General features: G+C 38.4%; 5 protein-coding genes across 7 annotated transcripts in view; 3 read left to right on the forward strand and 2 right to left on the reverse strand.

Annotated features, from left to right (window-relative positions):
• The window catches only part of gpr146 (G protein-coupled receptor 146), a 9,832-nt gene extending 7,517 nt beyond the window's left edge, over window positions 1–2,315 (forward strand). The window contains exon 2 of the mRNA XM_057347103.1: window positions 1–2,315. This exon is cut by the window's left edge and continues 436 nt beyond it. Within this exon, the coding sequence (XP_057203086.1) occupies window positions 1–608 (608 nt within the window). The 3' untranslated portion in view covers window positions 609–2,315.
• A 9,501-nt stretch (window positions 2,316–11,816) lies between these two features.
• gper1 (G protein-coupled estrogen receptor 1) lies at window positions 11,817–15,998 on the forward strand. Its single transcript, XM_057346527.1, has 2 exons — window positions 11,817–12,006; window positions 14,180–15,998. Exon 2 carries the CDS (start codon window positions 14,573–14,575, stop codon window positions 15,626–15,628), a length of 1,056 nt encoding a protein of 351 aa, XP_057202510.1. The 5' UTR covers window positions 11,817–12,006; window positions 14,180–14,572; the 3' UTR covers window positions 15,629–15,998.
• Window positions 15,999–20,416: 4,418 nt separating this feature from the next.
• On the reverse strand, window positions 20,417–22,258 carry h3f3a (H3 histone, family 3A). Its single transcript, XM_057346949.1, has 4 exons — window positions 22,151–22,258; window positions 21,179–21,319; window positions 20,912–21,065; window positions 20,417–20,796 (listed from the first exon to the last, which is right to left on the reverse strand). The coding sequence occupies exons 2-4, from the start codon at window positions 21,304–21,306 to the stop codon at window positions 20,668–20,670; spliced, it is 411 nt and encodes a 136-aa protein (XP_057202932.1). The 5' UTR covers window positions 21,307–21,319; window positions 22,151–22,258; the 3' UTR covers window positions 20,417–20,667.
• Window positions 22,259–22,803: 545 nt separating this feature from the next.
• Window positions 22,804–38,455, forward strand: unkl (unk like zinc finger). 3 transcript variants are annotated; one of them, XM_057346016.1, is made up of 16 exons: window positions 22,804–22,913; window positions 23,830–24,039; window positions 25,769–25,945; window positions 26,487–26,620; window positions 27,075–27,210; window positions 27,384–27,501; window positions 27,612–27,696; window positions 27,810–27,976; window positions 28,371–28,559; window positions 29,375–29,437; window positions 31,814–31,991; window positions 32,107–32,199; window positions 32,282–32,515; window positions 32,615–32,811; window positions 33,135–33,392; window positions 33,620–38,455. In XM_057346016.1, exons 1-16 carry the CDS (start codon window positions 22,849–22,851, stop codon window positions 33,773–33,775), a joined length of 2,460 nt encoding a protein of 819 aa, XP_057201999.1. In that variant the 5' UTR covers window positions 22,804–22,848; the 3' UTR covers window positions 33,776–38,455. The 3 variants fall into 3 exon arrangements, with proteins under 3 accessions (XP_057201999.1, XP_057202000.1, XP_057202001.1); XM_057346017.1 differs by lacking the exon at window positions 28,371–28,559; XM_057346018.1 differs by lacking the exons at window positions 28,371–28,559; window positions 29,375–29,437.
• A 12,620-nt stretch (window positions 38,456–51,075) lies between these two features.
• Window positions 51,076–52,929, reverse strand: igfals (insulin-like growth factor binding protein, acid labile subunit). The gene has a single exon (XM_057346887.1). The coding sequence runs from the start codon at window positions 52,927–52,929 to the stop codon at window positions 51,076–51,078; it is 1,854 nt and encodes a 617-aa protein (XP_057202870.1).
• Between the last annotated feature and the right edge of the window lie 19,160 nt (window positions 52,930–72,089).

A 72,089-nucleotide genomic window follows, 5' to 3' on the forward strand; every position in this document is an offset into this window, starting at 1 on the left:
CTCTTCCACGCACCTACATGTCCAGCGTGTACAACACCAAGCACGTCTGCGGCTTCATCTGGGGTGGTGCTGTGCTCACCAGCTTCTCTTCGCTGCTGTTCTACGTGTGCAACCACGTCTCCACCAAGATCGTCGAGTGCACCAAGATGCAGAACAAGGAAGCGGCCGACGCCATCATGATGTTTATCGGGTACGTGGTGCCGGCGGTGGCTGTGCTTTATGCGTTCGTGCTGATCCTCCGCATCAGGAAGGAGTCCACCCCTTTAGACCAGGACTCTGGGCGGCTCGATCCCTCGATCCACAGGCTGCTGCTGGCCTCCGTGTGCATGCAGTTTCTGCTGTGGACTCCATATTACATGACCTTACTGGTGCACACGGTGGCCGAGGCTCCTGCGAGTCATTCAAACAGGCACCATAAAATCACGTACTTCTTTCTGAGACGTTTAGCCGAACTGCTAGCGTTCTGTAGCAGCTTTGCTATTCCCCTCATGTACTGGCAAATGAACAAGAACTTCTCCCATAAACTCCAGCGGCTTCTGAAGAGGCTGCATTGCGGGGACCAGTCATGTCCCCACGAACGGTCTGCAGTCCAGCAGGTGGTCACATGAGGGCTCCTGTCCAATCTCTCACTGGCACTTACTACGAAAGTCACGGAAGTCGAGCCAGCGCATGAACCTGGATATATTGTGTCCTGAAAGGAAGTATTTTGCTCACCACAAGGAGTGGAATGTGTCTCTGTAAAAATGTGGAACCTCTGTAACACTTAACAACTTAACTTTATTCGTCCATCTCTGCGGTGAATGGGCGACCAAGAAGAAACCACTAAGTGCTGTTTTTGTGTAAGCTATGTCTGTTCTTTGGAACTTGAGTTCCTGGGGAAACGTCAGCCCATCTATTGTCCCTTTTGGTGGACGAGGGAAAGTTGAACTCGTTTGTAATCTGTTACAGGATACGCTGCAGAGCCTTTTAATGTGATGCTTTCAGACCAATCCGTTCCCTTTTAGCTCAAGGCCATATTTCGCTCCAGGCATTCTCTGTTGGAATCCACAGCGTCATAAGCTCTTCGGTCTGGATTGAGTTTTCTGCTCACACTTTCCATAAAAGCTCACTGGTAGATGCTAGTAAACGCAATATAATTACCTCAATTTCACACACCAACAGGCATTACATTGGAACGGTCTAAACAACTTTTATAACACCCAGAAATACCCAGTGAGACTGTTGTCAGGGAGCGGGGAAGGTGCGAGTTTGTGTTTGTTTGTGGGTATGTTTCTGAGTGCTTGCTGCTAAGGTGATCATAACTGCACAGCTGCTCAGCCATTTGATTCCCATCATTTTAAGACAATGAAAGAAAAAAATCTGTATAGCTAACTGAGAAGAAGCTTAAGAAAATACCCAGGTTTTAGCTCAGCTAGTTTTAATCTATGTCATTCGTCTGCTACTTTAATTATTATGTGTGCACCATGAGAAAGTTATTTGCTCAAATGTGTGAGGATCCAGTTGTCCAGTTAATCATTATTTGGATAGCGAACAAAGTTCTGTTGATACAGTTCTAAAGTTCTATTGAAACATATTTGAAAGCAAACAAGAGATTTGATTGGCAGTGACGGCTTTATGAAAGTAGATTCTAATGTAAAAGCGTTACAATTTGTGCTGTATTGAACATAATTAATGATTTGTCAAAATATTGATTGGACTTCTGTATTCACATTGAGAAAAAAATGTCTTTGTGCGCATACAAAAGAAACCTTTATTGAGATTAGTTTGCCTGAACGGTTTTATTGTATGCATATATAGAGTGATATGCATAAATGGTCCCAAAGTGGGAAAATATATTTTCCAGGAAATAATTCTCAGAGAGAGGATAAGGAATAGCACCGTTTAAGCTAGTAAATGGCATGTCATTATGAAAATGTCTTTTATTTTCTTGGCACTAAGCCGGTTGATGCAAAATGAGTATTTTGGAGAGAAAGCACTGTATGGGAGCGAAGGAGTGCAAAGTAACATTGAAATCCACTCATGTGAGCAAGGGAAAGAATGTATTTCAAGTCATGAAGGGGATTAAAAACGATTAACTCTCAATCATAAACGTGGAAATGGTAATCGCAATGTTACGGCTGTAATTAGCATGTTAATGCCAGTATGTATAATAATAAAAATATGTATATATTGTACTGCAGAGATTTACTGGAAGAAAACAGACATGCCATTTTAGATTACAGTATTATTTTCTCAGAGATTTATTTAGATACTAAAGTGTCTGTCATCCTTTGTCCCATACTGAGTCAAAGACTTGTTCAATAAACTAACATAAATATAAATCTGCTTGACTGTTTCATTGACTGACCACATCTGACAACGGCTTTCCGAATGACAAATGAAGCGTGTGTTGGTTTGTATCAACAAAACAGGTATGCATCAGTACACGCCTTTATTTATACCAAAGAAAATAAATATGCTTTGTGTACCAGATATTTTTCTAGTTTAGTGTGAGCCTCAGAATAGTGCCAGGCCCGAGGAGCAGAAACCACACTGAAATGTTCCTTGGAAGAATGGTTTTGTTCAGTTGTCCATCTGCAGAACAGCAGGAACCAGACACTGGTACTGTAAAAATATGTTGTTTGCTTGTTCTTCAATTGCCAACTGTCTTATTTTTGGCAAAACACATGTTAGAGCAAATTGAATGAAGGTGAAGTGGGCTATTTGTTTGCCACTAGTGGCACCAAACGGAATTCCAAAAATACACGATCTTCATCAAGATTTCCGAAACGCTCCGCCCATCAGAAGCACATCTCCCCCAAACCGTTAGTTGAGTTAACATTTCTATGTGGAACTGAATACAAACTAGAAATGTGTTTGACACTGCCAAAAAATGACACATTTCGCCTTCAACAATTTTGTTTTTTTAATTTATTTAGTTTTCAACATTGTTTACTTGCCATTACATCAATGAGACAAACATCTTTTAATGTTCTGTTTAAACAGGAGCGCCTTTTCAAATAACAGACTAACCACCATGTTGTAAATGTGTCATGTTGTTAGCCAAGCGTGCTGTAGGTCCAGTGAACTATTTCAAAGACCCTTCACCAAACGATTCACTGAGCTGAGCTTAGACGTTGCGGTGTTGACGCTAGCAAAATAAAAACTCACCTGGGTTTTGTTATATACTGACTCAGTGGGGGCACCTCTAGTCAACAGAGTCAGCAGTGTGTGTGCGTGCATGTGTGTGTGCGTGTGTGTACACTTGGAACGGAGCAAGTCGGGTCAGAGGAGGAGTAGGTAGACCGAGGGGCCCCGTGCAGGCCGCAGCGCTGTGTGCAGTCTCTTCTAAGTGCCTGTGGCGGCTCCAAACCAAGCCACAAAACCCTTGAGAAAAAAGAACATTCTAGACATTCTGAAAATTGTTTCAGCTTCTTGAACACCCCCGGTGCTGCATATCTGTCGCAACACAACAACAACATTGTCCGATACAGAACAATAGAAATGTAAGCTTCAGCACAAGTTCTGCCGGGAAGACTCAATCTTACGTCACTTACTACGTATAGACCTAACCAATCATCACCTAACCAATCATCATCTAACACTTGGAGTATATAAGATCGCCACTTACCCTTTGTTTGCGTTCGCAGTTGAAGCAACCGATATTCACCCCCATCCTCCCCACCACCAGCAGGATGGTCCCTGTCCATTAACCCCAGGGGGGTTGTTGCGCCCCTGCCTTCATCTTCAGGCAGGAAGTGCAGGAATTCTTGACCCTCTGGATGCGAGCTATAGACGGGGCCTACACCAAAGAACTATATAATTTACCATATTCGCACCTTGTCGCTGATCAGTTGTCTAATAAACGTTCATTGTCAAGTATTCTTGCCTCCCGAGTCTTTCTGGTAGAACCGGGTCGGAATGTCACCCGGGATACAAGGAAAGTTCAACGTTATGTGCGATAATACTCACAAAGTGTATTGTCTAGATTTACAGGCATATATGTGTTAGGGCATTTCATCTGCACTCAGTCAAACTGATCTTGACTGGCCAGATTTGTAAGGGGATGAAATTTGAGCTTAACCAAATGGAGGCACCATTGCATTTAGGGCAGCCCTTTATTCTACTTTGAAGGGGAACCTTCATAATCATTTCAGTGCAGTCGTACACCTTCTGTTTAAATATGCATTTTATTTATTTTATTTTTTACAGAAGCATGCATGATACTGCAACAATTCATGCAACAATTCACATACATGCTAAGTCTGCAAAAGTGTCAAACTCCAGATCTGTTCAGCTGTGTTTTTCTGTTAATAACATCTGTATAGAATAAACTATACATCTGGATAGAATAAGAAAATAGAAGTGTTGGATGCCACGAATGCCTTTCTCTGTTAATAATTCATGAAGGGCGAGTCAGAACCGAATCGAACTGCACAAGCCATAATCGATATGCCTTTTCTCTCTCTCTCTCTCTCTCTCTCTCTCTCTCTCTCTCTCTCTCTCTCTACTATTCTTTCAATCATTGGAATTGAACACATGCTTTCTGGAGACAGGTGGACGAGATGCTTGCCTCACCTCCCCCATCAAAACACCCAAGCTTCACCCCTCTCTAACAAAGCCACACCTGCATGGTAGTTCCTGTTGTTAAGAGCCCTTTATGTGGGATTGAAAGGCAAACAGAGTTAAGACAAGTGTCTGCCGCAGTTCGGCTGATGCTGAAATACCCCGCAGCATGTTTGTTTTCCCCTGACCTCACAAAAATGACTTCACAGTTTCTTTATTCTAAAAGGCTCTTAATGCTTACATTGAAACTCACCACCACACAGGCAGAATTTATGACAACAGATTTAATCCTGTGCAATCCGTCCCAAATAATGTTGTAACTCCGGACATGAGCTCCATTTAGTGCTAAGAAGACTTTCGAATGTTCTCTGGTCTTGTTTCAAAGTAAACTTGGGTTGAGCTTTACAATTGTTTGGCAGAGCGGGTGAGCCCATGTTAAATCAAGACCACCAAGGTTGCGGCACATTTGGTTTGTCGCTTTAAATTTTTGCTGTTTGACTTGGCACTCGCCCTAATCTCACACAAAAATGAGGACAACGGATCCTTTAACAGGTTTAGGGTCGCACCAGGCAATGCAATTGATTTATTTAATCTCCTGTGAATCATCGGATCCACATAATCACTAAACAGCCCCTTTAATGCCAAAAAAAAAAACGACAATCACAACTAGACGCAGTCAAATTTTTCTTATATCGGTGGCTTGACCTGGTTTCAAAATTGTCAAGTGTCTGAGATTTGACCCCCTTTTGCGAGTGTGAAAATGTAAAAATGGGTCAGATGCTTTGTATTTGCATGTCTGGTTTACCCAACCCACCTCTTAACTGATAAATACTGAAAAATGGGATGTGGTAATTCCGTCATGGGAGCCAGATTTACAACTCTTTAGATAATGTTATCCACCAAAAATGGCACATCAAATGCCTTAGGCGATTACACGCTCCCTTCCTCGTTTTGCATCGGCAGAATGATCTGGCACGAACTGAACGCTTTCATAAATCAGACCTGATGTGGAAAGTCAGTCCCCTCCCAGGGTCGATCTTGCAGGAGAGGCCCAGACTACAGCAGATGGCTGAAACCCAATCTTCCAAGATCCTGCCAGACCGGCTCAGTACTTTGCGAATGTACCAAAGTTTTAGAAATATAACAACAATGAAATCCTGGTGTCAGCAGAATGTCTGAATCTGGGAACCACACAGGGGAGATTGGCCAGGTTGGCCATGTTTGACGCTGTGGTTGTGTGGATTGGGAATCAAAGAAAGTGTCTATAAAACAGTTTACAGAGAGGGGAAGCAAGAATGTCTCTCAACGCTATGTGTTTCTACACTCCTGCAGCACTGAGACAAGTGTGTCTCCGGCACACCACGGCATGAGGCTCAAAGTCTACAAAACATCATGAAAACATCATCCTGACACTCATCAAACGCACTTTCTTTCTAAATATGTGTGCTTTCCGAAAGTGTTTCCAAAAACGCGTTGACGTTTCAAGTTCGCTAACTGGATGTATAAACCCCCGAAGAGACTTTCAATTCAAATGTATTTGTAGTGTAGCAACTTTCACTTTGAGTTCAAAACAAAAGGCACTATAGTGAGAGAAACTCACTAAAAATGTGGCGGGGTCAAGAGACGAGACAGGAGAAAGCATGGCCATCATAAACAAACAATTACCATGCGCTTCCGCACAAATGCTTTGGGCTGTCATGATCCTGCCACAAGACTAGAAAAGCATGACAAGGTGAGGCAGGATCATGACAGTAGTATTTATAGTATACTATGGTATTTTATGTGGGAGGCTATAAGTCATACAAATGTAAATCAATCTGCCAAAAAAGTTGGTATTAATCATTATTATTAATTATATTAATTAGACTATATTACTATATAATTTGTATGTATATTAATTTGTATCCATAATTCCTACAAATCAATTCATTTATTTCTTTTGGAAATCCTATTTTGTTTTATTTTAAGCTAGCTGACAATAGTTTGTTGGGATAAATGCTTAAATAAATGAATAAATAGTTAGCATTTATCACAGTAAAGTGTATGGCCAAAACTAGTTGAATTAAAAAAAAAATGTTATTACTGCCATGTAGTACTCAAACAATTTCTGCCATGTTGAAAGGTTGTGACTCATCCCAAGTCAGTAATTCAAATATTAAAATGATCATTGATGTTCCCGGTCATAATTACAATATAAAGGGCCATTAATGATAAAACGTTGATGAAAAAGGAAAAAAAATGTACTGGATAATGTATGAATAATGTGAAACATGGAATAAGATAGCTCAGGGTTGAGGATGATACTTGGTTAACAATACCAAAAGGCTTTAAGAGGGAAAATAACCAGATCATTTAAAATGCTTCTCACCCATATCCCAGAGGTGTACGGGTCGGGTAGCACAGCAGGGGGACAGGCGTGTGTTTTGCTGCTTGTTTTTAAGGAGACAGCTGGAGCACAAGATGTGAGCTCTGCTCCCACAGGTGCAAGGATCTGTCACAACAATCTCTGCTCCACTGACCTCCAACATGCTTGTCTTTGAAAAAGCCAAGGCTGCTTGTTCTTCTCTATTAAAAACAGCATCCGACTAAACCATTATACAAACCATTAGAGAAGGAGACGGTGTAATGCTGCATGATGTTATTTATACATTCCCAGGGAATTACTTTTTGTACATTATTTGTTTAGGCAGCGATTTGTTTTTATTCTGTTGCTGTGTTTTGTGAGCTTTCTCAAAATGTACGCTTTGACTCCCCCCTGTGTTAAAAATGAGTAGTGCAGGGAGACTTTTATTGAATGAATGCTTGCATAATAAAATATATATTTTTTCTTATTCCACAGAAGATCATAAATTTGACTGCATCTCGCTAAATAAATAAACTCTGTATATAGCTACTATCTATTTACAGTCTAAAAATGCTGGGTTATTTTCAACCCAGCATTGGTTCAAAAAGGGACAAGCCGAGCGGTTCTGTCACTCTCTTTAACTAAATTGAGCAGATATAAACTATTGTTCATTGAGGCAGAACATGTGAAGCAAATAATGTGATTCGTTTATTTATTTATTCTCAACATGGTTGTATCAACTCATTTCATGGATCCTCAGACTTCACAGCAGGACAGGGTTTTCAGAAAGAGTCTACTTCCAAGAACATCGTGGCGTGCCATTAAAACACGACTGTGTGAGGGAAGATCGTGACATCCAATTTGCATTCATCGCTAATTTACGAATCTCACGGAGCACCCAGCTTCCGCCACATGTTGCTACCTGGCAAATCTAATGCCTACCCAGCAGAGGGACACGGTCAGGCTTGTAAAGTGAGAAAAGCAGTTTCATTCTGTCTGAAACTCATCCTTTGTTCCCTGCATCATAATTAATCAGTTCCCTTTAGATTCTGTGAGTCCCATGTGTAAATTGCACCGATTGGGCGCTTAATAGCGAGACACAAACAACAGCCTCCCCATTTAAGAACAAATACCCCAGAGGAAACGTTGCCGGGTGAAAAGTGAAAAGCACGAGAATGATCAAATAGATAAACTGTCATTATTTAAAACGAACAAGTGGTACTACACACAGATATCTATCGACTATTACAAACTAAATGTTTGGCTTATCGGCTATAAAAGCTTTAAGGGGTTATATGACACGGCTAAAACGAATAGTATGGTTTGTTTTAGATGTAATGCAATGTGTATACATGATCTAAGGTTCAAAAACGCTGTATTTTCCACATACCGTGCATGTTTGTATCTCCTCTTTGCTCCGCCTCTCTGAAACGCGCTGATTTTTTACAAAGCTCATCGCCCTGAAAAGCGAGGTGTGCTATGATTGGCCAGTTAACCAGTGCGTAGTGATTGGTCGAATACTGCAAGCATTTCACAGAAATGTAACGCCTCTTACCATATTTGGAACATCAGGTTCCAAAGCAACTGTACTGACAGGTACGCCCACCTTAGTTGTGTATACATTTGGGCGGTCAACTCATACCAGGAACTGACGTAGATTTGTGGGGGTGTGGTTACACGAGGCGTTTCAGTCAGGTCTGGGTGAGCATTCGCTTTTAGATAGAATGCGTATTTTGACACTTTAATTTTTGAAATTTTATGTGTCTAATACATGCATGGGCAACTGTTAACACACCAAAGACACAGAAAAACACGTATTCGCGCCATATGACCCCTTTAAATCCTGGAATATTAGATACAGTATGATAGATAATGTATTTATCAAAGTAAAATAAAAGAGCATGAATAGTAGCTGAGGGTAAAACTCATCTGAAAATGAATGCATTATAACGATATTGTATTGTATTGTATTGTATTGCACCGCACCGCACCATATTAAAATGGTTTGCATGAAAGAGTCTGCCAAATACAGAATGTAGTACTAATGTTAAGTTATGATGTGCAGTATATTATATTGTAAATTATTATTATAAATAAATGATTACAGTTTCAGTAAGACTTTGCGATTCATTAATACATAACATAAAATAGCAATAAACAATCTTTCTACAGCATTAATATATTATTATGAATCTACTGATACATTTTTAAAACCAGACATTGTATTTTATCATTAGTTGACATTAACAACTGTATTGGCATTAACTAACATGAATAAGGATTAATAAATTCTGAAAAACTATATGGCTCATTATTAGTTCATGTTAGTTAATGCATTTATTGATGTTAACAAATACAATGTAATAATGTAAAGTGCTACCTATATTTACAAAAGAAAGTATTAGATTCATAATTTACTTGGAGAAGGAACACATTTTATCATCTTATGTCACTCAAAAATGGCACGGACAAAGTACTGGCAGAAAATTACCAGTACATTTTCCTTTATTTTACGGATATTTCCGTTAATGCTAAAAATGCAATTTTGTCACAGACGGGGGTGAGACACAAGGATACAAGGACAGAGGACCCAGGCGCAGACAGCGGGTAAGGGGTTAACAAGACGTTTAATATAAAACAAAACAAAAACCCACGAGGGGGTAAAATGACAATGATATAAACATGACATTTGAACAGGAACACGGACTAACTACACTAGACAAGACAAGACAAGACAAGACAACACTTGAATTAAATTACAAATAAGTAAACTGAACAAGACACGGGGACTACACCACACGAATCAAAATGAACCAGCACAGGACAGAAAACACAAGGGCATTATAAAGGGATCAAATCAAGAGGGGGACAGCTGTGGGGCATGAAACAATAAACGAGCAATAATGAGGAGACAAGAGGGCGGGAACAGAGACGAGACCGGAGAGTTTAATGCACAATTTAATGCCGTGCAAAATGTAAAATACAGTTAAAACAACTGTAAAATGAATACGGAAAGTACATTGTGCTCTATTTTTACAGATTTTTTTTCAGAAAGAGATGCTACAACCTATAATGAAGACAGTACTGTACAGTAAACAGAAAGGGTCACGGTTATCTGGCCACACAGTGTGCCTCACCTTTCATGCAGATGAAAGATGAATTATAGATCAAGCCAGTAGGGCCAGTTCAAGTCTTTAGTGTGTCTACAAATGTCAATAGTGAAATACACTTGAATCTGTTCACCTCAATATAAGTGCCATTGTAAAAATCCAACATATATAGGACCTATAGGAGTTGCTTTGGGAGAAAAATCCTAAATTGTATTGTATCCTTCTGTCATTTTTCTGTATTTGTTAATTTCCTTCTCTCTGAAATGTACTATGTCCTTTCTTATATAACAAAGAGGACGCTTGAAAATCACAGGCAGTTGTAGTACATGGATTCACACCAAACTATTAACTTCAGGGCATGTTCCACACAAACCTTTTTGAAGATGTAGTTGCCGGCACATAAAAGGGCCTTGAATCTTTTTGTGAACCCATCTCGACACAGAGGGACTGATATGGTGAACAGGATCCATCCCTGTTAAGAAGTATTTTGTTAGGCTTGTATCTTACATTATACTTCATAAAATAATAAACATTACTTATATAAGTGTTGCATTTTCAAAAATACTAAAAATAGTGTGTTTACTATAAAAACTATAATAACTATACAGCGAAAATATTTTTTCATTTAGTACGACCATTAATTGAACAGTTTTAAAGGTCCAATGTGTAATTTTTTGGAGGATCTATTGACAGAAATGCAATATGATATACATTACTATGTTTTCAGAGGTGTATAAAGACTTCACATAATGAAGTGTTACGTTATGTAGAATGAGCTATTTCTATCTACTTACACCACAGATACCCGAATTCACCATGTTGTTTCTACTGTAGCCCTAAACAGACAAACTGCTCTACAGAGCGCATTTCGTAAATACGTTGCTCCCTTCGGCAAAGAAACATAAACATGAAGATATCTTGGTCCTGTGTCAGCCACCCTAATGCTTGAAAGGGAGGGGAGGAGTGAGCCGTTGGTTGCAATTTGCAACCTCACCACTAGATGTCGCTAAATTTCAAAAACTGGACCTTTAAAGGAGGTAAGTGACTTTTTGTCTTATTCAGCATTTCCTTTTTTATAGTGACTAATGTAACATGTATCTAAGATAAAAACATATAAATTTAACTTTAACAAACTTTATAATAAAATATAAATCTTAAATGATCTTGAAAATAAGCACTATGTAGATGACATGTATCATATTTAAAGGGATAGTTAACTAAATATGAAAAATATCTGAATATATGTCATCACTAACTCACCCTCACGTCATTACAAACCTGTATGACTTTCTTTCTTCTGCAGAACACAAAAGAAGATGTTGGTTACCAAACAACACTGACTTTCATTGTATGGACACAAAACCATCTAGACATTTCTCAAAATATCTTCTTTTGTGTTCTCAGAGGAAAGAGTCAAATACTAGCGAATAAATGATGTAAGGATTTGTCTTAGTTCAAACCTGACCAAATGTATTAAACATAGATTATCCATCAGGGTGCTTGATGAAATCATGGTTAAGGCACGTTTCATCCTCGGTCTGGGGCATTTCAACCAGCCTGCCCCCTGTTAATATGTAGTCATTCGTTGATGTAGAAAAGACCACAGAGAGCACGAGAGCACGGACGGCTCTACAGTGCATGTTTGAGACCGAGATGAAATAAGCCTCACCAGCACCTACTTGTCTGGTGCTAAGTAACTGTCATTGGTGGCTCTTCTGCTCTTGATGCTATCCACATGCATGCTCGGCTGGGAGTCAGAGCAGAGGAGAGAGAGAGGAGGAGAGATTAGACAAGAAGGTGGGGGGTGGCTAGTGAACAAGTGGCCATGAAAAACCGAAGCTATAGTGATAGTCTCCTCTGGACCTTCTCAGCTTCGCGGCTAGTTTTGCATTGTCTTGTAACAGCAGGTGGCGTAGATGGTGGATCTTGACCTGGTGAAAGGATTATCAATCTGTGGCAGCTCCTACCAACTTTACACTGACTGCATCACAAGTCCTCGCCAATTAAGTGAGTGTCGTTCGTTTTTGGCTTTTTGATGTACATTGTTGTTTATCAGATGGATTTATTGATGGATTTTATTTGTGAGACGAGTACTGGTGAAGCAACCAGGATAGATTGTCAAAAACTGTTGTTTTTAACCAGTTTAACAATCAACATGTTGGTCTATGGTGGTCCAGCAGCTAGACCAGCAATAAACCATCACCATAAATCAGTCTGGAACATTCTAGTGTTACCTGCTCCTTTCAGCAGAGAAACCACAGTCTGAAATGTTCATCCAAGATGAGCTTAATGGATTTCAAACACTTTCATACAACAGACGTGTGCAAGTTATTAGACAATTTCTGGATGTGTCTGAGCTGTGTTAATGTGACTGCTCCATCACTGAATATACTGATGAATTATTGATGTCATCTTGGACCTGTGAGAAAATGCACAGATTCCGTTGAGGAAGGATTATTTTAGTATGGTTCAGATTAGGCAGACTATATTTAATTTGGGTAATAACAAATGTTTTTTTATCTATTATGGAGTGATAAAGTCTGAGCAGATCGTAGCTTGAGAATGAACTAGAACTACAGCTTGATTTCTCATGAAGTTCTGTTTGTTATGTTCTTTCTGAAGTGAAAGCAAACCATGAAAAATGTCACTGGTTTAAATAAGTTTAGAATTCTTAATGGGTTCTCAAAACTAATGTTGTGTTTACATATCGGAGATAAAATTATTATCAGAATCTGTAAAGATTTATTTAAATATGCATTTTTCAAACGTTTTTCAAACTGTCAGTCACTTCACAGTAAAGATTACATTTGATTTTTTATGTCCAAATCCATTTTACGGTGCCCCAAGACTGAAACTTTTTTAGCTTTTGCTAAGCCATCTGCATGAATCTGAAAATAAGTGGTCTAATTTTGGAAAGCTGGCTGAACTTCTTAGACTTTTCTGCTGCATGCCGAGTTTCATTTGGAATTTAACCCAGGCTCACTCTTTTAAAGGTTAAGGTATTTAAAGTCAGAACCAGTCACATAGACCTCAAAACTGCAGAATTTCTTTCTGTTTCACATTATAAAGTTAGTGTAGTTTTAAATTGAAATTATGCACATATATTTGGTTCTGGTCAATCAATCAATAGCAAATAAAGTTTTAAAGCATTCCTATGAAGATCGATGCGTTCGGATTCATCTCAGTTATTACAAACTCAGCCAAATACATTTGGCTACGAATAGAAAAGGTTGAACAAATTATCTTAAAACACAGATCTAGTTATTAATATAGGCCTATAATTTCAAATACAGTAAGTGGCAATTGTTGCATAATCTGTAAAAAATCCTGTAAAAAAACTAACATTTTTTTGGCAATTGGGGCGCCAGAAATAAGACGTAAAATTACATGTTTTCCCTGCTTTTTTGCAGTAATTTTAAAATTTTGACTGTATTAAAAAAACGTACAATTCCATCAAATTACAGTTTTTTGACATTATACATGGAACATCTGTAAAAAAATAACAGAAAAATACTGTAAAATAACTGTTTTTTACAGTGTGGGTAATGAATTAGCATGGGATATTGGATTTATAATTTTATACACTTCATACTTTGTGACAGTAATCTTAAATTACTAATGTGATATTCTATTTTCATTTATCACCCATTTAAGCATAATTGAGAAACTATCACAGCACAATTCATTCCTTATCATGACCTCTTTCAAAAATCACAAAACATAAATGTAGTTATAATAAGCGATGAACATAAATGTATAATACCATCATTCCGTTATCTCTGTGTAAGTGTGAAAAATCTAGTTAGATCCTATCCATCCCTATGAATGAGTTGTAGTGGTCGCCTTTAAGCCGTTTATTAACTGTGAGGTTAGCACATGGGTTGTCTGACAGCTCAGGGCGCTTCAATGCATCTGTTTAAGACCTTGCTTTGCATTTTAATAAGCTAGTAGACACTCAATTCCTAGGAAGAATCAATTAAAACTCTTATGAAGGCTGCCATTAGGTGCAGAAGCAGATAATATTAACATAATCTTTACATAATTTTTCAGTCTTGCCTAAAGAGTGATGCCAATGAAATCAGTGACCTCAAAAGACATTTTTTTTCCTTCCAACCTCAATGTTTTGTTCCTAAGATAACTTTGTTCCTGAGATGATTTCTATGCTTATCCTTTTCCCAAGGTGTCACAGTGGTGGTGTCGTAATCCGCGGCAGACTGAAAATCATGCTCATGGCCTGGATGAGAACAAACTGGCCTGGATTGACGTGCGAGGAACAACATTCGCAAAGGAGAAAAAGAAAGCACGGTCCCTAAGGAGACGCTTGGTGTTTGGTACCATGGATCACACAAGTCCAGGCAGCTGAGAGACTGCCTGATAATGGAGGAACTGGCTTGTGTCTTCTCCCCTCACTCCATCTCAAGAGCCGAATTTTCCCGGATGGTGTCTTAGAAACTTGTGGAAAGAACTGTCGCAATCAGAATGCCAATTCAGCCTAAATGACGGTTCCTATCCGTAAAGTGAACTTGGTACAAATGAAGTATGTAACACGATTTGAAACGCAGACTCGGTCAGTATGGAAGAGCAGACTACCGCTGTGATTCAGATTTACATGAATGGCACTGAGAGTCTGAATGCTTCTTATGACTTCAACATCACTGATGTCAAAGAAAGCACCTATGAGTTCTACTTCATCGGACTGTTTCTCTCCTGCCTTTACACCATTTTCCTCTTCCCCATCGGCTTCATCGGTAACATCCTCATTCTGGTGGTCAACCTCAACCACCGTGAGAAGATGACCATCCCTGATCTCTACTTTGTGAACCTGGCGGTGGCAGACCTCATTCTAGTGGCTGACTCGCTCATCGAGGTCTTCAACCTCAACGAGAAGTACTACGACTACGCCGTGCTGTGCACCTTTATGTCGCTTTTCCTCCAGGTGAACATGTACAGCAGCATCTTCTTCCTGACGTGGATGAGTTTCGATCGCTATGTGGCCCTCGCCAGTTCTGTGAGCACCAGTCCGTTGCGAACCATGCAGCACGCCAAGCTCAGCTGCGGCCTCATCTGGATGGCGTCCATCTTGGCGACTCTCCTTCCTTTCACCATCGTACAGACGCAGCACACCGGCGAGGTGCACTTCTGCTTCGCCAACGTCTTCGAGATCCAGTGGCTGGAGGTGACGATCGGATTCCTGGTGCCCTTCTCCATCATCGGCTTGTGTTACTCGCTGATCGTTCGCATCCTCATGAACGCTCAGAAGCACAGGGGGCTCTGGCCTCGCCGGCAGAAGGCCCTGCGCATGATCGTGGTGGTGGTGCTAGTTTTCTTCATCTGTTGGCTCCCAGAGAACGTCTTCATCAGCATCCAGTTGCTCCAAGGCACGGCCGACCCTTCGAAGCGTAGCGAGACCACGCTGTGGCACGATTACCCGTTGACCGGACACATCGTCAATCTGGCCGCCTTTTCAAACAGCTGCCTGAACCCGATCATTTACAGCTTCCTTGGAGAGACGTTCAGGGACAAGCTGCGACTCTTTATCAAGAGGAAGGCCAGTTGGTCAGTAGTCTATCGCTTTTGCAATCACACCTTAGACTTGCACATTCCCGTCAGGAGCGAATCAGAAGTGTAGAATCTCACAAGTGTGGGTGCTTGAAGTTGTCGACTGTCAAACGTGAGATCTGTGATTTTTCTTTTTTAAATGAAGCTTTGCAGAACTTTTTGAGTCAGGACAGACAACTTGGGTCAAGAAAGAGGGACTCGTGTGTTTGCTTTATTCTAAAAGTCAGCATGAGTAAAACCAGGAGTATTCAGGGTATCACATGTGGGTGAAATGGAATACAAGGCAAGGATCCACAGCTACGTTTTACAGATAATTGAAATGCATAGAGATGGCTTGACAAAACGCAGGCTTTTATAGAGCTTTTATATTCTCATTGAGCCCATCCTTAGGGAACAAATATAGATCACCTGCGATCTTCTGCCTTATTGTGATTTATATTTTCCTGTTCATATATTCATGTTATTGAGACTGATGGAGTCAACCACTTTGTTCTGTTTCAAGACTGAATAAATCAATATTTTGTAGAATTTCTGAAGATGCTAAACTTGGTGAGTTTTATACAATTTCCTTGCGTTCATTTGACTGAATGTATTTAAACCCAGCTCCTCGGGGCGAACAGTGATGATGTCAAAATTCACGTGGTTTACATGGAAAACATCATTAGGGAAACATTGAAGTACATTCAGTTCAATGCAAAACATATTTGGAGGATTTCAGCTCCTTTGGGCAAGTGTTATTGACGCTAACTCCAGGTGATGGCTCTTGTTTCCTTACGGCTGGAGCCGGTGGGCAGGTGGTGTGCAGGGAGCACACAAGGATATAAACACATTATTCATGACTTCAGAAATTGGTCCATTGATGCTGTTTACTTGCACCACAGTAATATCCGCACAGCTATCATGTCCATTTATCTAACTCCTTTATAATGGTCGTAAGGTCATTCTACCATCCAAAACATTTGTCAGTAGATGGCTTTGAGCTGTGGGAAGTAATTCAACAAAGGTCTAATTCATTTAGAATCAAAGTGTCCTTTGTGGGTGGAAAGACGGCGGATAAAAACAATGAGTTTAAGTAAGACTCCAGATTTATGGGCCATCATTATGCGTCAATATGAGACGTTGCTTTGAATGTCATTTAAGCCATTTCCACATTCAGAAATGACAAACAATTATAAGATGATATAAAAAAACAAGGGCATGTTCATGACAGGAAGCCGAGATTCTCCTCCAGAGAGAGCCCAGTCGTGCCTAGGGCTAAAATAATATATGAATGAAATTATTCATAAACATTAGTGTAGTCTGAGGGCACTTTCCCAAGTAAAATAGAATGTAGATAAACAAATAAAAGCAAAATGAGGATTGCAAAATAATCCCAAGGTTGGTCTTTTGGGAAATGCTTTTTGTAAGGTCATTCTCATTGAGCTGCATACGGCATAAAAAAAGTTGAATCAATAAAGACAGGCTGGGTGAGGTATGATGTCATGTACTGTATCTGAGTCTGAATAGAAGATTCTGAAGAGTGATGCTGCTTTTATGTGAGTGAGTTTATGTGAGTGAGTGAGTTTATGAAGAGTGAGTCTGAATTTTCCACAAAAATAGAGTTACATAAGTGTTATAATCTAATTATATGTCTTATTATATCATCTAAATTTAATATAAAATCATAAAATATAATTTAAGATTTACATCACATGTAATACATATATATATATATATATATATATATGTATTTGGCATATCCAAAGTGACACTGCATACAAGGTATACATTTTCAACCTAATTGTGTTCATGACCTTTGGGCTGTTAACACAGTCCTCTACATTAACAGTTCATTAAAGATGAACAGAGATGAACACTGTTAGTTTTGGCCATAATAATGTTGTTTTAATCACTGTTTTACAGAAATTAGAATCTAATGAGAATCATCATTAAAAATGACAAAAAACTCAATAATAGTCATAAACAATGTCGGATTGTAATACAATTTGAATGTATCAAAACTATCTGTAAAATATCACTGTACTGGGTGCCCTAAGAAATCACATCTGTGTGCGTGTGTGTGACAGATCTAGAAAAAAACGGACTCTTTTCCTTACCAATAATAAGAAACAAGAAGCATGATTTTGCAATTCAGACCTGCAGGTAGTTCATAGTATATACAATAAGCCACATAATACATAAATGTTTACATGCTGTTTTATTAATGAAAAAATTAATAAACACGGTTTCTAACTATACAGAGATGTTCAAATAAACACCTCCACGCTGTTCAGCAGCATTCCATAAAAGTTATTGTCGACCCAGCATTAAGTAAAAAAATGGACGAACCCAACCGTTGTCCCTTTTTAACCCAACGCTGGGTAGAAAATAACCCATCATTTTGGAGTGTGACTCTGCTACTAAAATCTTAAAATCTGTCTATTAATATATTCGGGCAATTCCTGTGGATGTGACATTTTCAGTAAAAAATTGAAATATAGATTCTCAGATGATGTTTTTATTGCCAACATATTGAATTATCTGTTTTTATTTTACTAAACCCCTGATGGTAGAGTCCAAACTTCAGAAAAAATATAAGTCTATGCACAAGTTTTATATTTTAAAAAAGAGAACAATGTGTCATGGATGTGACAAAAAGATGCCATTTTTTGAGAGATAACACTTTGTAGGATCTCTGTGAATTAAAAAGTACAATACTGAAGCTATAATACCCCAAAATGGAGAAGGGATGGCTCTTTTCAAAACATAAAATAGTTTTTAATTTGATGAATATGGACTGTTTTGGGTGTGACAGTTCACTTACCAGCCTAAAAAATGTGTTCTCTGGTATCAAACCCATGATTCTATTATTGCTAACACAAAACACATTAATCATTAACATAACTGATAATCAAAAACATATTTCGTTATGAAGAGTTTTGTGTGGTGTGAATGATCTGCATATATGGACCAGAGCAATATAGTATTCAGGTCTGGCGTGGTCTACAAAAAAATATTTCCTGGTAACACCAAGAATTGTTTTTCCAGCTGTGATAACCCAGCCTGGGAAAGATATGCAAGCGCTGTTTGAAAAACAATTAATAAATGCCACAGACATCAGGACGATTGTTGGACTCACATATCTCCAAAGAGACAGACTAGGATGACTTCTGTGATAAACAGACTTGTAGGGCATGGGTAAGGTTTCCTCTAACATAGATTTGGGAGTCTGTGATGAGAACAGCCTGAGGATGATTTATAACAGTGGCCATCACAGAAAGACGCAGATAAGTGATGTAATAAATGATGCTATAATTACAGTCAGGACCATTAGACAGCAGAGGTGGCGACACGGCAGATGGAACCCAGAACCCCTATAGAGGATGCTCTGGGGAAAAAGCGAACAAGCCGTTCATTTTTATATTTGTGTAAATATGAATAAAAAGACAGGGGATGATTGAGGCAGACAAAGAGCAAGAGGTGAGGGAGAGAGGCCGAGACAGAGACTGTGAGAAGAGTGTGTGTGTGCAGCTGGAGTTGAAGGGTCTGACGTCATTGAGATCCACTGCATACTTGTATTCTATTGGTCTGTGAGATTTCACTTTCATGTGGTTTAATGAAACTGTTTATCAGATCTCCTGCTGTCTTACGGTTTTTAATGTTTACTGTTTGTATTCACACACATTGACCGTTAAACAAGTACAACAAGTAATACGTCTTAAAAAATAAATCGTAATAAACAAGAGTTCCTTATACTTGACTAAAAAAGAATGGGTGTTAGAAAACCTGAAAGCGATTCAAGAGTGAATAAAACAACAGAAAAGACAGCATCCATCACAAAAGGGTCACTGCCGTTTGTCAGGTGTAATTAGGGTGGTGAGTGTTAATGCATATGCTTAAGAAATACACGTTTGAATAAAAGATCTGATGCACAATTACATTTGCATATTAAAATTCTCTCTAAGCCTGGGTAACATCAAGAATATTATGTTTAAAAGAGCAATAGTTTAAGAGACAACATTTGTGAATCCTAATCAAACAAACAAATACAGCAACACTGAGGTCACAGGCCAAGCAACAAGGAAAAGAGAAAACATTCTGATCATCCAGGTGCAAACTGGTTACTGATCACCAGAGGGCGCCATCGTGTAGAATAATTTGAATGGCAAATGTGTGATAAACAATTGACTATTTTTTCTAAGCAAGACCGGCTTGTGCAGGTTTAAAACGTGTTAAACACGTCGATATTCGAAACCCCGTTCTCTTAGTTTCACTACAATGTATACTTTAAAACTTACTGTTGACTTTTAAACAAAATGCTGCATCATTTGCAAGAAGTTTTGGATAAGCGTACGAGTCAATCGAGGTGAATGTAAGCAGACTCATGGTATACTTAAAAAGTTACAATAAGATATCTATAAAACGTGAATTGTTAAATGATAGCTGCTGGTATTGCTGCAAAACGACACCAGTTTGCCCTCTGGTGGCATAAACGTGTCAGTGTTTCTCATTTGAGACCCAGCCGTTTTAAGTATGACGTATGAATGTTTCGAAGACAAAACAAGCTTCGAATAAGCTGAAACAGCAAATGTTGCTATAATGTTGAATTATCCATCTTTCTAGTTATCCCAAGATCTTGAATATTTTATACAATATTTTTGTAGAAACGAAGTGGGGGACTTCAAAGATTGTTGTGCCTTATTGGACATTGAAAATTTGCTATGGTAGTAAACCATAGAATTGTAATCCAGTATGGTCTTTGTATAAATATAGTATACTTCCATAAAGCATTAGTCAACTCAGACTATTATTAAGATTATTATGCAGCCATATTTAAAACGAAGGCAAACATTTAACCAAAGACTGAAGAACACAGAACTGAGGTAGTGTAATTTTATTTACAACTCAATGCAAAAAGATAAGTGATAAATACTTTGCACATGCAACTAAAGCCACTTTACAATGAGCTCTAAAATGGTTACTCTTGATACACTCACTTGAAAAACCTGAGTCTGCAAGGAATGTTTTACAAAAATGACTCCAATGTACAAATCCATTGCTTTTACTTTGAGTGTTCATTAAAAGTTAAAAATAAGGTTTAAAAAAAATTAAAAGGGATGGGGGATTGAATTATGCCCGCTCTCCTCTGATTCGCCGTGCCAGCTGGATGTCCTTGGGCATGATTGTGACTCTCTTGGCGTGGATGGCACACAAGTTTGTGTCTTCAAACAGACCTACAAGGTAAGCCTCACTTGCTTCCTGTTTAATAAAAAAATTAATGTAAATGTATTATTAATGTAAAATAAAACTTAATTACATACAAGTACAAAGTTCATAAACATATACAGTCATTGGTCCCTAACAAATTAATTACCTGTAGTGCACCAATAGCTGCACTCTGGAAACGCAGGTCAGTTTTGAAGTCTTGTGCGATTTCCCTCACCAAACGCTGGAAGGGCAACTTGCGGATGAGCAACTCTGTTGACTTCTGATAACGACGAATCTCTCTCAGAGCAACAGTTCCAGGCCTTACAAAAACAAATTTAAAATCAATTAACATCAATTAAAAAAAAAGTATATGTATATACACGCATACATACTGAAAGCGACAATATTTCTGTAATTTTGCAAGCGTATTCACCTGTATCTATGGGGCTTCTTTACACCGCCAGTAGAGGGCGCGCTCTTTCTTGCGGCTTTGGTCGCCAGCTGTTTCCTTGGCGCCTTACCTCCAGTGGATTTACGCGCGGTCTGCTTGGTACGAGCCATTGTTTCTCAGTCTCTAGAATAAAAAAACAAAAAAAGCACCAAACGCGTAATTTGCGGGAGAATTAGAACAGCAACTCAAAATGGCGGCATCGTCCGGGTCTGTTTTTTTTTTTGTCCCTCCTACCACTTCCGCTCCCACTGCATCGCTACATGCACATCTTAACATAATTAAAACGCCGTTTTAAATTACCATTATATGCCAGTGTAAACCAAGTTTAAATACGGTTTGTCTTGAAAACGACAAAATAACAAAACGCCTCAGAAAAAAAGTTGCAAGCGACATTGCCGTTACTCTATAACAACCGCTCCGACATCACATCCATCAGCGCGGAAATACCCTTCAAGGCTGCAGACTAACCAGTCAAACTAAGCTCGGACTCAACGCGAAATACACCTTATATCATTGACAAATTAATGAGGGAAATTCGTAAAGGCAAAAGCGAAAGTTATTTTTATGCAGTGTTTCTAACAGCCGGCAACTCGAGATCTTCCAACCCAAGTGGGACATAGCCGACTATACAGACCATTGTCCAAAATGGCGGGCAAATATGTATATTGAGCAGACAGACCATGAATATCAGATACCACATACACTTCAAAACACTGCTACGAAACTACAGGTTTAACGAGTTTTAAAATAAAAAAAATATCCTTACAGACGTTTAAATAAACGATGTGCAAGACCATTTGAGCGCGCATTGCCCTGCCATTTACAAGTTACCAAGAAAATGAAAAGCTAAACATTCCAGCAACTCATTTGTTGGTTTCTTTTAAAATCTCTACTTGAACTACTGGATTATTCTACAATACCGAAAACCATACAAAAGAAAAAATCTGAACAAACCTCGTTAGATTAGGTAAAGTAACACGTCCCACGTCGGATCCCGTATTTGAAAATACGAGGGTTGTGCTACGATTTATATCTATGTGCAGCTTATAGTTAGACACGCCCACATTTGACGTTTTCATTTCTCATTGGTTTAACATAACACAGTCCTCCTCCTAGTCGTTTCGCTCCATTTTCATTGTTTACATGTCAGAAACAGAAAGTGCGCCCTGTTTTTAAATATTTCTTTGTACTGTAACTGATGAAATTGGGTGCTGGGCCGTAGTAAGGTATTAGCCTCAAATCTCACATAAAAGATTAAAAAAAATCCTATATTTAATTACGTAATTGTTTTAATAATAAGGAAATAAAACTTTAGAAATCAGGAATTACATCATTTGGTTTCTGGGTTGCTTATAGAAATGTACATTTAAATTGTTCTATGTAGATATTTGTCTAACAAACTGTGTTGTATGGTGTTACAGTTTGCATTTATTTATTGTAGTTATTTTTAAACGGTCCGTATTGAGTATTTTTGTCTAAACAACCACATCGTGCCATGCATAATTACATTATAGTAGTGCTGCTATGCAGCATGGTCAGTGTCCCATATTTGTTTGTCCCGCCAGTTGCTCATATTGGCCTTGCAGCGGCGCGCGAGAGCATGAGTAGACGAAAGGGGCCCCGCGCACGCGCTATTATTGTTTTGACTGAAAATGCCGTCGGTTTCGAAAACGGCGGCGAGCGCTTCTCCTCAAACCGAGAAACCAACCCACTATACGTAAGTAAAGTTAACATCAAAGAGACGAAAATACATTTCTGTAGAATGCGATGCCTATTCGACAGTCGTTTGTCGGGTGTGCATTTGTAACGCTTGTTGTTTCTTCTTCCTTCGTGCGTTTAAAATGGTGCTTTTCCTTTTGTAAATTCTTTCGAATGCACGCGGCTCTCTCAGTTTAATGTTGATCAAATAAACATCTCGTCTTGGTTAAACGGTGCGTTGTATCAACGCTTTTCTTGCGTTTTGTGCATTTTGCAACTTACAAAGGCGGTTTTCTTTAATTCACTCAAAGCCTGCTTGTCCGAAAGCTTGAAGACATGTACACTGCACAGCAAAGCGAGCGAGTCAGACGCTCGCTAGATGTAGCTAGCAGGCTGGTTTGTTAGCTGCATCCGCCTCCTTCCTCCGCCTCGGCCCGTGTTTCTTACTCTACGCTCCTTTTGCGCCGTACGCTCGAATGGTTTGAATGGAGCGTACGTCAAAATTGGTACGTAACTGTAAACGCTAATCGCGGAGTACTTAGCGTAAGCTCGTAGTGTTGTGGGGAGCCTTGACAAATAGCTCACGGTGGCTAGAGTTGATGGCGCTATTGAAATGTTATGGTATGAAACGCAATGTTGTGTTTGCCACTTTTTGAACCCGCATAATAAATACATTTCCATGTTAAATAGATTATGAACATGTGGTGCATGAAGTATAACATTTATTTAGCGCTAGTTTTGCTGTCGTATGGTAGCGTCAGAGAAACTACGCAGTGAACACAGCCACGACAGCTCTAAAGTTGAACTTATAACAGCTCGTCATAAAATGCAACTCGACACTGCTGTGATGCTTTATTGTTTACATCGCTCAAGTTCGGTGTTTGGCGAGGTAAATAAACAATGATTTGTAACATCCCGTCCCCTTTTTATTGTAGATATTTGAAGGAGTTCAGGACCGAACAGTGCCCACTGTTTTTGCAGCACAAATGCACGCAGCATAGACCCTTTACGTGTTTCCACTGGCATTTTCTAAACCAGAGAAGACGGAGACCCATACGGAGAAGAGACGGGACTTTTAATTACAGCCCCGATGTGTATTGCACCAAGTATGACGAAACAACAGGAATATGCCCTGACGGAGACGAGTGAGTAACTTTTTCATTCAGACAGCCGATGCATAAACCTTTGCATAAAGCACGCTTGCAAGTAGTAGTCATTCTTTACTAAGGCACGTTTAAATATATAACGTTACTGTATATTGCAACGCACGTTTATTGAGAATACATGTGTTTGGGGTTCAGGATGAGACATTGTCGCTTTTTAATAACCTCAAGCAACACTTTTCGTGTTATATGTGTTTTCGCCTCGTCTTGCGAGTGTGTGGCACACGCCCCTTTAATAAAATTTGTTGCAGTCAGTCTGCTGCCAATGTAAATTCACTGTTTGATCAAATGTTAATGTTTGACTCCCTCGTCGTTGAAAACATGTGGATTGTCAAATCAATATCTTTCTCATCGCGTTCATGTTGTCTCGCGCCTTTATCTTTACACTTTTGTCCAATCCAGTCTCACTCAAGTTTGTCTTGTGGTTTATCGATATAAATGTTAAGTTTGTAAATGAAGGGCAGCGAAGAGTCGTGTTTGTTGTTTTCTTTATGCGCTGTTCTCTGAGAGAACAGAAGGACACGCCCCTTGTTTTCTGGTTTGTGATTGGTCCTCCAGCTGCACGTACTAAAAACAAAGTGCTGTATGATCTTTGCTTGGAGTTTATTAAACTTTAATCAATTATTTTAAAGGATTAGTTTAATGGTGAAAACATTATTAATGCAAAAACAATGCTCCATATATATATATATATATATATATATATATAGGTTACTAATAGATCCCCAATGGAAATTGCATTTATTTTTTATTGGTATTATTTTCTATGTATAACATATTACTACAGTAGTTGAGTTCAAATAGCTCAGATACTATCTGTAGTGTTACCTCTTAAGTTCCCTAAAGGCACTACTACGACTAGGCTTATAGGATTATGTGCATATGCATAGCAGTTTTCTTTTCATGCTACAAGACTTTCTTGCTACATCCTGAGATATTGCATCTTTATTGTAATGTTATTTCTTCAAATGCAGCATTTACTCTCTTTGACATCTTTAGTCAATTGCTCTTGAACTCACATTTATGCTAATGTGACAGTCTTTAAATAAGATTTGATCCATTCTCGGTCGTAGCACACTGCACAATGTATGTCACATAGTTTCATAGATCACGCATCCATTCATCCAGTAGCAGCCGTTCCGTGCTGACATCATAGCTGTTGCCATAGTTACTGTTGCTACCTGAACAAGATGCAGTTGCTGTATTTGAGAAGATTATTGGGTATGTAGCAGTTTCAGTACAGGTCTGTGCACCTCCACAGTGCTGTCTGTATTATTACAACCCAATTTTTTGTGTGCCTTATATATAATTTTCTTTTTTTTTAAATCTGATCTGTCTGCATTGTAGAAACATTATGCGTTGATCCTGTCTGTTTAGTGTTTATTGCATTATGAAAATGATAACATAGTTAACTGTAAGACAGATTTAGGCCAGTAATAAAAGAAATTCCATTCAGTATGGCTGACTAGTGATTTCATGTGGGGATACACAGCAAAATGTGATACACAATCTGTGTTTGTTGTAGCACATAGCATCACTATAAAAAATGTTATATCTATAATTATATATTACTTTATCAAATTGTGTTATGTACGAAATGGCTGCAAGGCAGGAGTGTGCAGTAGTTATTTTGCAACATGGTTAGATGCGTGTTTTTGCGTGTGAGAATGAGTGGCTTTGTATTTATTCTGCACGTTTTTACCCTTCACAGTTGTCCTTATTTACACCGGACCACCGGTGACACAGAGCGCAAGTACCATTTACGTTACTACAAGACCGGCACCTGCATCCATGAGACAGACGCTCGTGGACACTGTGTGAAGAACGGCCTCCACTGCGCTTTCGCTCATGGACCACATGATCTTCGTCCACCAGTTTATGACATAAGGTATGATTTCTGACGCACTTATGCAATAGCAGGAAAGAGGAAGTCCTCAAACTTGTGGCATTAGAATAGAGACGGGGGAATTTTGCCACTGTGCCCCACCCCCAGCTAATGTAAATGTAGCCCAATATAACAGCACTTAGCACTAGACGTCGTTTGGGTATGTCAATTGTTTTCAATTGCAAAAACCACATATTTTCGGTTAATTTACACACCTAGGGTATTTGCAATTCAATTCAGAAACAAGCAGTCAGGGTGATTAAATGGGGTGGGGGTTAGACCTAACCTGATTTGCAAAGAGATGTACCATTGTTGTTTGCATTGCAGAGCAGTTTGCACAACATAGCTGCAAACAATTCTGATCCGGTCTGTAAGCGTGGCTCACAAGTGATTAAATAACAAGAAATATGCCATCTCAGCAGTTGCCTAGCAACGTATATGTGGAAATAGTTGTTACATCAAGACCAGTCTTGTTTTTACATCTGCTGTTCAGAGTTGTTGGTGGTTTGAATGGATGGGCTCACTTGCACGAATGTATTTACAGAGAGATCCAGGCACAGGAAGCGCTGCAGAACGGACAGTTGGGATCCGGGGAGGGAATTCCTGATCTGCAGCCAGGTGTGCTGGCCAGCCAGGCCATGATTGAGAAGACCCTCAACGAGGACCCCCGCTGGCAAGGTGATACAAAACTTCCCCGCACAATAACAGAAATGGTATTTTTTTAAATGTACCATTTAAAAAAAAATTAAATACTGGGTTCACAATTATGATTGTATGTAAATTATTAAAAGCAGAATAGGTCTGTGAAAACTCAATTTCAACATAAAATTAAGAAAAGAATAAATAAAGCTGAACCATTTGAAGTAAAGGCACAAAATAAAGAACAAAACAAAACATTAATGCAGGTCATGTGTTAACAGCTCAACCAATAGGATTTTAAATACAGATCTTCATTTCATCATGACACAATACATCTTTATACCCCAGAACAGACCCAGTTTGGAATGTAACGAAAGGACTTGTTATAATAAAGTTATTCAGTCATGACGCCTGATTTAATGCTGTTTATGCTGGGGGTCAAAGGCAGTGATCTGAAGTTTCTGTTCCCCGATTGTGTTTTGATTTTTTTCAGACACTAATTTTGTTTTGGCCAATTATAAAACGGATCAGTGCACCAAGCCTCCGCGTCTGTGCAGGCAGGGCTACGCCTGTCCCCACTATCACAACAGCAGAGATAGGAGAAGAAATCCTAGAAAGTTCAAATACAGGTAACATGGCAACGCTTAAAAAGTCTGTATACTGCTCCTAAAAAAAACTCTGTTCTTTTTTAGTCTTCCATTCTTTTTTTTTTAAATAACAGGGACGACCATAATTCTCATAATTTTTGTAAAAATGCGTTGTTTTTGTCGAGCGCCTGTATGTTTTGTTTTATGTGTAACAGATCGACCCCGTGCCCGAGTGTGAAACATGGCGATGAATGGGGCGAACCCTCAAAGTGTGAGAGCGGCGACAGCTGTCCGTACTGCCACTCCCGCACAGAACAGCAATTCCATCCAGAGGTGAGACTGCCACACCTGAACACTGCCAAATGCATATTAGTGTCATCAACTTAAAATGTATTCTCTATATAAATGTAACTTTTTCATTCTCTACTTATGCCTATTTCAAGATTTACAAATCTACAAAATGCAACGACATGAGGCAAACTGGATACTGTCCAAGGGGGCCATTCTGTGCTTTTGCACATGTGGAAAGTAAGCACATTAACAATACTAATTGTCTATTGTCAATACCTGAAGTGTAATCATTTCATACAGCAACTCTACACTCTGTTTATTTATGCATGGGTGTGTGTATGTATGTGCAGGAATTCCCTCCACAGAAGAGACCATGAGCACGTTGCTCTCAGCCATGCAGGCAAGTTCTCAGTGCAAGCTGGGCTCGCAGCAATACCCGGAGTGTCCGGTTACCGACTGGAGTAGCAACATGAATTCCATCACCAGCAGCGCTAGCAACAACGGCCAGACAGGAAACGTACGTTTTCACACACTTCGCATAGACCTGCTATACATCTTTTTCACTAAAAACAGTTCACCTGTATGTGGTAGTGGTTGTGAACGTTACTTTGAACGCAGCTAACCGATTGTGCCAATGCTGCCGTTTCTCTTTTTATTTCGGCCGCGTTTCATTCTGTTCATTTTGTTTTGCTTTGCGTTTATGTATATTGCAGTCTGTGTTTTGAAAGGGGAGAATACCTCAGATTCAGTCCTGATTCGAAACACACCAAAATGAGATTTCTGCACCTTATTCTTGAGACTTGAACCCTCTCGCCTTCGGATCTACTGAATCGACAACGAAAAACACCACAAGACTATTTTGCTGCTTCCGAAACCGCATCATTAAGACCATCTGTGCTTTTCTTCTTCAGGTGTCTTGCTCTAATAGTCCGACTGTAACGCCAAGCTCAGGAAGCTACAGTTCTTTGTCCCCAATTGGACCCATCGGCAGGCCAAAATGCTTTACTAATGGTAGCTTATGTTCACAGTCCACCACGCCCAGTGTTTCCTCTCCGACGTCTAAATATCCCAAAGCTCCGGGTTTTGAACGGGAGGATCAGGTACACATGACCGTTTTCTCTAGCCCTTATCAAAGGGAATTCCTGCGGAACTGCAGGCATGACACACACTGCAAACTTTCTGTTTCCATTTGATTTTGTGCCCTTGGGTCATTTCATTTGCTATCACCGGTTTTCTGTTCTGGCTTTTTTATGCTTGGCCAACTGAAAATCATTACTCTGTAGCTGTCAGTGAAACAGACAAACACATTTGTGAGACTCAGGGTGTGGTAACACTGGCTACTTGGTATTATTACAGTGCCTTTTGAAATGCGCGTTCCACATGAATTTGTATGTCAGCATATTTATTTTGGGTTATAATTTATGTACCTGGGATTGCACATGCCAAGTGATGATAGATCCAAAGTAGTAAAGACCAGAGAACGACGTCCTAAAATATCAAAATGCATCAATGTTATACTGTTACAGTGACAGGGATGCAATTGCTCCAACAGTAAATTCTCTGTAATGTTGTTTCAAACCCGAATTACCTCGATGTTAGGTAGAGCGTTCCATCTCAATCACCGTTCACTTTCACAGTATGTAAAAAAAAAAAAATACTGAGAGCGGTGACTGTGAGTGTCTGTCTCCAAATTTCTGTCTTTTGTGTTCAGTGAAAGACAGTCATAAGTGCTCGAAAAATAACAAGGGTGTGTAAATGATGACAATTTTCGTTTTGAGTGAACTATCCCTTTAACCGAAGGGTGTTTTACCTCTTTGTTTTCTCTCCTAAGCAGGTAGCAATTTCCTACATAATAACACTCCAGGTTGTCTTAACAACTTCTGTGCACATGATATGCCGTATTATCTGATTTCAGGCAAAGAACCAGAAGAGCCAGTCTCTGGAAAATAATCCAAGGTTAATAGACCAAGACAAACAGGTAAAGCAGCCCAGTCCTCACATTTACACGTTAGAACTGCACAAATATGGCTTGTTGGTGCCATAACATGTTAGAGCAATGGAGGAAGTTATCATTCATATTTCTTAGAAATTCCAGGCTTCTCGTTAGAACCCTGTCTTATAGCGGCAGTTCACCCAAAAAGGAGACTTCTGTCATCATCTACTCACCCTGTTGTCATTTCAAACCTGTACGACTTTTTTCTTTCGCAGAACACAAAAGAAGATATTTGGAAAAATGTTGGTAACCAAACAACGTCAGTACCCATTCGCTTCTATTGTATAGACACAAAACCAATGCAAGTGAATGGGTACCACCATTTACAAACATTCTGCAGAAGAAAGTCAATAGGGCTGCAACTAACGATTATTGTCTACTAATCTAATGATTATTTTTTCGATTAGTCGACTAATCTAACGATTATTATTTTTTTTTTAATCTAATAAAGATTTTTTTGGATTAATCCTTTGGCAAACTTTGCAAATAAACAATAAGTTCTAGTATTTTCTTACATTATAAAGCAAATCATACTTTTTACTCCACTACATTTTATAAATAAATATTGTCGTTTTAACATTTTAATCCGTGTTTACATTAAAATCACCATCTTCTTTTAATTAAGTAGTTTTAATTTTAAAAGTAAAAAAATACTGATTTTTTTATGTACTTAAGGTACTGTATTAAAGGTAAAAAAAATTTTTTATTGCACTTATGCTTTTTGTTGTCCTTATGTTGTTCCAATTGCTTCCATTGTTTCCCTCATCTGTAGGTCGCTTTGGATAAAAGCGTCTGCTAAATGACTAAATGTAAATGTAAAAACATTAAAAAATGTGTTTATGAAATACTAGCGCATGATATATGCTCTGTATTTTTTTCCTCAAAGTAATATCCGACTCTAGTTTCAGTCTCATAATATAATTGAGTAAAAGTAAAATACTACTATCTGCCTCTGTTTATTGTACAAAACTATCACCGAATAAAAGACTGTAATGCAGAGTATCGTTAAAGCGAGCCCGCGCACCCGGAACTCAGAATGATGCGCTTAATGCATTCGCTTCGTTATTTACAGTTATGCGCATCCCGGACGCACTGATGCGCTTAAAGCACCTACTCCTTCTGAAGTCCCGGGGATCATTTTGCTCCCCAAAGTAAATAATAGTTAGAACACAACGAGAAGAGATGATATGTTACATGTTTAACACACAGTGCGTTGCATCAATCCAACAGTTTACAGTTAAATCAGAGGTTTAAAGAGTTCTTTCGTATGAAGACGCAACATATTCAGACCGTTTCCAGTGCTTCTAATAAACTAAGCTATACTCAGCGAGTAACGTTAACTCACGGTCTCTAGCAAAATACATTTTAAACAAAACCACAGACTATCATCTTGTCATTATGAAGAATAATGAAAACATTGGAACATGTTGGAAAGAGTAGCGTCCTGACCGTCACCGTACACACGCATGCTGACTGGAGATTGACAGACGGCACCAGCGGAGGTCAGAGTTTCTTCATTATGCTATATTGGTTTATTCCTCGCATAAAGCTATCAAATGACATAAAAAGTGCATTGGTGGTTTCATGATAGTCAGTCCTTTTTGAAGCTTAAGAGTAATTTAAGCAGGGTCACAATCTGCAAAGGTTCACATACACTAACTTACACTAGTACAATAGCGTTAATGTAAATCATTAATGTAAAGCGTAGTTTTACATTACAAAAAAGTAAATGACAAAAAAGTAATTTATTATGAAAGTCTACATCTACGAGCCCCTCTCCGTCCATTTGTGATGTCTTGTCCATGCTGTGATGATCGCATTCCGGGGGTAACTTAACGTTAGGGGGAATTCCTCCGTCCATTCACTAACTTACTGCGTCCGAGGCTCTCGATCGCTTTTTGTCGGGTGAATTATTCTTTCTCTTGTTCTGCTGATTAATTTACACACGCCCGGGAACAGAAACTGCTATTACAGCAGATAAACGTAAATAATACGAAGCGTCAACGCATTTCACGCACGTCGACGTATTTTAGTAGTCGACGTAATCGAAGATGTCGACGCGTCGTTGCAGCACTAAAAGTCAAGCAGGTTTGAAATGACAAGAGGTTGAGTAAATGATGACAGAATATTTCATTTTGGTCGAACTATCTCTTTAAATACCCTCTATTACAGTGTTCTTGAAATAAAATCATGAATTCTTTTTGTTTGTACAAATGTTGAAGTACATGCATCCCTTCAAATAGAACAGGGACATATCTGAGCTGCAGTGTAATAATGATCTGGGCAGTTTCTTTACATGTTCAAAGCAATTTTTTAGAACTCTTGCTCACAGAAGTCCTCTCCGACCGCTTTCTTTCACAGGCTCACAGCGGCATGTTTTCAGTGGTGAACGCGCTAGCATCCAGCATAACATCGAGCATCACATCCAGCCTGGCTTCCAGTATTGGATCTGACAGTTCATCACCCACCACTTTATCAACCATGAATGCAAAAGCCACGCCTTTCTATCCAGGCAGCAATACCGTGGAGTCAGTAATAGGTAAGCAAGTATTGGGCGACATGTATGAGACAGACCGAACCCAGATCTGAGTGTTTAGTTTAGTCTTCTGAAATAGCTTGTTTGTTTTGAAATGCATACTACTTTTTGCTTTTAGGATCTGCGCTCGACCTTAATTTTAGTGACATCAATGTTGCCTCCCTTGATAAAGATTTCGAGGACCAGGATAACAATGGCCTTTGTTTAACAAGTAAGACATTATCTGTGCTCTTTTTGTGACTAATCTCAGACACTTGTTACCAGTGTTGATGTTTTAACTTGTTCTTCCATAGGTCAGAGGTTATTAGGAGGCTCCGCTCCTGTCAATATTCCCGGCTCTCTGGCTCGGTCTTCCTCTCTGCATTCATCCTCCTCTCTTTCCGCCTCCCCGCTCGGCTCACTGTCCCATTCTCTGTCCCAGTCTCTGCTCACTGGAATGGCCTCCCAGCAGAGCCAGCCACAGGTGCCGCCTGTTAAAACCGAGCATGGCCTTCTAGGAACACCCACGTCTACGCAGAACTCCTTAGGTATTGTGAATTCCATTTCACATATATGTGTATTTAATATGTCAAACAGTAAAATCAAGTGGTTTTTGAGAGAGCTGATGGAATAATGTTTGACCTCAGGTCTGAATGGTGGAGCGGGAAGTATATGGGACTTTATGAGTGGCAGCTTCTCTCCCAGCCCGTCTCCAGTGTTCAGCAGCCTTACCTCCAGCACGGTCGGCTCCAGCAGCACAGACATCGGCCGACTCCTGCGAGAACTAGACGAGGCCAAGCGCAAGATAAAGCAATGGGAAGATGCCTGGCACCAAGTCAAACAGGTCAGATGCTTACTTAAAAAAGTTTGTTTATAAGAAGCAATGAAAAGTCTCTCCGCATTTCTTAGAAAAGTGAGAGCCATTTGGGAAACTGTCTGAAATACATTTGCATCCATCTCGTCGAGAAAGTCAAAGGGATTCCAGTTTCATTGTAGAAAGGAAACGGACGCTGTGCTGATTTGTTGATAATATCACACAGCGAAACCTCAAGCTATTGTCCTTTTCTCCAAATGTAGGGAATTACAGGAAAGCCGCACGGGGTGTAAAATCAATTAAGAAAATCGTAATTCTCATCAGCTCGCACTTGTTTATCGCCCGTTTATCAGGCCTGCGAAGCGTGGCAGAAAGACGCTCACGAAGCAAAAGAACAAGCTAAATCAGCGGAGGCGGAGCGGCAGCTTGCGGAGCAGAAGCGCGAGGATACCGAGCGAAAGCTGAAGGAAATTCAAAGAGACTTTGACGTTTTGTGTCGCTCGCCGAACACGCCCCTCCTGCGCAGCTACGGCGAGCTGGACCAGCTCCCCCTGCCAAAGCTGCGCTCCATCCAGAGTCAGCTGCGCTCCGACCTAGACCTCATAGACGGGGTAAGAAGGAGCAGGTCCCAACACGCATACGTCACCATGTCACATATACACACACTCTAATTAAAGCGCCGTACTCTTCTCGTCCCGTAGTAGACGTAAGCGCGCGCTCATTCGGCGGCTTACGGGGGAAGAGTAACGCCCACACCAGTCAGTCATGCATGACGCACTGCATTGAACGACTTCCTGTAAGGTGTGACTGACGTTAACTCTTCTTTTTCTCAACACAGGTTATATATCAGCTACAGTCAAAGAAATGTATAGTTTGCCAAAAGCATGATCGTTCCATTGTCCTGCAGCCTTGCCAACATTATGTACTTTGTCAGAACTGTGCGTCTGGTAAAACGGAATGTCCATACTGTAAGACAAAAATCTTGAAGTGGTGATGTACAGCCATGAAAAGGTACTATTTAACGATTTAGCCCTTTGAAGAACTACTAATACATATTATGCTTACTATTTCTAAATAGCATTCTTTTTGTGTCTTTCAGTATTTCATATAGTGATTAAATCCAATAGTTTTATTAGAATCTAATAAGTGGTGTTTGACTGATACGAATCAAGTACTTAAATGCAATATCTGATAGATTTTCACGAAGCATTAATCGACTTCCCCTTGGTTATTATCGTATTGGTAGTTTGATGGCCCTGATTCGACTGTTAAAAATGATTTCATTGGTCAGACATCATTATCGCTTGTAGCTACGTGAAGACGATTCGTTTCTTGTTAAAAGCACTTTGTCGACTTGGAAAATTGTCTTGAGGGTGTTTTAGAAATTTTGCTTTGAGCTGCTTTGTAGTTTTTTTCTCGTTACTTTTTATTTTCGTAGATTTATATATATTTTTCCCAAATACGCTAAAGTTTGAAGCTTTCGTGTGTACTGTGAAACATAATAGAATATTTCATTTTTCTTACTGTTAAATCATGGTATAGTGTATATATCTTGTTAGTTTTCATATAAAATAGTTCTAAATAGTAGTTATTACTTTCATTGTTACTTCAATTGTTCAATCAAATAAGTGCAAACTTTGGATGCATTTAGGCATAACCAGCAGCTGTAATATAAGTAAGGCACATACTGTATGCTAAGGCATTTAGTAAAATCAATTTCTCCGTCTTATAGTGACTATTATGTAGTTAGATGAGCACATGTGTTCTGAAGTCCTCAGCGACACAGTCGTTTTTTGGACTTTAGCCTTTCAGATATGTTAGGACGTATCTGATTTCCGCCCACTCCCTCTTAAGTGCCTTGCCTTAAACATATTCAAAACGTCTGTCAAGAGTTTAGGATTGTTGTACAAAACCCATAGTTAGTGAATGCTTCTGCAAAGTATGTCGTTTTCAGTAGTATCACAGATAATCGGAGCATATATTGGCCCAATTGAATACTAAAGTGTTTCCGAGGGTCGGCTAAAGTATCGTTCCTTCTTTCTTCATCAACGATGGTGCTTTTTGGGTGCAGCTTCATTATCCTTGAATCATCCTTAATTTAAACATGTAGGGATATTCAAATAAGGAGATTGATGTATTTCTCCGATTGCAAAAACTAAACTGGCTTAGTACATTTCTGTTTATTGAAATGTTTAGAATTGTAATGCTCTGTAGTGTTTACAGACAGAAGTCATCAGTTTTTTTTTTATCGTCTCCAAATTCGACAGTGTAATGTGCTTAGGTAATCTAATTGAAATGACCTGCTACTGTGTTAACTTAGTTTCCTTTGACTTTTGTTTCTTGTTCCTTTCATATTACGGCAGTGCGGTAAATTGTCAGTTACACGGAGGTGCGAGTTGTTTTTTTCTTTTGTAGACGGGATATATGGTATTCTGCAAAAGGGATGGTTATCGAGGGTCTAATTGTCCAGTCCCTCATGTTTTATTTCAGCTTCACGAGGAACAGACAGTGTATATATTATTTCTCTCTGCTTCTTGCGTTTGTACCTGAATCCACGAGGTCTGTATGTAGCTCATGTTCTCGACGTTCGGTCTGATTTGTCAAATGAAAAACGAAAAAGCGATTTGAAAAAAGTCCTTGCATGTGTCAGTGTGTGGATTTTGTTAACCGGCTAAAGGTCTAGATCACACTGCCAAATGTATTTGTGCGGAGCTGTTGTGTCCAGTCGATGGCTCAAAAGTATTTCAAAAAATATTTTTGTACGATGCTTTAAAAGCATTGCTTGTCTTTTCTAGTCTGACCAGCGATGGATTTTTTTGTAAGAGGGTCGACAAATGGATAGCTCTGGAGCTTTGCTGATGTCACTTTCTTGGGGGACTAGTTCCATTGTTTGGTTATCGGACTGTTACGCAGGATTTAATTGACTTATAAAATGTGGTTGAAATGTTTGGGATTTCACATTTACTTCTCAGATGAAGTCAAATGTGGACTTTATTCAAATGAACCAAAGTGGTATTGTAGTTTTTTGTTTCCAAGTTTAAATGAAGTGATGTACAATTCCTATGTCAGTTTTTCCATGTTTAGTTTGATAGGACAACTATGCCAACTGCTTTTGCTGACAATATTAATGGACTGAATGCCCATTTTGTAGTTTCAACCAAAGACCTTTACTGTTATTCTTTGTTTTCTCTAGCTTCAGTTTTATAACTGCGTTTTCATTTCAGCACTCTGAAGAAGTAGTTAGGAATAGAAAATGACCAAATCATTGTACCTTATTTACATAATGTCAACAAAGTCCTAATGGTATCATTATTCTTTTATATGGAGGTTGTGTTTTCTTCAGTTCCTCGGTGAAAACATAGTATTGAATTGGCTGTAATCTACAATGGGGGAATGTCATAGTAATTAAAGAATATTTGTGTTCATATTCTTAAGTGGCCATATGGAACAGTGCTTATTTGAAGTATATATGATTTCTTTTTATACTAATAGTACTTATTTGTACAATTCTCAAATCAGTTTTGAACACATTAGTGGTTGTGCACTACTTGTATGCTGTCAGGAATTTAAATGAGTATACTTGGCCCATAAGGTGCTCTCTTTAGTTTCCATTTGACTGGTGTTTGTTTTTCTGTTTAGTTGTGATTCTTCAGAATTTGGATATGAAAACTTATTTTTAACTTGGAAGTCTGTTATTGTATTGTTAAATGTTGTCTACCATGGCTTTGATTGTGATGTAAAACGAGTCCCTTGTTCATGCTAGTTGAAATGGCTGAGACAGACAGCAGGTCACATTTACGAAAGCATTTCTTAGCCTTAAATCTCTCGTTTTTGTGAGTTAAACAGATTTGTATGAGTTCAAAAACATATGCTTAAAAGACACTTATGAACAGTTATGCTGCTTGTTAATATTGTTGAGTTTTTTATTGATCAAGTCTCTTTGGAACAAATTTGTGCCTTTAATAAAACATATTGAAAGTATTTTATTTGAACAAATTTAATCTTACAAAATGAGCCGAATTTCAGTGCCTTGAGAGGATTTAACCTGTATTTCTCAAAGCACGAGCATCCCATTACAGATTTTCTGTAGGCTTTACCACTGTATTAAACTAATACTTTGCCATGTCTTTGAATAATATTAAAGTTATGATTCTAATTTTCAAAAAACAATTCAGCATGACGATGTATTTACACAGTACGACTGTCAGTTGTGATCCATTGATGTTATGCAATTGTATTTTTACCAAGAATGTGTTAATAGCAGTTTGTCTCAATAGTTTGTGAAGCATGACAAAATTATAAAGGAATAATTATTAAAAGCTAGTCATTTCAAGTTTGGACTTCAGAGTGATGTTCTGTGTTATTGGTATTCCTAAAAGTAGCTTTTCACTACCATAAATATCTGTGTGAATAACAGATAGTGAATTTTGTTTGGTACATCCAAACCACAGCCTGATTTATAATTGTACCTCTCTGTCTGCATCAGCCATTTTTATTCCAACTGTAATCTTTAATCCAAACAATGTATAATATTTTCCTTTGTTGATGTAAGACCAGACATCTGCAGTTAAAGAAGCACCAAGGACTCCTTTGTTAAGCAATGTGTAAATTATATTGGAAATTTGTATCGGAAATGTACCGCAATGCTCTGCGGTGGAAATAATCAAATTGTCTTTATTTTTTTGCATTCATGTGTATTTTCTTTCATTTGTTTTCATTTTCTAATTTTGTTGTCTGTCGTTAGTGTGATTATTGAACCTAAGGATTTATGCAATCTTGTACATATTACAGATGTTTAAACTGGTTGAATTTAGCGAACTAGCCAGGGAAAATACCTGTTACAACAGTGATTTTTGCTAAAACAAGCAAGGAAAAAAGTAGAATTTTGTAATCACTGTTCCCTATAATTAATGTTACGCTTAATCGAACATTAAATCCCACATTATTGAATGTACCATTCAAATTAGATATAAAATGGGTCACTGGAATACGATGTGGAGAACAGTTAATCTATAATAATGTAGCACTAGTTTTGTGAATTGCGATACATTACAAATGAATAAATTTATAAGTTAAACACGTTTGCAGTTTTCAAGTTTGTGTATTTATCGGTGTAACAATTTGATGGAAATATGAGATGTATTTTTCTCAGGGTTTTACAGGAGAACTGTAGAATAGAGAGAGATGTTCAATTTTCAAAGGAAACTGCAACTCAGATTTATTTGCTGAGATAAGTCAAAATGAGGAAGACATTTATATTAAAAGAAAGAAACATATCCCTTATTTTGGTACAGTATGCATCAATATATAGAACCGCTTATATTCTAATTAGTGTTAATACTATACAATTTGCTGTCATTATAATTCTTTGTGTTTGTGTTGTCAACATGAGACCTTAAAACATACTGGGAGTTATGCGTTTTAAATTATGGAGGCTTCTTTATGGAATAGTTTGTATTGTATGTTTGGATGACATGTATAAGGCCAGAGAGGTTTTTCTTCACTAGAATTACTTAAGATGGTATTATTTATAATGCATAATCTTTTTCTTGTAGTGTATCATTTAAAATTGTTAACACTTGTCTACACTACAGCAGTTATGCAATGGTTTACAGAATTCATGGAATTATTTTTATCATCTTGGGAATTAAATCATTTTTGATCTTTAACCAGGCTCAAGTGTTTTCTTATTTCTCTATTGTGCATGTTACTCATCAGCTGCGTAAGAACAAATCTTGCAGGGGTAGGACATGTGTTACAATTTATGTAATGAACACAATATGCTAGTCTTTTTGTCACCACAGAAGAATGTTATATAATGACAATATTGAGATATACACTATCATTGAACTGATTAAAATGAAGTAAGTCATTTGATATTCACTGCTAAGTATCATGAGATAACTTTTGGTGGTACTGTCATGTGGTGACTGTCACAATGGAGAGCATCAAACGGGTAGCACAGCGATTGTTCTGTCTGTAGACACACACACATGAACATGTATAGGTATCATATAAAAAAAAACGTAAACATGATAGTTACTACTACTATTGTGATGAGCGTTTCTTTTTTTTCTGGTGCGCTGAGCCAACCGACCACCAGATTGCAGTCTGTCCTAAGCATTCAGGCATGTAGCTGTGAGTAAAGAGGCTGATTCTAGTGATGGAAAGTTCGAGTCATTTTTGCGATTCGGATGTTTGAATCTCGTTCAGCAAAATGAACGAATCTTTTTTCGAGTCATTTCGTTCATCTGAGCAGAGTTAAATTAATGTTGCATGTTAATAGCCAAATTACCCCATAACGTTTATTTATGCTAGTTTTGATCAGATATATAATAAGAAATAACTTATATTGTAGTTAGGGACAAGTTATGAGAAACAGTTATTTAATTATTTCCTGACAGCCATATAAGCTCTGAAATCTGTACAAGAAACAAAAAGGATTATAGCTCAACTCTAGAGACTTATTTTGCCCATATAGGCTGCATTTACAGAAAACATAAATGATTAGTTCACCTACCGAGTCCACGGGTCCGAGTCGTTTTGTCACGTGACAACCCCATAGGCCAGTTTATGCAGACTGCGCTGGAAACAGAAATGATTAGTTCATCTACCGAGTCTTCGTGTTTGAGTCGTTCGTTCTTTTGTCACGTGATATGACAGATGCTTGTTTAATGTATTACATACAAAAATAACTTATTTCCTGACTTCCCTTACAAATATTCATGCAGTTTTTAACTCTTGCTTTTGATGCATTTCTGTAAAGTTATGTATTTATAATTCATTAACAATTTTGGGTCACTCAGGTATGCAATAAGGTTTACAGGTTGTTGTTTTTTACTAAAAAGTCTCATGCCGTTTGCAAAGTATATAAGAATAGGCTATTGAAATCATTTAAATGTGCAATTATTTAATAAGAGATCACTTGTGTAATATATGCATTAGACATAAACACTGACTTTACTAGTGTTGCTTATGTTTATATTTTGCCAGCACAGTTCTTATGCAAAATAGTTAGTTATTAAGATAAATTAAAAACACATGCAGAAATCCACAAGAAACATTTATGAATATACTGACAGAAAAAAGAACAGAACGGTACGTTTTAGAGAAGATGTTTTTATTGCACATATATTTTGATAATTTTATAATATTTCTTCCTATAATACAACATATAACACGTACATCATGCATTTGACTGATGATCCGGGAAGTGGTCACGTAACGTTAAAGACTCGGTACGTTTTAGAGAAGATGTTTATTGCACATATCTTTTGATCATTTTATATTTCTTCCTATAATACAACATATAACACGTACATCATGCATTTGACTGATGATCCGGGAAGTGGTCACGTAACGTTAAAGACTCGGACTCGAAGACTCCGGTACAGGCTGCAGGTTTGCCTGCGGAGCTACCATTTGACAAAAGAACAAAAGGGCTCGGACCCGATGACTCGAGAGACGAACTAATCATTCCTCTTTCCGGTATAAAAGAACGAAAGGACTCGGACCCGATGACTCGAGAGACGAACTTCATTACTGTTTCTGGTACAATTGCACATGCGCGGTCAACACAAAATGAACGAATCACTCGCTGAGACACTCGTTACTCCCGAGTCATTTTAAAGATTCGTTCAAAAGAACGAATCGTTCATGAACGGTCCGTGTATCATCTGATCATTCCATTCAATATAACAAACGGGAAAAGAAAAAAAACAGTCGATATTTCGTTTTTCTGTATGCACAAAAATAAAAAAACAATGTTTTTCTTCTTATTTCAGCCTTAAAAGGGAAATCCAATAAATAAATAAACCAAACGAAATATCGACCCTAATTATAGTTTTTTTCATTTTGGGGTGATTTCCCAGGGTCTTCTGCGCGCGCTCGCTCTGCGCATGCGCAATGTACTTCCGCTTACCGGGATCAAGTGCATGCGAACTTGCCAAGCTCGAAATGGAAATGAATGCATTTGCATATGCTTTGTTTGTACTTTTCACTCCCACTAAAAGAGTCACACTGAGAGAGGAGGACATGACTGTGTAAAATATTTCAAAAATATATATTGAACAATGCCGTTCACATATAATACTTTCCAGAGCTTACAGTCGAAGTTTGTTAGCATTATTGCTTTTAATATGTGACATTTAAGTAAACAATTAAGTAGCCACAGCTGGCTTGCAGCAGCAAAGGTGTAAATCCATAAGTTACTTTTGTAATTTATAAGTTATGTGATGCGAACAGCCCCTCCCCCCCGTAACCTCACTCAACCGAGTTCATTAGATTCCCCCAGCTAAAACTACTGTCCTGCTATAGAGTAATTCATAAAAGATGTTCAGTTTGTGTTGAAACTGTGAGGTTTTTATGTAATTACATTACATCAGTTTAGGCTACTGTTTTTAGGTAACATGCCAGAGCCTGTACCTCACGGAAGGACCATAATAATGTTGCAGTGTTCCCCAGAGAGCATGCGGCCTCTTTTCCGATATCTCGTGATATGTCATATTATTTCAAAACATTTGATGAATATGAAACATGTACAGCTCGAGTGAAGCCATTGTGAATGATAACTGATCGATCGCGAGATTCGTGAAGAGCTCTAGGCGCGCTGCCGCGCTCGCAGAAATCCGTGCAACATCACCCAAAAATGAGAAAAACAGTAATTAGGGTCGTTATTTCGTTTTTGGTTTATTTATTTATTGGATTTCCCGTTTCAAGATGAAATAAGAAGAAAAACATCGTTTTTTTATTTTTTTGTGCATACGGAAAAACGAAATATCGACTGTTTTTTTCTTTTTCCGTTTGTTATATTGAATGGAGTAATCAAATGATCAGATGATACACGGACCAACGACCCATCACTAGCTGATTCTGTCTCAAGAGGTCGAAAGGTTTCAACAAGAAGGTGGTCTGGCAGAGAGCACTGCAGACTAAAGGCCCTGCCAGCACCAAAACACAAACAAATACAGTTCCCGTCCTCATTTCAAAGGTCGTTTGCGGCTAGTAAAACATCAACAAGTTTTGGTTTATGTTTGTCTCGTTGGCACTGATTTCTAATGCATTGATAAAGGGGTGAGGACAACACTACCATCTTGTCTTGACACAATCCTGATGTTGAGTTCAAAGATTTAAAGTCACCATGAAATCAAACAGGAAAATTCTAAGTGTTTTACACAGTGTTGCAGTGATTATTATACTGTAAATTATTTTTCCGTGCACACCATTATTATCATTTTTTTATTCATTTGCACTTGTAATCTTTAATCAAAAACGTTAAGCTCTTCTCCCCCTCTCAACAACAACTCTTCACCGCATGACGTAAGCAACAAAAAAAAGGTAGTACTATACTGACTGTCCAATGGCCAGGCATTTTTAGCGCTCCCCTCCAGGCCCAACTAAAGTTTCTGTGCTACACACTCGCACTGGAAATACCAGTTGTATGTCTGAGAATGCCGTTTGATATAACAGGGATCCTGTGCCAAAACGCAGATGCTATCAGAAAGCTTTGTGTAGAGCTTTAACATCACATCACATGAACGTACGCACAGATGTGAAGTCTAGGGCTGCGTCCGAAATCGCATACTGTCACAGTACGTACTGAATTTGAATAAGTACCTATCTATCGGCCGTTAAAACAGTACGTTCTATATAGTATGAGTGGGAGTAGTATGAATATATTTCGGACATACTGCTTCCGCCATGTTTTATGGTCATGTGACCCGTATGCTCTTTGACCTATGAGGTATTAACAACAGTCTACACGTGAGCGTTGATAAAAACATCATTTAGTCACGAGAAATTCATTTATTGGCACTTACATTAAAAACGGATGTCCGCCTTAAAGTGTTCCGCCATATTTATTTGATTTACTTTTGAAATTTGACCGTTGCTCTGCTCCCGTGGCATCATGGGATAGATAAGTGTCCATCCCATCCACACTCACGAATCTCGGCGGAAGTAGTAGACCATCCGGGTATTTCTCGACTGCTTTTTGCATACTGAGGACATACTATTCATGACTCATTATCGCCTACTATATATAGTATGGAAGTAGGCTGTTTCGGACGCAGCCTATAAATCGCAAATGACCATGAAATTGAGCGCAGCTGAACAGTTTATGATTTCCGCCCTTTAATGATGTCTAGTTAATTTCATTGATATATTGAAGAGCACCTGTCAACATCCAAATCCTTTACGAGCAGCAAGAATGGCTTATATTTCCAAAAACCTGCAGCACTCGGACAAGCAAAAGTGAGTACGTCTGCTCAGATCCTGACGTGGTGGTGCTAAGCACTTTTCCACGTCAAAGATCTTTTTTATTTACTTGAACGTTGCCATGGATTTTTGCGTACGCACGCTTTACGATCAAATCTGTGCATACACGTTTTATAAATGAGGCCCCAGAGCCAGAGTCAAGTGTACAGAGAGAGGATGTTAAGAGAAGAAACCATGAAGGACAGCTCCGAGAAGGACATGTTCTGAGGAGACATCACTTAAAGGCTGTCATGTAACTGTAAAGCCACTGACTTCTGAGATCTGAAAGGTGTTCGAGATTGACAGTCAATTATAGGATTGAAATTTGTAGGGAAACAGAGACGGTTCTGTACATACCCAGAGTGTGAACTGGTGATGGGAATTTTAATGATGGACGACTGCTGTGATCGAAGAGAACGGAGAATAAGGTATGCAAAAAACATCAACCCTCTCGAACCGACATGTGGTGCGTTGGCCCAACACAAATATAACCATTCAGTGATTTCAGTTATTTTAATCATTGAATATTGTCACCATCATATTATTATTGTTTTAAAATATATAAAAAATACTGTCATCATTTATTCATTTCAAACACAGAAAAAGATATTTTGAGAAATGTCTTGGTGGTTTCCAAACAATAGAAGTCAAGGCCATTGTGGTTCGGTTACCAACATTTTTTCAAAATAGCTTCTTTTGTGTTCTGCAGAAGAAAGTCATACAGGTTTGGAATGACATGAGGGTGAGTTTTTTTTTTTTTGGTAGGGGGGTGAACTATCCCTTTATTACCCCGAGCACCTCCGTACAGCTTGACATATAAGAGTGGTGTGACGTGTACTATCCAGCGACTGAGTGCTTCACCTGTAGGCCGTCCAGAACAGTGATCTGCTCTTTCTCGTCCTCATCAGCAGCATCAGGCATTGAAAGGACAGCTCAACCTGTTCTCCATCCAGAAACACTGTGGGAGCATGACAGAACACTGCAACCTAATGTAGATAGATCGAGTTTCCAGACAAACGCAATAAGCATCAATGTCGCACTAGTGTCCCACTCTCACTCTCAATACATCTCTGTACTTGAACTTGCTCACTGTTTTACAGAGGCTGTTGAGAGAAAGGCACAATTTGTTCTATACCTTTATGCAGTAGCACTGACTTGTGTTATGTGATTAAATAAAGCCAAACTCACTCTCACAGGTAAAACAGAGCTGGACTGGGTCTTCCACTCAAATAAATAATTTTTGTCAGACTTGCGTGGCACTCTAGCCTTTGGTTACTCCTCTGTTTTTTGATCAGTAGGATAGTGAAGTCACCTTTACAGTATAGTCATCATCAGTTGAGTAAGTGAATGACTTCAGTGGATCCTGTAGCAAAGAGAAGTGTGATGTGAGAAATGATTTGAGATGACAAACTCTCTTACACCATGTAGATGTCAGGCTTCTTCAGTGAAACACAGTCCAGATTCACCTCCATCCCCTCCGGCAAAAAAGACTCGTTTCTGAAAAACAGATATCTCCGCTTTATTGTCTGACTGCAGTGTGAAATGTGTAGTTCAGCAATATTTCAGTTTCTCTTCAAAGAAGAAAAAGAAATCGTATCTTGTAAGATTCCCACTTTAGTCTAGCCTATATATATGAGACAGGAGAATGGTTTTTTAAACAATAAGTCACAGTCAGTAAGATTCAGTAGGCTGTAATGTCGTCTGGACGTATATTCCTGTCCATTACATCAAATGTAATCGAGGTATACATGCATTTCTTAAAAATGATAAAGTAAATGCTCAGAATTTAAAGATGAATTTATTTGAATGTGGTGAGGTGCCCAAGCAGCGAAACCTGTTGTCATAGCAACCGTGCGCACCTGTTACCTTTTTGTTAATCCGCCTCTCCGATTGTGGATAACGTTAACTGTAACAGTTTTCTCTGGTTCATTTCTCGCAGTGATGAGCCGACAAAGTTATTTGGAAGCACGTTGTTTTAATCTCACCAAGCGAAAGCTCCATCCATCACTATACCGTTTCACAATTACTTTAACTCCCGGGTGGTTTCACGAACTTATGAAAAACAACAAAAACTTCTAAAAGCAGCTTGCTCCCCTTTTAGTTCCGTCCGCCACTTTTTCTCTCACACACATGAATACCCGCACCCGCACTACTTTTCCAAAACCCATACTTCTTAAAGGGACAATGCCCATATTCCCGCAACACAACGTACATAACATGCGCGATCATGAGAAGTAAAAATGTCTGTTGACATGCATACTCAGGCCCTGTCCCAAATGGCGCACTTCATGTGGTGGACTTAAATTGTGCACGAGTCCGTAGATTGTCCCATTCGTCTTTTTAGCGCTCGGAAGTGTGCTCACGCGCGCCACCTATGTGCCTTCGATGCGGTTTTCAGTGAAGCCTGCATCTTTGGAGACTCCCCTGAAGGTACCTACCCAGGAATCCTTGCGAACGACCAATCACAGAACGGATGGGAGCAGTGTCGTATATATCTACGTCAGATATATACGTAAACATGACGGATATTTTTTTTAATGAATGATTTGATAAAATTTTAAATTAAAATAATTTCTTATTCACAGTATTGCTTATTTATTTTCGATTAAGCCAACTATTCAAAAATAAAAACTTTTAATGCAGTGCATTTTCTTAAGGCAATAAGCCATGTTTTGTTGTAGATTTATATCTAGTTGCCTTTGGGCTCTGTAAAGGTGAACAACACAGCTTCCGTATTATAGGGAAATATTAAATAACAACATATATGCATATTAAGAACACATTATGCACATTAAGTATTGTGTATACAAATAATTACAGTATCTCACAGAAGTGAGTACACCCCTCACATTTTAGCAAATATTTTCATGTGACAACACTTAAGAAATGACACTTTGCTACAATGTAAAGTAGTGAGCGTACAGCTTGTATAACAGTGTAAATTTGCTGTCCCCTCAAAATAACTCAACACACAGCCATTAATGTCTAAATCGCTGGCAACAAAAGTGAGTACACCCCTAAGTGAAAATGTCCAAATTGGGCCCAAAGTGTCACTACTTTGTGTGGCCACCATTATTTTCCAGCACTGCCTTAACCCTCTTGGGCATGGAGTTCACCAGAGCTTCACAGGTTGCCTCTGGAGTCCTCTTCCACTCCTCAATGATGACATCACAGAGCTGGTGGATGTTAGAGACCTTGCGCTCCTCCACCATCCATTTGAGGATGCCCCACAGATGCTCAATAGGGCTTAGGTCTGGAGACATGCTTGGCCAGTCCATCACCTTTACCCTCAGCTTCTTTTGGGGTCATTATCATGTTGGAATACTGCCCTGCGGCCAAGTCTCCGAAGGGAGGGGTTCGTGCTCTGCTTCACTATGTCACAGTACATATTGGCATTCATGGTTCCCTCAATGAACGGTAGCCCCCCAGTGCCGGCAGCACTCATGCAGCCCCAGACCATGACACTCCCACCACCATACTTGACTGTAGGCAAGAGTCTTTGTACTCCTCACCTGGTTGCTGCCCCACACGCTTGACACCATCTGAATCAAATAAGTTTGTCTTGGTCTCATCAGACCACAGGACATGGTTCCAGTAATCCATGTCCTTAGTCTGCTTGTCTTCAGCAAACTGTTTGCAGGCTTTCTTGTGCATCATCTTTAGAAGAGGCTTCCTTCTGGGATGACAGCCATGCAGACCAATATGATGCAGTGTGCGGTGTCTGGTCTGAGCACTGACAGGCTGACCCCCCACCCCTTCAACCTCTGCAGCAATGCTGGCAGCACTCATACATTTATTTCTCAAAAACAACCTCTGGATTTGACGCTGATCACATGCACTCAACTTTTTTGGCAAGGCCTGTTCTGAGTGGAACCTGTCCTGTTAAACCACTGTATGGTCTTGTCCACCGTGCTGCAGCTCAGTTTCAGGGTCTTTGCAATCTTCTTATAGCCTAGGCTATCTTTATGTAGAGCAACAATTCTTTTTCCATGCGTTCTTTGCCATGAGGTGCCATGTTGAACTTCCAGTGACCAGTATGAGAGAGTGAGAGCGATAACACCAAATTTAACCCCATTCCTACCTGAGACCTTGTAACACTAACGAAACACATGACACCGGGGAGGGAAAATGGCTAATTGGGCCCAATTTGGACATTTTCACTTAGGGGTGTACTCACTTTTGTTGCCAGCGGTTTAGACATTAATGGTTGTGTGTTGGGTTATTTTGAGGGGACGGCAAATTTACACTGTTATACAAGCTGTACGCTCACTACTTTACATTGTAGCAAAGTTTCATTTCTTCAGTGTTGTCACATGAAAAGAAATAATAAAATATTTACAAAAATCTACACTTCTGTGAGATACTGTAAATATACATAAGTAGTTGCATTACAAACCTTAGTACTGATTTATGTTTTTGCAGAAGGCATGAAATTTTGGTGGGTGATTGGCATACTGGACAAATAACAGTTTGATCATGCATTGCTAGTGTATGTAAATAAGTAAGAAGTATTAAAATGCTTTTAAATCCGAGCTAAAATAAAAACGTCACTTTGAAAATGTCACGAAAATGGCTAAATTACTTACTAAATGCATGCGCACTGCAGGTGAGTAAGTCACGCAACGTAGCCACCGGTGAAATACGCTGACAGAAATAGAAATAGAGAGAGTTACTGTTTACAAACATCTTGGATCTAGGATCAGTAAGGCACTTCACCAAAAGTCTTAAGAAATAAATTATTCAATAGATCAACAGATCTTCAGGACTGCTGGGTCTGGTAATGGGCGGTATATAACATCATATTTCGCCTTCATTATGTTCACCTCTGCCCTAATAAGAACACAGGGCCGTTGAAAAAGAGTTACGTTATGACAAAAATGACAAGAGTAAAGTAACTCTCTTTTTCTTTGGTTGGCCAACAAAACACTGCATAGTTTCAACTCTGAACCCCATTCTTTTTAGTATGTACTAAACATACTTGCTGGTAAGTTGACAAAATGACTGCGTTCATTCATTTCTTTGTTTATTGATTGATAGACATTTTAACATATTGGCTGACCTTTCATTATTCTAGTACGGGTGTAATCAATGGTGTTTTTATGAAGCCATTTTGTTTGTCAGATATAGCTCGATTAATTGCACTTACATAACGTGACCAAAACTTCACCAGCTACTATAACCAGATGTCAGCACAAAATGTAAATTATTTTTCATAACATTATTTGACTAGAGCTATTTTAATTGCTATGTTAATTGCCCCCTGTGACACATTTCTGTCTCTTTCCAGGAGGTGAAAGAATCCAAAGCAACAGATTGCCTTATATTCAATGATGCAGTAAGTGTCAAGTTCCAGCTTTTCAACAGATGGGATTTTCTTATTATTGTCTCTTTCGTTCAGGCTACACTCTAAAAAAAATCTGTTAAAATAGGGCACAATATACAGTATTAATATGAAGGAATTTTCCTTGTTAATTGTTTACAATTGTTTTTCCTGTATTTTACATTTTGTACTGCGTTAAATCACAAATCATTGCTGAGGCGGGGGGGGGGGGGGGTTGGGTTATGGTGTGGCAGAACTAAAGCATGTGCGCACCCATTGCCAAAAAAACAGCCATATGACTCAGTTTCACTTCATGTCCGGCATCTTTTAGCACTGGGACCGCTCCATCTATCAGTTTCAAACGATCTCCAAATCCAGCGTTATATCCACTGTTTATATAACATTCCTCACTGAAATGCAGTGAACAAACAAACACATCTGAACTTCGCGAACGCACTGCTCTCTCTCTTTCTTGCTCCAGCTGGTTGACCCTGGATGACACGGGCATGCTCTTTCTTTTGCTCTGGCGGGTTTACACGTGGGCGTGCTTTTCCGAGAATTGTCCAATAAGGGACTGTTCAATTTCTGGTTCCTTACGAACACTAAATTTATTTCTGTGTTTTGGATCACCAGTAAAATCAAATCAGAAATAGGTTGGATGTTGTGAGAGAATTCTTCTGCAGATCTGGGAGCACAAAAACAAGACACAGAGAGGCATCAAGCTTTTGAACTCATTTATTTTAGAAACTACAAGTCTTTATATACGGTGCCAAAACACATCTGGCAGGTTTCATATGTCCAGGGGTTCACAGAATGACCAAATAAGGTATAGCAGTTCAGACAAAGAATGTTTAGCTTAGAAGGAATCCCCTCCTCCCATGAATAGCCAGAAGGCATCCCTTCCTCCTACCCTATAGCCAGTAATGTAAAGTGAGCTTAACACTTCACAATTCTTGATTTTGTGGGCTTGTATTTATTTATGCGGAAATTAAATCTAACAGGGACCAAGAAAAGTTGTTCTGAAACAGATTTTCATAACCTACATGAACGCTGGGAGAGTGTATCGAGCACAGAAATACTACGTCATAAATCCAACTCGTTTTTTGACAAGTTGACCATGTCAGGCATGCGATACCAGCACGTTTAACATGGTAAAGATGTCAGAATGCATGAAACACTGTGGCACCCCACCTTTAAGTTTAAGTATAGAAACATTAAGTCTCCAGTTACTTCTTGATAGTTAAACTTGGAAAATTATTGTCATAAGGATTTGTGGAAAATTGATTTGACTTTTTTTATAATTGTGTTGTTGGACATTGCATGTAGCTGAGAGAGCATCATCATTTCTGCCACTAGATTGTTGGTACTCAGTTGGTACTTTTTATTACCTATTAGCATTTTTCATTTTGTTTTACTTGCTTGATTAAATGTTTAAATGTGAAACCTGGTCTGAAATAAACTTGGAGATGTCGACTATCAGGCAAAATTTGTCATAATCCTTTTGGATTGAATAACTGCAAATATTTTATCAGTTTATTAGATTAGGCTGTTTATTAAAGTGGTCTGGCTAAATAATTTCATAGTGGCTGGTTGGAAAAAACCTTAGATGAGTTTTGGAAATAATGCTGAGATTATTCTATATTAAAAACTAGTTGCTAAAAACTAAACTAGTTGCCTGCCTATTAGATCTACATTTCTGTATGTTTAAATGTAATTATTTTTAAATGTCACTGTTCTAAAAATGTGGCAACAAAGAGAGTAATTGACTTATGTCCAGCTATATTAAATGCTAAACTTCAAACCTGAAGGTGTTGCTCAGCAGGTCTTTGGTCTGGGTCAATATTATGTAAATATCCACATTTGGGTTTGAGTTATCGGATCAAGCAGTGTTCTTTCCCTGCCTTATGTTTATTTAAAGACCATAATCAAACACAATCTGTTTATCCCTGGTGACCAGTGTTCTCTTTAAAAAAACATGCTTCTTTTTTAAAGGAAACAAAAGCATTTATTAATCTTGCAGTCCTTTCAGAAGGATGTTAGTTGACAAAAAGTGGGAAGAAAATCCATGTTAGGTTTGTATTAGTTGCACACAGTAATTTATTGTTCTTAAAAGTTTATTTTACACAAAACAAAATTAATAGCAATTTTAGTAAATTTGTTTAAAGTGATGTACACTCGCAAAAGTTTCTTGTCAAATCAGTGCCCTCAGAAAACATCTTTATTTTGCGTGAAACATTTTACATTTAATGCATCTTAAATGGTACCAAAACAAATGTGCCACTTTTTACTGCCTTTTCAAGTTTTCTTTTATTTTATTATGTCTACAAAATGTGTTCATCTGAAGACATCAACACAACCATTATTCGTGATTTTCACTTGCATTCAGGGAAGACTTTCATGTGTCCTATTAAGGTTTGTTTGCAAACGTAGGCAGTGCTGGAGATAAATAAAAGTCATAGATTAAAGCGCTTACATGAGTTAGAACAGTGTTTCCCAACCTGTTCCTGGAAGCACACCAACAGGACACATTTTTGGATGTCTCCTTAAACAAACACAGTTATTCAACTTATCAGCTGTACGTAGAACACTTCTAGACCTAAAACAGGTGTGCCAGAATACCAAAATTTTAGTGTTGGAGTGCCTCCAGAAACATGGTTTGATTAGGATCACATCAATTGAACAATATTTCGTAATGTTTAGTTAGATTGGAATTAAGTTCTTTAACAGTACTGAAAGTGTTCACTGACAGTGTTTCGCAAGTCAAGTCCAGAAACACTGAGTGGGCTGGTACAAGTGATGTTGTTGTATATTGTGACAAGTGTATGAGTGTCGTCACCATCCCCAAGCATTTCGACCTGCAGCGGAACCACATGTGGCTTCCGCAAAACAAAATCTCTGAACGGTTTAGCACTGCAGTCACATTTCCAGTTGTTACCCGAGAGCCAAAGTTGGTCCAAGGTTTCAGGAATAGACCCCGGCAGGTTGATGAGCGCATTGTCTTTCAGGTTCAAGTAACGCAGGCGTGGCAGCATGTATATTGTTGCGTTGAGTATGGACTCCATCTTGTTTCCAGAGAGATCCAACCAAGACAGATGTTGCAAAGGCAGCAATGCCTCAGCAGGAAGATGACGAAGTAAGTTGCCCGACAGAAGCAGGTAGTCAAGGTTCCTCAGGCCGTAAAACGTGTGAGATGTGATGGATGATAACTGGTTGAACCTTAGATCAAGCTGCTGTAGCCCTTGCAGTTCAACAAAACTTTGCCGCTCAACCACAGAGATGTTGTTGTGCTGTAGGAAAAGACGCCGAAGGCCAGTTAGGCCAATAAAACTTTGGGTTGAGACTTTTGCCAGACAACTTCTGTCCAGGTGAATGCTGTGAAGCTTCGACAGACCTTTGAAAACTTGATCTGGTAGGCTTTGGAAACAGCTACCGGTAAGTTTTATCACAGCAAGGTGATTGAGACCCATAAACGTGCCCATGCGTGCCTCTTGTAGCCGGTTATGCTCTAAATTGAGAACCTCCAAGTGACCCAACCCTTCAAAAACTCTGACTCCCAATGCACGGATCTGATTGTGAGATAGACAGAGTTCCTCGAGGTACTGCAGGTCACGGAAAGTCCCGGGTCGTAGGCTGCTGATTGAGTTATTTGACAGGCGAAGCACATGTAGGCTATGGAGGCCAAGGAACGTGTCATCATGAAGTATCGATAAGCGATTTCTGCTGAGATCAAACCACCTTAATGATTTCATTCCTACAAATGCCCTAGGTGCCACCGTTACTATCTGGTTTTGCGCCAGGTAAAGCTTCTGCAGCTTTGGTAGTTTCAGAAACACATTTGCTTTTATTACCTTCAGATAGTTTCCAGTTAGGTCCAATTCCTTGAGCTCAGTGAGACCCTGAAATAGCTGAGGTTGTAGATAAGCCAGTCGATTCCCAGCAAGAACTAACTCTCGTAATCCATGCAGGTCCTGGAATGCCGTCTCCGGCAGGACAGAAAGCAAATTCCACCCCAAGTTTAACAACCACATATGAGAGAGTCCCGCAAATAACTTTTCATCTATTCGAGACATCTGATTATTGTTGAGACTGAGTGAAGCAAGGTTCGATGTGCCTTGAAAGGTAATGCCGGGTAATGAACGAATGTTGTTTCTCTCAAGGTGCATGTGAGCAAGGGAATGCAGGCCTTTAAATGCATGGCCATCAACCGTTACCAGCAGGCCACTCTGTAGGTTTAAGAACTCCAGATTGGTCAATTTTTCGAAGGAGCCTGCTGGTATTGTAGTGAATAGGTTTGCATCCAGCCATAGCGAACGTGTAGATGCGGGGATGTCGGAGGGCACCTGAGTGAAGTTGCGTGTACTGCAATAGACGTTGAGCTCTAAGGTGTAGTCATCATGATGACAGGTACATCTCTTTGAGCAGGGCTCACTTTTTTGACTAGCGGGCTCTTCTGGAGGCTTTGGCTCCACCGAGAGCCTCGGCGCCTCTGAAGGTCTGGATTCCTCTTTGTTGTGGTCTGCCAGAACCACTGATATTCCCAGTGTGTACAAAAATAGCAGTGCAAAGGTACTCATCCCAACTAGGAGACAATAGAGAAAATTTGGACAGACAGTTATTGAAATGTTGGAGTTGCTGACCTAATCTGACAGATTTCACATTTAATACTTGCACCACCAGTCAAAAGTTGGGATAGACTTAATTTTTTCTTTCTTTATGTTTTTATTCCACCTTATAAGTAAACTCATGAAAAATATAGAGTAGCACAATTGTAATTGTGGGAATTATGTTTTAAATAAAAGCATCAAAAAATAAGTCAAATCTATATTATTTGTTATCATCTTCAAAGTTGCCACCTTGTGACTAGAATTTGCTTCTTGAGGTTTAAACAGTATTGACGGAGTTTCCAATCTTTTCAGGGCTTTTATTGGCAGATTTTTCTGCATTCTTTGGTCTACAGTAAGTCATCCATTTGAAAAAATTGAAATTTTTTTTTTTTTTTTAATGAAAGAAATTGATATGTGGGCACAATTTAACTTTTGTCTACAAAGTAATTTCAAACATTCAAGCATATACCATGAGATTAAAGGTCCAGTGTATGAAAATTAGCTGCATCTATTGGTTAGGTTGCAAATTGCAACCAACAGCTCACTCCACCTCCCACCCCCCTTCAAAGCACTATGGTGGCTGCCACAGAACTAAGATGTTGTCGCTTCTTTGTCGAATGAGATAACATATATATACAAAACATGTTCAGTTTGTCTGCAGTGTACTGTATGTAGATAGAAATAGCGCATTCTAAGGTAATAAAACCAAATCCTTCATTAGGTAAGATCTTTATACACCTCTGAAGACAACAGATCCTCCAAAAATTACACATTGGACCTTTAAAATATTTTAAACCAAAATTTGATGGCACTGTATATCACATTTCTTAATGCTTCGTATTCTAAAACCCATAACAAAATATCCACATTCCCTATTAATAATGAAAACTTTGTGGAATTGATGTTACATGTTTGGATATTATAAAAAAATTCCAAGTAAACGTTTTTTGCTTTACCGTTTTTTTGTGACAGCAGTCCAGCAATCGTTCACTAGAAGAGTGGCATGTGTGTTTGACAGGTCTAAACTACCTCTGCCCCTATATATCACCTAGAAAAAAATACAGTGTTCTGCACAGAGTTAACCTCTTCGTTTCTGCAGTTGTTTTTAGCAGTTTGATTTAACATTAATCCTAGCAATAAATAAGTAAATAAATAATGAGTAACTATTAAAAATAGTGTTTGTTGTCAAAACTAGATTGAAGATTATCCAACTTCTATTTTTCTTTCATTTTTAGGCATAAGATAGCATTACTTTTTCCCTCAAGGACACATTGACACTGCAAATTAAACTACATTTTGCTCATCTGATTAATGTCTGCTTTAAAGTCGCAATGTGGGATTTTTAGTAGCCACTAGTGGTGAATTTGAGAATTGCAACCAATCTCTCAGTCCTCCGCTCACCCCTCCCTTTCGAAGCACGTCGGGTACAAGGTACAAGGTACAAAAAGATGCAGTAAGCTGAGACAGCAGATAGTAGCCATTCAAGCAACGATGTTTCTTTTCAAAGGTAAATAAAGAATATATAGGGTTGGGCCGATAAATCAAATATACATTTTCAATAATTGTGTCAGTGTTTTATTCGCTGATTTCAGCTAGATTTCTTGCATGCTACAACCAGTGGCGGAGCCAGAGGGGGGTCCAAGGTGGCACTGAACACCCCTGACATCCAATTGGCCACCCAAAAATTTGATTTGCTACTTATGTTGATTGACATCTGATTTCACCTCTCGTTGAACAAAGCTTTTATTTTGATGCTCCGCGGCAGTGCACGTGACGTCCCCACAAACAAAAGTCAAGCGAGTAATAGAATCGTTTACCGCTATCTTTACTCTGTTTATAAATGAAAAAAGTTGTTGTGTGATGGATTGAACAGCGCGAAATCTGAGATTTGTTTTTAAGATAGAAAAGAAGCATATGGATCTCTGCAATTTGCTAAACAAATGGAATATTAAAACGTACACGCTTGCTAGCCATTTCAAGTTTTTTTGTTGAACCATACCATTATAGTGTTATCTACCTACTTTGTAACGTTACACCTTTATGTTGCGTAAATGTAAAGGTTCCCAGCGTTTTCTAACCTTAGATGAATATAAACCGTCTTGGGAGAGATTTCGTTTATCATTCTAAGCAGGTGCACTTCATACAAATGTTAGAAATGAACATTAAGGAAGCATCATATTTTCAACAAGTTTCACTCTAGCCTTGGGTTTAGGATTCCTAAACATTTTCATTGTGTAAGTTAATGTTAGGCTCTATTAATAGATAGTATCGGTTCCCAACATACATTGTTTACACCAAGGTCAGAAATTTTGGAAAAAAATGACATCAATGTGAATAAAACTGCCCTAAGATAATAGGGGACAAACGGTCCCTGCATAATAAAGAACTAGCTACGACGGACGGTGTAAATGAACGCATATGGATGACAGCGTATTTGCTCTGCTACAGCTTTGAGCATTACAGCCAATCAAGTTCATCGTATGAAAATACTGGCCAATCCGAGGCGTTTAAATGATTCACCGCTGAAGAAGAGCTCTACTGAAATGGGCCACGCTCACAAAGTTTATCATTAACAACCGTGTACAGATAGCTGTAAGAAAGCGATTCATTATGTAGAGTTGTCAGACTAATGTATAACCCGAAGCTATTGAGTGTTTTACTGATGTTGGATGTTCTTTGATTGTTTTCTATATAGTTCCCATTTGAATAACAGATTTTTGTGTTCCTTAAGACAGTGATTCTCAAACTTGTTTGTTGTAAGGCCCCCTTTGTGTAGAGTGCATTGCTTTGCGGCCACCCAAATAAAGACTTATAATATTAAACTTAAAATTTTAATTAAACCAAGAAAATATTCAGTTAAACAATGCTAAAACATCAATTCTTTTGGTTGGTGGTGTTGTTTTTCTGATGTTTGATTGCACAAAATGTATGATAAATATCTATATTTCTAAAATGCCACAAAATCTGTGGCCCCCCTGGAACCATCTTGGGGACCCCCAGGAGGCCATGGCCCCCAGTTTGAGAACCACTGCCTTAAGAATCAAAACAGCAATAAAACAGTAATAAAATAATTCTCAGCTTGTTTTGTAGCGTGTAAAACGCTTTAATGTATTCTAATATCTGAAAGTAATAATCAAGATGACAACATCAAGGGCAATAGTCAGCATCAATGATTTTGTTGTAATTTTGCAGTCCTATGGAATGAGTATATGTTTTATATTTATAACATCTTATATGCTGCTCTATCCACATCAGTTTAAAGACACCTCTGATGCTGCTTTGATTCTGTGTAAATTAAATTAAGAGTTATCAGGATTAAACTGTTTTCATCATTTATATTTTATAATTTATTTCATCTACATACATTTAGAATTACATTAATCTCATTACGTTGTGCAATTGTTTTGTATACATTTACATACAACTCTGGGAAGTAAATTATCACTTGTACCTCTAATCTGCAATCCTATTATTTTATTTATTTATAATTCGATGCCAAGGTCAGGGGTTACACACAAATTTTCTGTCAAGTCTGTGGACCCCCTGAAGTAGCCTTGGCCACCCCATATATAAAACACTAGCTCCGCCACTGGCTACAACATATACACGAAACATGCTTTGTAGAGCTGTTTGTCTGTTTAGGGCTACTGTACGAAACATGGCGGCGTAACATGGCGAATCAGTGTATGTAGGCCCGCTCTGTATGTAGATAAAAATAGCTCATTCTAAGGTAATACAAACATAACGGTTCATTACATAATGTCTGTATACACCTCTGAAGACATAGTTTTGTATATTATATTGCATTTCTGTCAATAGATACTCCTAAAAATCCCACAATGCTCTTTTAAGAAATGTGTGACAGGAACATTATATGTTTATAGGATGTTGTTGAACTTGTTAAAACAATTTAAATATAATAACGTAACCCTGGTTTATACTATAACTTCAAAGCTGTATCACAGAATTTCTTTTTAACAAGCACAGGTGAAAATACTTCAATGAATAGTGTTCCAAAGTTCATGTATATCTGCCGAGCCATCAGTGATATTTAATAGATGGTACTTACTGCAGTTTCATGAAACATGCAAATACGTGCAAATATCATGAAACGTGTGATATTGGTAACAGATTAACAAGCAGTTATATTTAGAACATGAAAATCTAGAAGTGATTGTATGAATAATTGGCCTTTAGTGGAATTCGAAGAATTTTAGGAAATGACATCTACTGTAAAAGCAAACAGAGATGGGACCCTGCTCTGGCAAACATTGCAGTCCCTCGCACTGATACTGAAATCAATACAGACATCTCATTCACAAACTGTACTGTAAGTTTTCATTGCAAGGTGGTTTTCCGTCATAGGGTTAAAGGGATACTTCACCCAAAAATAAAAATGCTGTCATTATTTACTCACCTTCGAGTTGTTCCAAATCTATATCAATTTCTTTGTTCTGATGACCACAGAGAAAGATATTTGAAAGAATGCTTATAACCAATCAGATTTTGCCCCCCATTGACTCCCATAGTAGGAAAAATTACTTTATCCTTTTTTTTATTCTGTTGAACACAAAAGAAGACATTTTGAAGAATGTAGGACAGCAAACCGTTCTGGGGCACGTTTGACTACCATTGTATTTTGTCCTACTATAGTAGTCAATGGGGGGGGAAATATGCCTGGTTATAAGCATTCTTCCAAATATCTTTCATTTCTTTGGTGAGGTATCACTTTAATGACCACTATAGACTTTTGAATCCTGTAGGCTATAATATAAATGCTCATTTGTGCTGGCTAAATAATATAGTAGTGAGAAAAAAAGCTTCTTAAAACCATTGCCTCAATTACTGCTAAGCTAACTTGCAAAGTGCAATATACTGGGTAATGTAGAGAAAGATATACAATTGAGAAAAGTTTTAAAATTGGGTTGAGTTTGCATTATGATATCTTTTTGCATCTTATGTATGGACAAGGAATGAGCACAGAATTGTGTTTAAAGACATATTGCTCCAAAGTCACCAGTAGAGGGAGATACAACCTCTTGCTCTCAGGACTGGATCAAAAAAGTTAGTTTTAAGAACCCATATATTTTCACTTGTATATGTATTTGAAATGCCATCACAAAAGGCCACACACGTTTAAAAACAATCAACACATTTGATTTTATTCTTCTGTAAAAAGGCTGGTCATCTGTTTGTATTACAGTTGCTAAATTAGTTTTCTCTTTAGTAGATCTAAACAAAGATACATCTTCAAAGCACTACTGATGATTCCAAGTCATTAAATTTGCGTTATTATTTCTGCTTCCCACCACTTACGTTTTGTTTTTCTCTCATGGTCCTTCTTTATGTGGGATGATCATCTACTCGAGACTTCTCTTTCCGCTCATTGTACAATACAATTGTGTTAAAGAATTACAGTAAGCTACCCAGCAGTCAATCAAAGTTCCTTCCCTCTTAAAAATGAGAGAATATGAAGAATATGCAAAGGAACAGCTCAAGTAAGGAAGACACTCAGTACTGGAGGGTAATCTGCCACACTATGGCATTTAATGCTCGCTTCTCCCCAGACAAACAGCTCTAATTGGCTCATTCTCTGACAATCAATGATATACAAAGGTTTGGAGCGGTGTCATTTGGCTGAGGCTGGAGCGCAAGAGGTGTCAGTCTGAATGACAGTGCCAACTGCTTGAACACACTCCGCTTGTTCGACAGAGATGCCGCTCAACGCTGCCAGAGCGTTTCACAAACAGCCTCGCACGTCAGCCGCCTGAGATAACTAACGGTGGAAGTCCCTTCCTCAGCGCTCAGAGAGGTGAGCGAGCCTAAAGGGCATGATGCCATGTTGAGTTGGAAAAGCAACACCTGTGATTCTGATGTTCATCCCCCCTCTCTGGTCTTTCTTCCATCCACATATTCCCCCGAGACTCACTGCTCTGGAAGATTCTTTTTGTGTCTGCGTTCCGTTTTCTGTTTTCTCCTGTCACTGCAGATATCCACATATAGCTCAAATTAAAGCCTCTGCAAAAATGATAGCAGCAGTCCTTGTGTCATTTTCAATATGTTTCCATATATATCATGTACGCTATTTTTATGTCTTCTTGTATTAATAGAGAAAGTTGAAACAAAGTTCAACGTTCTCCATCTGAGGATATTGCATAAGTATTCAAATACAAAAAGGCTCGTCATGTGATATAAAAAAAGAGCAAGAGTCTTCTCAGAGTCATGAAGATGACTGGGAATACTGTACTTTAGAAAATGTACTGGGGTGTAGTGGGATTACGTGCTGTTACATGGCTTTGCTAACTGCTTGATAAAAAAGTGCAAAGCAAGAAATGGAAAACAATTTAGTGTATTGGGTGGAAAGGCGTTGACAGTCCTCTGGGTATTTAACTGTCTGGTAGATGTAATGCAACTGGAGTGAAGTTAACATCCTTTTACTTTTATAGAATGTAATACCGCGGAAACATAATCGACCACCAACTGCATGTCTCTGTACTCTGTACATTTAGTCATTTAGCTGACGCTTTTATCCAAAGCGCCTTACAAACGAGGTAAGCAATTGGAAGCAATATTATTGCTGCGTCCCAATTCACCTACTTATACTATGCCCTTAAAGTGTCCTGTTGAAGTGACTGCTGTTGCCTAGATGACATTGTGATTGTTAACAGTCACCATTATCAAAATAGAGCCCTTCTTCGCATTTAAGTATGTATTTATTCTTTATTTCTTATGTAATGTTTGCTGTATACTTACATTTTTTTAATTCAATGAAGCATTGCTTAATTCATTTTATTAATGCAGTGTACCGTCACTAAACTCCGCCCAATCGTGGTGCGTTGTGGTTAATATCAGCCGTTTGAGTCCGGAAGCAGTAGACCATCAGGGTACTTTAAGAATACTAATTTCAGCATACTATGATTTGGGACATACTCATTCTAATTCTGAATCCTATGGGACGGTTAGTTTGCGAATTGGGATTCAGGATACAGTATGTCTCTGCACATTAGCCAGATATTGCATTGCATGTAAACGTCTTTCTCTCAGTTTTGTTTATGTTTGCATGTCTAATAGCGTAATGGTAAAAGACTCAAATGGACGTAAAGGTACAATAATGCATAGAACTCAATGTCACTGCCCTCTAAGAAACCTGACTAGTCTCAAAATTCCATGTAAATGCGATTTTATGCGTAGCCGGTTTATTGATATGCACGTGAAAACAGCTGAATTCTGATACATATCCGTTTATTTTGTTCACGTAAAAGCACTCAATGAGTTAAATAGAGAACAATTGGAAACTTAAGTCTCATTTTAGATATGTCCAAACAGACCCAGAAAACTGACAAATGTCACCAGATTAAGAACTTAAAGGAACAGTTCACCCTCAAGTTGTTCCAAATCTGTATACATTTATCAGAGAAAGATATTTGGACGAATGCTTGTAACCAAACAGTTCTTGGTCACCAAACATTAACATAGGCAAAATTACAATGGTAGTCAAAGGTGCCCCAGAACGGTTTACTTTCCTACATTCTTCAAAATATCTTCTTCTTTTGTGTTCAAATGAGTCCAAATGAGAATAAACCAATGGCTATTACAACTTTAACGTTAGATTGCATACTGGTTCTCACATGGGCACTTCAGTCCCACTTAAATATCTCTGAATATCACAACAATTAAAAATAAGACTGACATAGATAAAAAAACTAAAAAAGTAAATATTTTCCTCTACCCCACTTTTAACACAGCGAGTCTGAGATTGCTTTGCAGGCTTAAACATTTCATGCTGAGGAATAAATCGGAACAGCAGTTTGTTTCTCATCATACAACAGCAGAACCTTTGTTGCTAGGCATGTACGCACCCAATACGTTCACTCAAATTGTTTCCTTCATTACCTCTGTGTGAATAGAGTTAGAAATAACCATTTGTATCTGACCTGTAACCACCTCTTAGATCCCCACATGTGGACGAGTGCAGTGTAATTACTTCAGTCAGCGATATATCTACATGAATAGTATAGTTCTCTGTGCACCTCCAAAGCTGTGCTTCTAAATGAATGTCCAGTATGGCAATACACATCCTTTTGGGAGCGTGACACAGTCTGTTAGTGACAGGTGAGGATTGTAAGCTCTTACCAAATGATTGCAGCATTATTTACAGACCTCTAAGAGCCATGTGAGCCAGACAACCTCAATAATAGAACGAGAAACCCATTATCTCCATTACCATCATTTAGATGTACTAACTACTGCACAAATGGTCAGTGTATCTCTGATCCCATTCACAATAATCACATCAATCATCAAGTATCTGATCGTTCTGGTTATCTTGGTGCATGTTATGTCTCTCACATTGTATTGTACATTGTAGCTCAGCCTCAGTAAAGAATTGTGATTGCTTTCACTTTAGATTCATTACATGATAACAAACGTGGCCTTTAGACCCGCTTTCCTATTTAAATGTGTTGAGATGCAGGCAGCGCTTTCTTTATGCTGCGAAGCATCATGTGATCTCTCTGTAATTAGGTTCATGCCTTTTCGAAATCGGTACGGTGAAACGGGGAGGCAGAACCCCAATGCAAGCAGCGGTAGTAGATAAAACAGACTTTACTAAACAAAAACCCACGATGGGGCAAACAACAACTCAAAACAAGGTAAAACGGAAAACTTCCAACGAGGGGGCAAAACAGAAACAAAATCCAAAATAAAACTGAAGATAATCCACACACGATAAGGCAGGAACAAGGCAATATCATGGGGACTGGGTTTGACGTTACATAGACAAGGTAAAGTGTAACAAACCGGCATGTGATAGAGAAAACTAGGGACTTAAAAGGGGAACACTAAAGAGGGAAGTAAACAATGGGCAAGTGAGGGGAATGAAACACTAAAGGGAAACTAACGGGAAGATTACACGGGGCAGATGAGGGGAATGAAACACTAATGGGACGCTAACGGGGAAATAAGGGGGCCGGGCCAAGGCACGAGACAAGAAGACACGTGGCGCAATGTCATAACAAACAGCCACGTGACTCCACACAAGACATAACACACACAAGACGTGGTACTGTCACGACCCTGTCCACAAGACTCGAAAACTCCAGACAAGAGGGACAGGATCATGACATACCACACGCAGGCCTAATAGTCAGGGGGTTTAGGCTGAACAATGCATGGCCAGGTGACGATTTGCAGAGATGGGGGACTCGAGTCATGTGACTTGACTTGAGTCAGACTTAAGTCGCAAATTTTAGGACTTGAGACTTGCTTGACAAATATTAATAAAAGCCTTGACTTGACTTTGACTTGCTATTCATGACTTGAGACTTGAATCGGACTTTAGTTAAATGACTCAAATTAACTTGTCTTTTGTTTACAAATATCTGTTTTTGAATGCACCGCAACGGCGCAGCCTAACCACGTGACGCAGCAGGCAAGCAGAGAGAGCTAACGAATAAGCATTGACAGTTGTGACTGAACATGGAAGGCACTACGCCAAGAATAATTAACTTCGGGTACCAGGATTATGTGCGAGACAGTGCTAAGAAGATAAGATGTACAACCACCACCACTTCGAATTTCATTCGACATTTAAAATCCCACAAAATATTATAAGTGACAAAGTCAGTCCCACTGTTTTCAGCTAGGCTAGCGCTAATGTCTTGGTCATGTTAAGAGTTGATAAAAATCAATAATCCAAGGCACTCGAATATTATGGAAAAAATATAAAAAGCCTTTATTTAATCATAGCTTTAATATTTTAAAAACAGGTGACACAAGTACTGCACACCTAGGCACACTTGCAGCTAATGAGCCTTCCTCAGGGTGTGAGCAACCTGGTCACGCTGTAAGTGACAAGTCGAGCAGGAGAGAGAATATTCAAATATAATACAAAGAGAACGTATCTCACCCAATATTATATATCTTTTTGAATTATGTTTCATATTGAAACGGCTGTACCTAAATACTTTTCATGCTTTAATGTTGGCCTAATTTCAGTTACATTTACATTTTAGGCCATGTACTGTAGTTTTAATTTTTATTTATTTTTTATTTTTAGATTTTTATTCTAACAACTACGCTGCATGTGGACACCTTTTGAGTAGAAATACATATTGCAATTTTTTGTTGCAAAAAAACTCCTATAGTCCTTAACTACTGTAGTTTTAACTTATTTTAATATAAATTTAGTTAAATCATCAAACATTTGTACAACTTGACTTGAATTGCTTGACATAAAGCAGTTACTTGACTTGAATTGCTTGATTCTCACAAAAATGGACTTGGACTTGCTTGAGACTTGAAGGTTAAGACTCGAGACTTACTTGTGACTTGCACATGTGTGACTTACTCCCACCTCTGACGATTTGTAATATCACGTCTTATTTTTAGGCACAAGCAATGGGAAAGCGTCATTTGAAACATTAGCTGAATCGACTTTGCAGGCCTTTCTTTGGCTCTCCGTTGTCATGGTTTAGTCTTTTCACAACCAAGTGGAGGTGTGTCTTCTAGGTTACACAACGTGTCGGTCTGTGTGTGAAGATTGAAAAGCAATGCTCTGATTAGTCAGTCTGTGTAACTATAGAAGAAACTCTCTCAGCTTTATGCTGAGGGTAGATATCTGTGATAAGATGAAAGATTGGCAGCGAAATGCTTTTAATAAGCGTGTAGTGATTAAAATGTTCATTAGTGCAGAGTGAAGCAGATTGGATCTGCAAGACTTCAGGAGAAGTCTAAACTCCCAAGTGCTATCCCACTTTTGCTCATTAATAATAACTGATAAGTTTTAATTGAACTGCTGTTGTGGTGGTAAAGCAAACCATTTCATACACTCTAAAAATGTTGGGTTGTTTCAATCCATGGTTGGGTAAAATATTTGTTGATTTAAGTCAACTTTGAAAATGTCCATATTTGACGCAGTCATGGGTTGAAACAACCTACCATATTAATTTAAAGGGATAGTTCACCCCAAAATCATTTACTCATCCTCAGATTGTTCCAAACCTGCATAAATTTCTTTATTCTGCCTAACACAAAGGAAGACGTTTGGAAGAATGTCAGTAACCACACAGATTTCATCCCCCATTGACTTCCATAGTACTTATTTTCCCTACTGTGGCAGTGATAAAGGAACCAAAAGTATACTCCTCATTGTTAAATTGTGCTTGTTTAACACTACCTTATTTCAGGGCTGTTGTTAATGTCATAAGTCAAAGGGTATACAGGTCACATGACAGTGAAAACATGGTGGATGTCTTTAATGTATTCATACTGCACCCACACATACTATATAGAACAGTGGTTCTCAAACTGTGGTACGCGTACCACTAGTGGTACTTGAAGAGACCCCGGTGGTACGTGACACGACAGAAAATTAAAAACTCTATATATTAATTTACATTTCGTGTTTTAAGTACAATTTCAAATGTTTAATACATGATAGGTAAATACGGAATACATCTCAGCCTATGTGCAATTTTAAAATAGTTGTTTAAAAATGAATTCGTGTTTATTTATCATTGGTTGTGTGCCGCAATGTACAGCATCTGCTAAATTTAAATATTTTCTCATATTTCCATTTCTCTCTGCTTTAAGTCTCCACAAACCGGAAACTGCTTAGGGTTCTGACAGTGAAATGCTGAAGTCACGCATGCATATAGCCCATTACGTTTCTTATGTATTTCTGCACTTGAACCGCTGTTTAAAGCAGTTGTTATTGCTGTAAAGTGCTAATTCAACACGCGTCTGCATCTATTTGAGGTTAAATCAATGAAATCAACTTAAAGCAGACTTCTTAAATATATGAGAATATATCTTAAAAATCAAAATATCTTAAATATTATTATTATTTAGTTTTGATGCGCCACTACAAAAGCCGCTGCAGTAAAGTGTGAGTCTCTGTTTGTTATATACTGCTGTTCTCTTGATGTTTATATGTGTATTTATTTATCTTCTGTGTTAAATATTCTTACCACATTGTTTGTCTTTAATAGAAGCTAGTCTTTCTGCAAGTCCCCACATAGTTAATAAATCCCCCATAAAAGTCATTTACAGAGCCCTGTTTACAGTGCACTACAGAAAAATGTTTTGTGTCCACTGTTACTGCTGACTTGAAAAACATGGAAAAAACATGTTCTTTAGTTTAAAAACAGCTGGTAATTAATAATTAATTAATATTAAATATTAATAATACATTAGAATTGGAGGATGAGGTGTAAATATAAAGATTCATAGCTCTACTATTAATTTAAGTGTTTATATGATTTTCTATGGCGGTCATTATGTGGTACTTGGAACAAGTAATTTTATTAAAGGTGGTACTTGATCTGAAAAGTTTGAGAACCTCTGATATAGAACATACTGTTACTCGTTATGGTCAGTAAGTAGGTACATCATTAAATTTTATATGTGCTGTCACAGTACGCGATTTTGGACACAGATTGGTGTCATGCTGTCATTAGTTCATGTTATCAGTCTGGTTAGTTCCTGTTCATAGTATCATTATTGGTTTTATTGAACTCACTATTAGTCTTGTTTCGTGAATTTTGTTCGTAGTTTATTTGTTCTGTTTTCTGATTGGCTCTTTCATTAGTTCTGATAACCTTAGAGTGTTTCTCTTATGTTTACCTGTGTCATGTAGTGAACGTTTAAGGTTGTTCTGTGGTTCATGTAAAGGCAGTTTTCTTAGCTGTTGTTGCGGAACATCTTTAGTAGGTTCTCATTAACAACATACTTACATAATAGTAATCAGAATTCTAAAGCAACCAGACAAGCATTATTTAGCCAAGAAACTTCACCTGGTGTATTCAGAATAACGGATGCAAATAAAACGCATTTTGAAGTATCTGACAAATGTGTAGTTTCTGGTATAAACTGAATGCACACTGGACAATTTCACCAATTTGCATTACAGTACTACTGAGCAAGGCAAAGCCTCAGCTTGCTCCAGGGCAGGTACCTGTTATGGGTGTATGTAAAATAAATAGGAAAACATTTTCACTAAATGCCAAAAAAACGGAATTTTATTCTGTTGCACTGATGATGTTCAATGTGTTCAGACCTAGTGCCGTTCTGTAGCTCTGTGCTAGGTCACGTTGTCAGGAATTAAACGCACTGTCCCTCCTGACTGTCAACAAAGCCATATTTCCTAATGTAAAGCCATCTCTTGTCGGTTTTATCGTCTGTTTTACATGCAAATGACCATTTTATGGCAAATAAAATGCACATTGGTTTTGTGCGAGCTGAAGACAGACAGCTAGAAAAGTTACACTGAAGCCAAAGCCATTGAAAAGAATGGACCATTCCATTTCATTTATGCTTTGCTTTTGGTTGTTGTAACATCAAAATGCTCAACATCTGTATGGATACTGACGTTAAAGCCCCAGTGATTTTTTTTCCCCATTTATTAAAAATAAGTTAGTCTTAAGGATGTCAATAAACCGATGCACCTATGTGCTGACAAAAATCCCATTTAGAAGATATAAGCATTCAAAACTGATAGTCTGGCGATCATCATACTCGCAAATCAGCTGAGAAATCAAAACGTATCTGACCCGTTTCAAGTCTACACAGAATGTTGTATGTTAAGGCTCTATGAAAGAGATCGGACATCACAGCCTTGATGAGTAAAAGAGTAGACAAATGCCAGTGTCACTCAGCAACGTAAAGAACCAGCTTCAAATGACACATCACTAGTAACACTGATCTTCCTAATCTTTTCAATAGACTTACACCACTGTGGCAATCACGCTGTTAAATGCAGCTTTGCCAGGGCTGACTGTGCCGTAAACAAAACGCTATTGGTTATTTTAAAAGGTGGTGGGGTCACTCGATATGTCTCGCGCTCTCTGCATTTTTCAGTTGAAATTACGTCACCACATCAAATAATGCTGCGCGTTCCAAGGCATTGTAGTGGGACTTTAAGGGTTCAAATAAGGCATCTAGTCAAAAAGGCATATCTGGTCATAACACAGTTTTCAATGTTTCCAAAGTAGCAACTGCGGCCCCCTCTGGTTTCTATGTTTTGCGTTTCATCTTTGTACAAGTACGATTTGTTTTTCATATGTTTACGTACATCATAACAGCTTTGTTCATAAACAAGGTATAGGTCTCATTTTCATTGCATGAAGGACATTGGTCTTGGAGGTCATGTTTATACGTATAGAAAGGAAAACATCATTTTGAAGAAAATAAAACGGCAATAAAACCAAGAGAGTTTTAAAACCGACTGCTCCATTCCACATGGAGATTTAGAAAGATGTGTGGATGATTAAGACAGTCCTTCTGACAGTCCAAGTCCTATTAATACACCCCATCATCCTCTACCCTCTAGAAACTTCTCAGAAGATTCTGGTCAGATACTTTTGAAAGGTGCTCTCTATTAAAATCCACAACGTTTGTAAGGATCTTTCATTTAGTAGAAAATAGAAACCGTGCTAAAATAACATGTAATCCAATGGAAAACTGTTTATAGAACAATCAGTTCAATTGCTCTCAAATGAGGAATGTTTAGCACATTTCATTATCACAATTATCGCCTTGTACTTGTTAGATCAATTTGCCCTCATGTTTCTGATTATAGAAATTGACTTTAATAATCAGCACTTCATATTTGATGTTAATGTTGTTTTTGAAAGTGCTTTTGTAATCTTCTCTGTTCTGTCCTCCTCTGTTCCAACTTTTTTACTAAGATTTCACTTGTCAGTTGTTTTTCAACGTTGTATCAGACATTTCAAATCACAGTTATCAAGAAAACAAACCTCTTATGTTGCTTTTGGGAAAGGGCTGTACACTTGATTATACAACAAAAAAACGAACAGCATTAGCTTCTTAAGCTATTCAACTTTTCTTAAAACAAAACAAAACAAAAGCAATCAGACCTGAAGATTTCAGTCAAACAATAGTAATAAAATAGATTAAATGGGGAGACTGGGGCTAGTTGTCACAATTAGCTCTAGTAAATCTTTCTGATGATTCATTTATTGTTTAAAATCAATGTTACCCTAAGGTAATGATTTCCAAAAAAAGCTATTTAACATTGGTATTGCTCAGGAGCAACCTTTTGGGACGACGTGCCTATATAGGACTGGACATTAATTATCAAATAAAACAAATGTAATGCACAAAACAAGTCACGAAACTAATACTGAACCAAATACTGAACTTCAGCAGATTTGAATAATCGTATTGTATAAAATATTCTGAAAACTACATCTTCCACATGTGACAAATAGCGAGCTCTTCCCTATATCATAAAGAATAGATTTGATGCTTTTAATGAACTCAAGAGCCTTGTCCTGTGACATTTTGGTCCCCAGATTGAACAGAGTCGTGTGGCAGAGGGGAGGATGTGTGGATTCTGCGTGTAAGGAGGAGTTTAAAAAGAATCCGAGAAGCAAGTGGAAGCCTGAAGCTGAACATCAATATAGGCCATGAAATCTTGTGGGAGCTCATATAACATCCTCTCTTTGATCTCTTTCCTTATTAGCATCCTTTTGCACCTCAAGCCCAACAATAAATGTTCCTGCAGACCTAATGCTTACAGTTGGCTTTATTAAAATTTGCCTATTGGGACGCTCATATTTGATTAAAAATATATTTGCAGACGTGAATGTAACTCATAATAAAGGTTGTAATCCGAATGCAGCATATATTCATATATTTCATAAAACCCTACTCCAAACACAGGCCCACATAGAGTATATCTTATGGTTGTATGTTGAACCACTTTCTTGAATCCCAGCAGAGTCTTGTTTCATTTGTATAACTTGATCCATACATTATATTCCCATAGCTCAATTTGTAGAGCACAGCATTAGCAACATAAACATCATGGGTTCATAAAAAATGTACAGTATACCTTGAATGCACTGCAGGTTGGTTTGGATAAGCGTCTGCCAAATGCATGCATGTAATGTAAATGTACAACCTGTGACATAGGTTTTGCTTCTACTATTTATACATTTTTGTACCATTCAGGCCAAATGCAGAATAGAGACGGCTGAATTACTTCTGCATGCGGTTGTCAAACTAGGGCATAGTGGTGGATTTAGTCAGGTAAGATGTTGCCACAGATGGCTTCACCAGTGCAATGGAGGCATGTAAGATTGTTCGGGATGATCTAATTATGTGGGTGTAATGGGGCGGCAGAAATCCTGACAGCTGCCCCTTCAACCCCCTGGAGAGAATCTCTCTGCCACCATGATGCCATCGGACCTGATGATACCACTGTTGTTGGCGGTCTGTCACACTGCGGATTATTTATGCCCAAAGCGTTGCATGGATAGCTACAAGATGTATTTCATACATCAAGCCATTTCCTTTTTCTTGTCAATTTACAAAATTCCCTTCAGTTTGTTGGCCATTGTAAGGAATCCATTTTATTTGTTTCCATTATTGGTAATTTGCAGTGTTTTTTTTTTACTTTAGTATTAACCATGATAGGTCTGCTTCACTTAACTCAATCTATTAAAATGTGTCTATACATTGTTCATTGCACCTTCATGGTGAGCATATATTTAAAATTGCACTCACAGTCTCACTGACTGTTCTCATACTAAGTGGCCATTATTGGCTTGTTTGAATAGTAAGGATTTGTCATCTTTTGAGTTTATGGTATACTCCAATGTACATGTATTATAGTCAATGGGGTCCATGAACTGTTTGTTTACAAGCATTCTTCCAAATATCTTTCTCTGTGTTCATCAGAAGAAATTTATAAAGGTTTGGAACAACTTGGGGGGTGAGTAAATTATGACAGAATTTTCATTTTTGGGTGAACTGCCCCTTTAAACTGTTCTACCAGTCCCAGCAAGGTGGTTCAGTTGATCAAGCAGAATGGAACAGATAGCAACCACAGCAAAACTGATTGAAGCTAAACTGCATTTTCCATGTTTAAAGGTCTAAGTGATACTCAAATCTGACAGCCATCACATCAACAGCTCGATGGTAAAATTTAAATAGTAATTTTTTTGTGTAAAATGTGGACAATTTGCTCTTTGTAGATTCCGCAGTATTCTCGAGTCTGAATGGATGGAAAAGCTGGTGTGCAAATTATGCTAATGTTATTACCTTGCCAGGGATTTTGTCAAGACTCGCGGGTAAACAAGATGTCAGTAATCAGCATGTTTTGGAGTGATAATGATTCTGTTGACCCATCAGAGACCCAATTACGAGTGAGCACACAGGACTCCCCTTAGTACCATCTTGTTTCGTTTGCTCCATCAGCGCCCGCTGTTTGGTATTCCAGCTTTCAATTAGAAGCTGCACTTTGAGACCAGCAGGGTCCTGCTCAGACCCATCCGTGTCAAGCCTCACTAATCCAGCTCTGCTCAGTCAGGCCTGCCTTCACTAATTTAATTTCAGGCCTTTCTCACACTCATTTAAATTGAGCATAATGAGAATGAATCCCATATCAGCCTATGTCCACCAAGCATTTTTTCCAATCTGGCCCTGATGTCGTACGAAAATATAAAATATTGAGACATACATATTGTCAAAAAGCTCAAACATATGAGATGAGATAACATGAGATATATTTTCTAGTGTGTATAGAAGCACTCACTTATTCTGGCTAATTTTTACCATCACAGTGACAGTAGATACATGCAGTATAAAACAATGTTCATGTCAACATTTACAAAATTGTGTTTTGAGAACCCACTATGCTCCTGAGCGGCATCTTACAAAATTGAGATCTTTCATAAATGTGGTTTCTTGTGAGAATTCTGTGGAACTGAATCAGACAATTTAACTGTTTACTGGCACAGCTTAGATACGCGAGAGTCACAGAGAGGAAATGCGCTATTAGTGGTAGACGTATTAGAAATCCTTTACATTGGGTGGTTGTTAACCATTATTGCGTGGGATACGATGTGTGAGGTTGACAATAATTAGTGCCTTCTTTCTTCTCAGGCTAATTTTAGATGAAGCTCCTCTCACATACAATGTGCATTCTCAATGAATCTATGTGTGTGTGGGCGCGTGAATATTTGTGTCTTTTTTATAACAGTATGATTTTAAAGTGTTTATTTTTGCCTATAACATTCTTTACTTTTCTCCCCAGTCCTATGCGCCGGTACAAACACCATTTTACCTTTAACCTTTTTTTTCCCTACATAGCCTATCCTTACCTTTTTAATACAAATTGACAGATATGATCAACATAATGAATAATCACAGAAAATTTTCAAATTTATGCTACTATATTATTTTAAAATAAAACAAAATATAATTCTTATGCAGTTGTATGGCTCAAATGTGTGTGGATATTATGGTAAGATATATGCTTGTGTTGTCATTTTTTACAATTTTCCCACTGGATGCACTGGTGCGACTCACTTTCTCAGTTGGTCGCACCAACTTACAATTTGGTCGCATCCTTTTTTATAGTTATCATAATGACCTTGCATAATGACCTCAGTTGATGAATCGTTCTGTTAATTTGTCACTCTTGTCTTTTAAAATAGTCGGTTACAGACTGCTTCATATTTGCGCTTTAACACTTGTGTATTATTATCTATGCACTCCACGCTTATAGGGAAGGGCGAATCTAACCTGAATGGTTAACAGGCAGGGTTTTTCCTGGGTAAAAAATGGTCTTCGGTGGTGGGTGACAACCATGGTCATCCACAGTTAAAAGTACCCTACTCGTGAACTGCGAGCCCAATAAATCCAAAATAAATGCAAAGAAACATTGTATTTGTTATTTTATACAGTTGTTATTATTTAGTTTTATAACTTCTTCAAGTTATATATTGGCTATGAAATGATCTGACACAAATACAACCTGTCACCTGTTCACAATCCTCCTTTATTGCCCTCTTTACAAAAAGCTGTAATTTTGCCAGACCTTACTTTTAAATAACAGTCTTTATTTTTACCACATAAAATTAAATTAAATTAAATTAAATTAGCTAGCTCAAAACTCAAAAGCAACTCAGAACTTAATTATTATGTGCTTTATTACACATTGTCATAAATAAACTTTAAAGCCCCACTGCAATGCCTTGGAACAAGCAGCATTATCTGATGCGTGGACGTAATTTCAACTGAAAAATGCAGAGAGCGCGAGACATACCGAATGACCCCGCCCCCCTTTTAAAATAACCAATAGCGTTTTGTTTACGGCACAC

Source organism: Triplophysa rosa, linkage group LG11 (genome assembly GCF_024868665.1).
Source record: "Triplophysa rosa linkage group LG11, Trosa_1v2, whole genome shotgun sequence".
NCBI lineage: Eukaryota > Metazoa > Chordata > Actinopteri > Cypriniformes > Nemacheilidae > Triplophysa > Triplophysa rosa.

Bases quoted from the DNA above. Each gene is read 5' to 3' on its own strand.
- gper1 (XM_057346527.1), top strand. From the start codon at position 14,573: ATGGAAGAGCAGACTACCGCTGTGATTCAGATTTACATGAATGGCACT.
- h3f3a (XM_057346949.1), bottom strand. From the start codon at position 21,306: ATGGCTCGTACCAAGCAGACCGCGCGTAAATCCACTGGAGGTAAGGCG. The intron at 21,066-21,178 runs GTGAATACGCTT...TGTTTTTGTAAG, and splicing joins AAGAAGCCCCATAGATACAG to GCCTGGAACTGTTGCTCTGA. The intron at 20,797-20,911 runs GTAATTAATTTG...TTTATTAAACAG, and splicing joins CAGCTATTGGTGCACTACAG to GAAGCAAGTGAGGCTTACCT.
- unkl (XM_057346016.1), top strand. From the start codon at position 22,849: ATGCCGTCGGTTTCGAAAACGGCGGCGAGCGCTTCTCCTCAAACCGAG. The intron at 27,211-27,383 runs GTAACATGGCAA...TATGTGTAACAG, and splicing joins CCTAGAAAGTTCAAATACAG to ATCGACCCCGTGCCCGAGTG. The intron at 27,502-27,611 runs GTGAGACTGCCA...GCCTATTTCAAG, and splicing joins AACAGCAATTCCATCCAGAG to ATTTACAAATCTACAAAATG.
- igfals (XM_057346887.1), bottom strand. From the start codon at position 52,929: ATGAGTACCTTTGCACTGCTATTTTTGTACACACTGGGAATATCAGTG.